The sequence below is a fragment of the Protomyctophum parallelum genome (genome assembly GCF_964188405.1).
Source record: "Protomyctophum parallelum genome assembly, chromosome: 14".
In the NCBI taxonomy this organism is placed as follows: Eukaryota; Metazoa; Chordata; class Actinopteri; order Myctophiformes; family Myctophidae; genus Protomyctophum; species Protomyctophum parallelum.
The window spans coordinates 14691768-14763856 of record NC_139709.1 but is presented as its reverse complement, the minus strand read 5'-3'; the positions used below and the strand labels follow the sequence as shown (position 1 = coordinate 14763856).

General features: G+C 46.4%; 1 protein-coding gene across 1 annotated transcript; it reads right to left on the bottom strand.

Annotated features, from left to right (window-relative positions):
• Positions 1-49080: 49080 nt before the first annotated feature.
• Positions 49081-66899, bottom strand: LOC310870061 (cAMP-dependent protein kinase catalytic subunit beta). Its single transcript, XM_083781083.1, has 11 exons — positions 66759-66899; positions 60612-60673; positions 59486-59614; positions 58975-59073; positions 58801-58883; positions 58558-58684; positions 57822-57917; positions 55503-55625; positions 54161-54325; positions 50019-51164; positions 49081-49577 (listed from the first exon to the last, which is right to left on the bottom strand). Exons 1-10 carry the CDS (start codon positions 66802-66804, stop codon positions 51039-51041), a joined length of 1056 nt encoding a protein of 351 aa, XP_083637209.1. The 5' UTR covers positions 66805-66899; the 3' UTR covers positions 49081-49577; positions 50019-51038.
• Positions 66900-72089: the final 5190 nt, after the last annotated feature.

The following is a 72089-nucleotide window of genomic DNA, read 5'->3' as shown; positions in this document are numbered from 1 at the left end:
CTCTCCGCTAAGCGGGAGAGGTGTAAAATTCACAGCAGCAGACCTTCTACTGGGGTCAATGCTGACAAAAAGTACCGTTTCCGGACCCAGAATGGACACTGGACAAAGAGGCCTCCGCGAGGCAACTATCTGGACATACCCACACGTTCGGGGAGATGTCCTCTACCACACCACACTCTCCGCTAAGCGGGAGAGGTGTAAAATTCACAGCAGCAGACCTTCTACTGGGGTCAAGGCTGACAAAAAGTACCGTTTCCGGACCCAGAATGGACACTGGACAAAAGACGGCTCCGCGAGGCAACTATCTGGACATACCCACGCATTCGGGGAGATGTCCTGTACCACACCCCACTCTCCGCTAAGCGGGAGAGGTGTAAAATTCACAGCAGCAGACCTTCTACTGTGGTCAACGCTGAAAAAAGTACCGTTTCCGGACCCAGAATGGACACTGGACAAAGAGGCCTCCGCGAGGCAACTATCTGGACATACCCACGCGTTCGGGGAGATGTCCTCTACCACACCACACTCTCCGCTAAGCGGGAGAGGTGTAAAATTCACAGCAGCAGACCTTCTACTGGGGTCAATGCTGACAAAAAGTACCGTTTCCGGACCCAGAATGGACACTGGACAAAGAGGCCTCCACGAGGCAACTATCTGGACATACCAACGTGTTCGGGGAGATGTCCTCTACCACACCCCACTCTCCGCTAAGCGAGAGAGGTGTAAAATTCACAGCAGCAGACCTTCTACTGGGGTCAACGCTCAAAAAAGTGCTGTGCCTTGGGGCATTGACATGAAATCACTTTCTCTACGCAAGCTAAGTCAGGTCAAGGAGTTACCTCTAGCTTTGGAATGGGTGTCACTTGTGTGCGTTGATTGCATCTGTCTGTGCATTTATGCATTTGTTTGTCCTGACGAAACTTGATTATTTCTCGACTGTTTATTTTCTCGTATGACACGACATAGAAACTACTTGTGACTACTGTCTTTGTGTGCTGTCGAGCGGATGTTCTTTGCATCAGCTCAAAGGTATAGCCTGCTGTGTCATTCGATTCATTTGTCCAGATATGCCATTTATGATCTTTAAGGATGTACAATGACGCATATGGTGGCCTGTCGAAAAATACACACATACTGGTCAAAGCATACTCATTTTGGTGGTACAGACAGGATAAATTGAACGTTTTTGGAATTTTTGTGCCAGCTCTTAACAGGAGAAGTAAGGTCTGTGGGCTGTTAATTACTTCATATGTTGATAAGCTCTTTTCCTGCTGACATGTTTCACATTGTTCAGATTGAGCGGGTAATATTTGTGCAATAGTGTCTAAGATGCCTTTTTGTGGCTGCACTATGAATTGTGACATGTTTTTTGTAGATGGTAAGGCCTTGTCACCACATTGAGTACAACTATACAGACTAAGACTTTTCAGGCAAAGCAGGTCATCTCCAAGGAAAGGAGACCGAAGTGTGTATTCTACAAAGCTGTTTAATATGGTGCATACTTCTGTCCTAGAACATTTCTGAGACACTAATGACACTGATGTGTTGGCTAGATTGAATTTCTCAAGTTTCTGTCTAAATGTTGAGTCCTGCGCTGCTGCTTCTTCAAGCCGTGTGTGACATTTTTTGATAGCAGATGTCTGTTGTAGAAATGTTAGAATTGGTAATGGTATAGCTTCACACATATTGTCATTTAGACTTTCATTGCATAAAACCACATCATCATCATCATCTTCTTCCAAATTGTCCTCCGTTATTGTTCTGTTAATTGCTTTCAACTGTCCAGGCACAGAATGTACAGATGTCTGTATGTTTTGCTTGAACAACTGTGTGGACACCACACATACTCAACCAAACTACTAGTTTGTGTATAAAATCTAATGGGTCATTGTGCATTCCTAAGGCCAAGTAAGATGCTATTCACTAGTTGTTGAGTGACACCACAGATTGTTTTGCAATCAAATGTGTGACCTGGATTTTGAAAAAACGCTTGAATGAGAGCTGCTAAATTCCCCGGCATAGATGACAACTGAACCACCGAAGTAGGTGTCAATGGTTTCAATTTATCTTGTACTACTTGTAGATGCAGTATACCCACGCGTTCGGGGAGATGTCCTGTACCACACCCCACTCTCCGCTAAGTGGGAGAGGTGTAAAATTCACGGCAGCAGACCTTCTACTGAGGTCAACGCTCAAAAAAGTGCTGTGCCTTGGGGCATTGACAATTATTTAATTAACGAATTAAATAACCTTATTTTATTCTGAAGGCAACCGGATGTCTTAAATTAGCTAGCTCTCAGACAGGAAGTTCTAAATTAGCTCATAAGACGGAGCCAAATATCTGTCTGAGAGTGGAGCCTGCCTGGCAAATGACATGGGGGGTCCTTTTTGTGGGCTTGGCCGAAAGTGGGCGTTACCAAAAGGTGGGCGTGGCCATGGCCGCCAGAAGTCTGTCAGATTTTGACAGCTTCAAATTAGTGTTAAACATAATATAACCCAATTGACTCCAGTCCTCTCTGTTTAATATATCTATAATGAAACTATATAAACTATGCATATACCATGAAGTGCTATGACTACTAGCTCTGGTCCATAGCTCTAATGCGTTTCATTTAGAGCTATGTTACTCTAAACTTCCCCGCTCGCATGAATGCAGACCAGCCTCTACTCTTTGGCGTAAATAAAAAGAATGTTTTTGCTACACATAAAAACAAAGGCGAGTTGTGTCATTAGAAAGCCTACTTTGGTAATTGGTTCTAGTTCTAGTGAACAGAAATAATAAATAAATAGACTTGGTAACCTAACTGTAGGGAGTGCAAACACATTAAAGAACCTGGGGGTTATCATCTATGAAAAGGCAACACAATGAGCAGAAAATAAAAATGAACCATGTAAATACAACAAATTGAGCAGAGCACTGCAGGCCGCAGGGAGTTGAACCCCATTCCGGTAAACCAGAAGTACCACAACCAGTGCCTTGGTTTTTGTTTTGTTTTACGAGGTCCATTCGTTGAAATGTAAATTTTGCATTGCAACGGTAAAGTAATTTCACAATTGACATTGTAGGCAATACTTAATAACGGTATGGCACCAGGCCAAAGCCATGGGGATAGAGTATGTTTTGCACTCTGAGTGAGTGTGTGTGTGTGTGTGTGTGTCCGTCAGTTTGTTAACAGCTAATCTCCATCACCATTAACCCGGTCGATGCCAAATTTTGCACACACACTCCCTGGATGCCAACGATGAACCTCTGTCCCAAATTTTCCAGAACGGCCTGTATAGCACCACACATTTTTGTATGCCCTCCGAGACTATGGACTATAGCCTTTCGCTTTTCCGCGATTTAACCTTTTTTCAAATCGTGAACAATGATGAAGAATCGCGCACTATAGCATGCCACTTAATGACCTTGGGGTCATCAAGGTCATTGATATTGATCAATAACCTTGAGCAGTATAAATGACCTTCAATAAGACTAGTAAATGACCTTGACCAGTATAAATGACCTTGACAAGTACAAATGACCTTGACCAGTATAAATGACCGTGACCAGTATATGACTGACCAGTATAAATTACCTTCATGAGACTAGTAAATGACCTTGACCAGTATAAATGACCTTCATAAGACTAGTAAATGATCTTCACCAGTATGAATTACCTTGACCAGTATGCGGTCCGTGACCATGGACTATAGCCTTTCGCTTTTCCTTGATTTTCACCTTTTTTTAAAATCCTCAACAATGATGAAGAATCGCACACAATAGCGCGCCGCTCAATGACCTGAGACCATGGACCAATGAACCATGTAAATATAGCACATTGAGCAGGGCACTGCAGGGAGTTGAACCCCGTTCCGGTAAACCAGAAGTCCGACACCAGTGCCTTAGTTTTTGTGTTGTTGTTCATTTACAGGTCCAGGTGTGCATACGCATGTGCGCCTGTGCGTGTGTAGGTGCATTTGTGCATGTCTGTGCACGCTTCAATGACCACTGTTGGACCCCATGGGGATCAAGGACCTCAGGGAGCCACCCATAATTCACAACGGTCACAGCGAACTCTGTTGCATCACAACTGGTGGCCAACAGTCGTAACCAACACCGCCACCGACCCACAGGAGAATACCATCGCACAGTGGTATCAGACCAACCACAATCAGCCAGCCCTCAAACCAAACCCTTCGACCTAGAAGAACTCGAAACTGCAATGGGAAAGTTGAAACCCGGAAAAGCAGCAGGGATTGATGACATACTGGCAGAAATTATACAGCACCTGGAACCTAACGCAAAGACCTGGCTCGTAGGGATGCTGAATACATGCATGGCACAGAAAACCATCCCTTCTGTCTGGAGAACGGCCAAAGTGGTTGCAATCCCTAAACCTGGCAAAGACCCATCATCCCCAAAGAGCTACCGACCCATTTCCCTCCTCTGCATCACCTACAAGAGAGGCTGCTACTCCAACGCCTCATGCCACTCATAGACACCAAGCTGACTAAAGACCAAGCTGGTTTCCGTCCCGGCCGCTCCTGTGCTGGACAGAGCTCAACCTCACCCAACACATTGAGGATGGGTTTGAGGGAAAACAAATAACTGGAGCAGCAACTGGAGGGCGAAGCAAGCACGCAGGCAGCTTGTGCCTGCCTGCGTGCCTGCCTGCCTTCCTCATGTGGAAGCTGCATAGTTGAGTTTGTGTGTGTGTTTCTTTTTCTGTCTTTCTTTCTTAGGACGAAGATCAAGGTAGACGCCGTTGGAAGGCTCAACACAAGCCGATGCCCCTAGAGATCCATCCCAAAGCTTCCCTCAAGGAGTCCAGCAAGCCAGCTAGCCAGCAAGCCCGCCCAGTCAGCCAACGCAGCCAGCCAGCTCCGCCAGTCAGCCAGTGTAGAAAGTCAGGCTGCCAAGCCAGCGCACATCAGCCCTTGCAGTCAACCATTGTAGCCATACCAGCCTTGCTCAGTCAGCTCAGCCAGGCCTCTCTCGAGGCCTGGCTCTCTGTCTGCCTGGCCTGGTCTGCCCCGCCCTGCCTTGCAGCAACAGAACCAGCCTTGCTGGCAAGCCAGCCAGCTCAGAATACGAGCTCAGCAAGCCAGCGCAGCTGGCAAGCACGCAGTTAGTCTAAACCAGTTTCAGACTGGCAGGCCAAGGCAGACAGACAGGAAGACCGAGGCGCCTAGGCAGGCAGACAGGCCAGGAAGGCAACAAAGTGCAGGCAGGGGGACTATCCGGCCTACGGCTGCGCTGCAAGGGTTGGAGCCTGGCCAGCTCCTGCTGGTCTAGACTGAGTGGCTGTGGCTGCACAGTAAGGCTGCGGTAACCTAGTCTGGGCTTGCTGCTGCACTGGCTTGCTCAGCTCGCATTCTGAGCTGGCTGGCTTTCCAGAAAGGCTGGTTCTGTTGCTGCAAGGCAGGGCAGGGCAGACCGGGCCAGGCAGACAGAGAGCCAGGCCTCAAGAGAGGCCTGGCTGAGCTTACTGAGCAAGGCTGGTATGGCTGCAATGGCTGACTGCAAGGGCTGATATGCTCTGGCTTGGCAGCCTGACTTTCTACACTGGCTGACTGGCGGAGCTGACTGGCTGCGTTGGCTGACTGGGCAGGCTTGCTGGCTAGCTGGCTTGCTGTGCTCCCTGAGGGAAGCTTTGGGATGGATCTCTAGGGGCATCGGCTAGTGTTGAGCCTTCCTATGGCGTCTACCTTGATCTCCGTCCTAAGAAAGAAAGACAGAAAAAGAAAGACACACACAAACCCAACTATGCAGCTTCCACCTGAGGAACCGAGACGCGAGAAAAGAACTGAGCGTCACTTGGGATGGTCACAAACTCTCCAACCATACCCACCCCATGTATCTTGGAGTTACACTGGACAGGACACTCTTCTTCAAAAAAAACACCTGGAGAACACAAAAGCCACGGTCAACACCCACAATAACATCCTGTGAAAACTAGTGAACTCCCAAGTGGGGCGCAGACCCACAAACAATCCGTGCAACTGCCATGGCCCTGTCTTTCTCTACAGCAGAGTATTCCTGCTCAAGCTGGAGCCGATCACGTCACACCAAATTGGTCGACACAGCCCTAAATGACACCTGTCGCATCATCACGGGATGGGTCAAGAAAACACCTGTCCCGTCCGTGCCTTTATGCGCTAGCCGGCACCTCCCCCCGCACATCAGACGACTGTGTAACGCTCAAGATGAATGGAAAACACAGGAGATAGACAGTGAAGTCTGGAATGAAATGATAGAGAACACCTCACACACACAGTTTCCTTTCGTGGCTGTTTACATTCGAGGGTCGCCGGTCCTCTCAAACGGAACAGTTTAACGTCATGCCCAGGACGAAAAGATATAGAGAACACCATAATGACAAATGACAAATAACAGCAGGAAGGCATGGGCCACAATCCACCGTCTTGGCAAAGACCACACCACCCATAATTCACAACGGTCACAGCAAATTCTGTTGCATCACAACTAGTGTAGGTATTGGATGGAGCCCGCACACCACAGGTATAAGAAAGACGTGATGCAGAGGAGGGAAATGGGTCGGTAGCTCTTCGGGGATAATGGGTCTTTGCCAGGTTTAGGGAATGCAACCACTTTGGCCTTTTTCCAGACAGAAGGGGTGGTTTTCTGTGCTGTGCATGTGTTCAGCATCCCCACAAGCCAGGGCCTTGAGTTAGGTCCCAGGTGCTGTATCATTTCTGCCAGTAGGTCATCAATCCCTGCTGCTTTTCCGGGTTTCAACTTTCCCATTGCAGTTTCAAGTTCTTCTAGGTCGAAGGGTTTGGTTTGAGTGATGGCTGATTATGGTTGGTCTGATACCACTGTGCGATGGTATTCTATGTGGGTCGGTGGCGGTGTTGGTTACAACTGTTGGCCACCAGTTGTGACCAAGACCGCCACCAACCCACAGGAGAATACCATCGCACAGTGGTATCAGACCAACCACAATCAGCCAGCCTTCAAACCAAACCCTTCGACCTAGAAGAACGTGAAACTGCAATGGGAAATTTGAAACCCGGAAAAGCAGCAGGGATTGATGACCTACTAGCAGAAATGATACAGCACCTGGGACCTAACGGAAAGACCTGGCTTGTGGGGATGCTGAACACATGCATAGCACAGAAAACCATCCCTTCTGTCTGGAAAAAGGCCAAAGTGGTTGCAATCCCTAAACCTGGCAAAGACCCATTATCCCCAAAGAGCTACCGACCCATTTCCCTCCTCTGCATCACCTACAAGCCTATCCCGTCACACCAAATTGGTCGACACAGCCCTAAATGACACCTGTGGCATCATCATAGGATGCATCAAGACAACACCTGACCCTGTCCCAACACCTGTTTACATTCGAGGGTCGCCGGTCCTCTCGAACGGAACAGTTTAACGTCATGCCCAGGACGAAAAGATATAGAGAACACCAACATGACAAATAACAGCAGGAAGGCATGGGCCACAATCCACCGTCTTGGCAAAGACCACACCACCCATAATTCACAACGGTCACAGCAAACTCTATTGCATCACAACTGGTGTAGTTATTGGATGGAGCCCGCACACCACCAAAAAAAAGAAAAACAACATACTATAGTATGCCCTCCGTGACCATGGACTTTAGCCTTTCGCTTTTCTGCAATTTAACCTTTTTTCAAATCCTCAACAATGATGAAGAATCGCGTGCCACTTAATGACCTTGACCAATATCAATGACCTTGAGCAGTATAAATTACCTTCAATAAGACTAGTAAATGACCTTGACCAGTATAAATGACCTTGACAAGTACAAATGACCTTGACCAGTATAAATGACCTTCATCAGTAGAAATGACCGTGACCAGTATATGACTGTGACCAGTATAAATTACCTTCATGAGACTAGTAATTGACCTTGACCAGTATAAATGACCTTTAGAAGACTAGTAAATGATCTTCACCAGTATAAATGACCTTTAGAAGACTAGTAAATGATCTTCACCAGTATAAATGACCTTGACCAGTATGCGGTCCGTGACCATGGACTATAGCCTTTTGCTTTTCCTTGATTTTCACCTTTAAAAAATCCTCAACAATGATGAAGAATCGCACACTATAGCGCGCCGCTCAATGACCTGAGACCATGGACCAATGAATGAAATACAACACATTGAGCAGGGCACTGCAGGGAGTTGAACCCCGTTCCGGTAAACCAGAAGTCCGACACCAGTGCCTTAGTTTTTGTGTTGTTGTTCATTTAAAGGTCCAGGTGTGCATACGCATGTGCCCCTGTGTGTGTAGGTGCATGTGTGCATGTGTGTGCACACTTCAATGACCACTGTTGGACCCAATGGCGATCAAGGACCTCAGGGAGCCACCCATAATTCACAACGGTCACAGCGAACTCTGTTGCATCACAACTGGTGGCCAACAGTCGTAACCAACACCGCCACGACCCACAGGAGAATACCATCGCACAGTGGTATCAGACCAACCACAATCAGCCAGCCCTCAAACCAAACCCTTCGACCTAGAAGAACTCAAAACTGCAATGGGAAAGTTGAAACCCGGAAAAGCAGCAGGGATTGATGACATACTGGCAGAAATTATACAGCACCTGGAACCTAACGCAAAGACCTGGCTCGTGGGGATGCTGAACACATGCATGGCACAGAAAACCATCCCTTCTGTCTGGAGAAAAGCCAAAGTGGTTGCAATCCCCAAACCTGGCAAAGACCCATCATCCTCAAAGAGCTACCGACCCATTTCCCTCCTCTGCATCACCTACAAGAGAGGCTGCTACTCCAACGCCTCATACCACTCATAGACACCAAGCTGACTAAAGACCAAGCTGGTTTCCGTCCCGTCCTGTGCTGGACAGAGCTCAACCTCACCCAACACATTGAGGATGGGTTTGAGGGAAAACAAATAACTGGAGCAGCAACTGGAGGGCGAAGCAAGCACGCAGGCAGCTTGTGCCTGCCTGCGTGCCTGCCTGCCTTCCTCATGTGGAAGCTGCAAAGTTGAGTTTGTGTGTGTGTTTCTTTTTCTGTCTTTCTTTCTTAGGACGAAGATCAAGGTAGACGCCGTTGGAAGGCTCAACACAAGCCGATGCCCCTAGAGATCCATCCCAAAGCTTCCCTCAGGGAGTCCAGCAAGCCAGCTAGCCAGCAAGCCCGCCCAGTCAGCCAACGCAGTCAGCCAGCTCCGCCAGTCAGCCAGTGTAGAAAGTCAGGCTGCCAAGCCAGCGCACATCAGCCCTTGCAGTCAACCATTGTAGCCATACCAGCCCTGCTCAGTCAGCTCAGCCAGGCCTCTCTCGAGGCCTGGCTCTCTGTCTGCCTGGCCCGGTCTGCCCCGCCCTGCCTTGCAGCAACAGAACCAGCCTTGCTGGCAAGCCAGCCAGCTCAGAATACGAGCTCAGCAAGCCAGCGCAGCTGGCAAGCACGCAGTTAGTCTAAACCAGTTTCAGACTGGCAGGCCAAGGCAGACAGACAGGAAGACCGAGGCGCCTAGGCAGGCAGACAGGCCAGGAAGGCAACAAAGTGCAGGCAGGGGGACTGTCCGGCCTAAGGCTGCGCTGCAAGGGTTGGAGCCTGGCCAGCTCCTGCTGGTCTAGACTGAGTGGCTGTGGCTGCACAGTAAGGCTGCGGTAACCTAGTCTGGGCTTGCTGCTGCACTGGCTTGCTCAGCTCGCATTCTGAGCTGGCTGGCTGGCTTTCCAGAAAGGCTGGTTCTGTTGCTGCAAGGCAGGGCAGGGCAGACCGGGCCAGGCAGACAGAGAGCCAGGCCTCAAGAGAGGCCTGGCTGAGCTGACTGAGCAAGGCTGGTATGGCTGCAATGGCTGACTGCAAGGGCTGATATGCTCTGGCTTGGCAGCCTGACTTTCTACACTGGCTGACTGGCGGAGCTGACTGGCTGCGTTGGCTGACTGGGCAGGCTTGCTGGCTAGCTGGCTTGCTGTGCTCCCTGAGGGAAGCTTTGGGATGGATCTCTAGGGGCATCGGCTAGTGTTGAGCCTTCCTATGGCGTCTACCTTGATCTCCGTCCTAAGAAAGAAAGACAGAAAAAGAAAGACACACAAACCCAACTATGCAGCTTCCACCTGAGGAACCGAGACGCGAGAAAAGAACTGAGCGTCACTTGGGATGGTCACAAACTCTCCAACCATAACCACCCCATGTATCTTGGAGTTACACTGGACAGGACACTCTTCTTCAAAAAAACACCTGGAGAACACAAAAGCCACGGTCAACACCCACAATAACATCCTGTGAAAACTAGTGAACTCCCAAGTGGGGCGCAGACCCACAAACAATCCGTGCAACTGCCATGGCCCTGTCTTTCTCTACAGCAGAGTATGCCTGCTCAAGCTGGAGCCGATCACGTCACACCAAATTGGTCGACACAGCCCTAAATGACACCTGTCGCATCATCACGGGATGGGTCAAGACAACACCTGTCCCGTCCGTGCCTTTATGCGCTAGCCGGCACCTCCCCCCGCACATCAGACGACTGTGTAACGCTCAAGATGAATGGAAAACACAGGAGATAGACAGTGAAGTCTGGAATGAAATGATAGAGAACACCTCACACACACAGTTTCCTTTCGTGGCCGTTTACATTCGAGGGTCGCCGGTCCTCTCGAACGGAACAGTTTAACGTCATGCCCAGGACGAAAAGATATAGAGAACACCATAATGACAAATAACAGCAGGAAGGCATGGGCCACAATCCACCGTCTTGGCAAAGACCACACCACCCATAATTCACAACGGTCACAGCAAACTCTGTTGCATCACAACTGGTGTAGGTATTGGATGGAGCCCACACACCACAGGTATAAGAAAGACGTGATGCAGAGGAGGGAAATGGGTCGGTAGCTCTTCGGGGATAATGGGTCTTTGCCAGGTTTAGGGATTGCAACTACTCCAGCCTTTTTCCAAACAGAAGGGATGGTTTTCTGTGCTATGCATGTGTTCAGCATCCCCACAAGCCAGGTCCTTGCGATAGGTCCCAGGTGCTGTATCATTTCTGCCAGTAGGTCATCAATCCCTGCTGCTTTTCCGGGTTTCAACTTTCCCATTGCAGTTTCAAGTTCTTCTAGGTCGAAGGGTTTGGTTTGAGTGATGGCTGATTATGGTTGGTCTGATACCACTGTGCGATGGTATTCTATGTGGGTCGGTGGCGGTGTTGGTTACAACTGTTGGCCACCAGTTGTGACCAAGACCGCCACCAACCCACAGGAGAATACCATCGCACAGTGGTATCAGACCAACCACAATCAGCCAGCCTTCAAACCAAACCCTTCGACCTAGAAGAACGTGAAACTGCAATGGGAAAGTTGAAACCCGGAAAAGCAGCAGGGATTGATGACCTACTAGCAGAAATGATACAGCACCTGGGACCTAACGGAAAGACCTGGCTTGTGGGGATGCTGAACACATGCATAGCACAGAAAACCATCCCTTCTGTCTGGAAAAAGGCCAAAGTGGTTGCAATCCCTAAACCTGGCAAAGACCCATTATCCCCAAAGAGCTACCGACCCATTTCCCTCCTCTGCATCACCTACAAGCCTATCCCGTCACACCAAATTGGTCGACACAGCCCTAAATGACACCTGTGGCATCATCATAGGATGCATCAAGACAACACCTGACCCTGTCCCAACACCTGTTTACATTTGAGGGTCGCCGGTCCTCTCGAACGGAACAGTTTAACGTCATGCCCAGGACGAAAAGATATAGAGAACACCAACATGACAAATAACAGCAGGAAGGCATGGGCCACAATCCACCGTCTTGGCAAAGACCACACCACCCATAATTCACAACGGTCACAGCAAACTCTATTGCATCACAACTGGTGTAGTTATTGGATGGAGCCCGCACACCACCAAAAAAAAGAAAAACAACATACTATAGTATGCCCTCCGTGACCATGGACTTTAGCCTTTCGCTTTTCTGCAATTTAACCTTTTTTCAAATCCTCAACAATGATGAAGAATCGCGCACTATAGCGTGCCACTTAATGACCTTGACCAATATCAATGACCTTGAGCAGTATAAATTACCTTCAATAAGACTAGTAAATGACCTTGACCAGTATAAATGACCTTGACAAGTACAAATGACCTTGACCAGTATAAATGACCTTCACCAGTAGAAATGACCGTGACCAGTATATGACTGTGACCAGTATAAATTACCTTCATGAGACTAGTAATTGACCTTGACCAGTATAAATGACCTTTAGAAGACTAGTAAATGATCTTCACCAGTATAAATGACCTTTAGAAGACTAGTAAATGATCTTCACCAGTATAAATGACCTTGACCAGTATGCGGTCCGTGACCATGGACTATAGCCTTTTGCTTTTCCTTGATTTTCACCTTTAAAAAATCCTCAACAATGATGAAGAATCGCACACTATAGCGCGCCGCTCAATGACCTGAGACCATGGACCAATGAATGAAATACAACACATTGAGCAGGGCACTGCAGGGAGTTGAACCCCGTTCCGGTAAACCAGAAGTCCGACACCAGTGCCTTAGTTTTTGTGTTGTTGTTCATTTAAAGGTCCAGGTGTGCATACGCATGTGCCCCTGTGTGTGTAGGTGCATGTGTGCATGTGTGTGCACGCTTCAATGACCACTGTTGGACCCAATGGCGATCAAGGACCTCAGGGAGCCACCCATAATTCACAACGGTCACAGCGAACTCTGTTGCATCACAACTGGTGGCCAACAGTCGTAACCAACACGGCCACGACCCACAGGAGAATACCATCGCACAGTGGTATCAGACCAACCACAATCAGCCAGCCCTCAAACCAAACCCTTCGACCTAGAAGAACTCAAAACTGCAATGGGAAAGTTGAAACCCGGAAAAGCAGCAGGGATTGATGACATACTGGCAGAAATTATACAGCACCTGGAACCTAACGCAAAGACCTGGCTCGTGGGGATGCTGAACACATGCATGGTACAGAAAACCATCCCTTCTGTCTGGAGAAAAGCCAAAGTGGTTGCAATCCCCAAACCTGGCAAAGACCCATCATCCTCAAAGAGCTACCGACCCATTTCCCTCCTCTGCATCACCTACAAGAGAGGCTGCTACTCCAACGCCTCATACCACTCATAGACACCAAGCTGACTAAAGACCAAGCTGGTTTCCGTCCCGTCCTGTGCTGGACAGAGCTCAACCTCCCCCAACACATTGAGGATGGGTTTGAGGGAAAACAAATAACTGGAGCAGCAACTGGAGGGCGAAGCAAGCACGCAGGCAGCTTGTGCCTGCCTGCGTGCCTGCCTGCCTTCCTCATGTGGAAGCTGCAAAGTTGAGTTTGTGTGTGTGTTTCTTTTTCTGTCTTTCTTTCTTAGGACGAAGATCAAGGTAGACGCCGTTGGAAGGCTCAACACAAGCCGATGCCCCTAGAGATCCATCCCAAAGCTTCCCTCAGGGAGTCCAGCAAGCCAGCTAGCCAGCAAGCCCGCCCAGTCAGCCAACGCAGTCAGCCAGCTCCGCCAGTCAGCCAGTGTAGAAAGTCAGGCTGCCAAGCCAGCGCACATCAGCCCTTGCAGTCAACCATTGTAGCCATACCAGCCTTGCTCAGTCAGCTCAGCCAGTCCTCTCTCGAGGCCTGGCTCTCTGTCTGCCTGGCCCGGTCTGCCCCGCCCTGCCTTGCAGCAACAGAACCAGCCTTGCTGGCAAGCCAGCCAGCTCAGAATACGAGCTCAGCAAGCCAGCGCAGCTGGCAAGCACGCAGTTAGTCTAAACCAGTTTCAGACTGGCAGGCCAAGGCAGACAGACAGGAAGACCGAGGCGCCTAGGCAGGCAGACAGGCCAGGAAGGCAACAAAGTGCAGGCAGGGGGACTGTCCGGCCTAAGGCTGCGCTGCAAGGGTTGGAGCCTGGCCAGCTCCTGCTGGTCTAGACTGAGTGGCTGTGGCTGCACAGTAAGGCTGCGGTAACCTAGTCTGGGCTTGCTGCTGCACTGGCTTGCTCAGCTCGCATTCTGAGCTGGCTGGCTTTCCAGAAAGGCTGGTTCTGTTGCTGCAAGGCAGGGCAGGGCAGACCGGGCCAGGCAGACAGAGAGCCAGGCCTCAAGAGAGGCCTGGCTGAGCTGACTGAGCAAGGCTGGTATGGCTGCAATGGCTGACTGCAAGGGCTGATATGCTCTGGCTTGGCAGCCTGACTTTCTACACTGGCTGACTGGCGGAGCTGACTGGCTGCGTTGGCTGACTGGGCAGGCTTGCTGGCTAGCTGGCTTGCTGTGCTCCCTGAGGGAAGCTTTGGGATGGATCTCTAGGGGCATCGGCTAGTGTTGAGCCTTCCTATGGCGTCTACCTTGATCTCCGTCCTAAGAAAGAAAGACAGAAAAAGAAAGACACACAAACCCAACTATGCAGCTTCCACCTGAGGAACCGAGACGCGAGAAAAGAACTGAGCGTCACTTGGGATGGTCACAAACTCTCCAACCATAACCACCCCATGTATCTTGGAGTTACACTGGACAGGACACTCTTCTTCAAAAAAACACCTGGAGAACACAAAAGCCACGGTCAACACCCACAATAACATCCTGTGAAAACTAGTGAACTCCCAAGTGGGGCGCAGACCCACAAACAATCCGTGCAACTGCCATGGCCCTGTCTTTCTCTACAGCAGAGTATGCCTGCTCAAGCTGGAGCCGATCACGTCACACCAAATTGGTCGACACAGCCCTAAATGACACCTGTCGCATCATCACGGGATGGGTCAAGACAACACCTGTCCCGTCCGTGCCTTTATGCGCTAGCCGGCACCTCCCCCCGCACATCAGACGACTGTGTAACGCTCAAGATGAATGGAAAACACAGGAGATAGACAGTGAAGTCTGGAATGAAATGATAGAGAACACCTCACACACACAGTTTCCTTTCGTGGCCGTTTACATTCGAGGGTCGCCGGTCCTCTCGAACGGAACAGTTTAACGTCATGCCCAGGACGAAAAGATATAGAGAACACCATAATGACAAATAACAGCAGGAAGGCATGGGCCACAATCCACCGTCTTGGCAAAGACCACACCACCCATAATTCACAACGGTCACAGCAAACTCTGTTGCATCACAACTGGTGTAGGTATTGGATGGAGCCCGCACACCACAGGTATAAGAAAGACGTGATGCAGAGGAGGGAAATGGGTCGGTAGCTCTTCGGGGATAATGGGTCTTTGCCAGGTTTAGGGATTGCAACTACTCCAGCCTTTTTCCAAACAGAAGGGATGGTTTTCTGTGCTATGCATGTGTTCAGCATCCCCACAAGCCAGGTCCTTGCGATAGGTCCCAGGTGCTGTATCATTTCTGCCAGTAGGTCATCAATCCCTGCTGCTTTTCCGGGTTTCAACTTTCCCATTGCAGTTTCAAGTTCTTCTAGGTCGAAGGGTTTGGTTTGAGTGATGGCTGATTATGGTTGGTCTGATACCACTGTGCGATGGTATTCTATGTGGGTCGGTGGCGGTGTTGGTTACAACTGTTGGCCACCAGTTGTGACCAAGACCGCCACCAACCCACAGGAGAATACCATCGCACAGTGGTATCAGACCAACCACAATCAGCCAGCCTTCAAACCAAACCCTTCGACCTAGAAGAACGTGAAACTGCAATGGGAAAGTTGAAACCCGGAAAAGCAGCAGGGATTGATGACCTACTAGCAGAAATGATACAGCACCTGGGACCTAACGGAAAGACCTGGCTTGTGGGGATGCTGAACACATGCATAGCACAGAAAACCATCCCTTCTGTCTGGAAAAAGGCCAAAGTGGTTGCAATCCCTAAACCTGGCAAAGACCCATTATCCCCAAAGAGCTACCGACCCATTTCCCTCCTCTGCATCACCTACAAGCCTATCCCGTCACACCAAATTGGTCGACACAGCCCTAAATGACACCTGTGGCATCATCATAGGATGCATCAAGACAACACCTGACCCTGTCCCAACACCTGTTTACATTCGAGGGTCGCCGGTCCTCTCGAACGGAACAGTTTAACGTCATGCCCAGGACGAAAAGATATAGAGAACACCAACATGACAAATAACAGCAGGAAGGCATGGGCCACAATCCACCGTCTTGGCAAAGACCACACCACCCATAATTCACAACGGTCACAGCAAACTCTATTGCATCACAACTGGTGTAGTTATTGGATGGAGCCCGCACACCACCAAAAAAAAGAAAAACAACATACTATAGTATGCCCTCCGTGACCATTGACTTTAGCCTTTCGCTTTTCTGCAATTTAACCTTTTTTCAAATCCTCAACAATGATGAAGAATCGCGCACTATAGCGTGCCACTTAATGACCTTGACCAATATCAATGACCTTGAGCAGTATAAATTACCTTCAATAAGACTAGTAAATGACCTTGACCAGTATAAATGACCTTGACAAGTACAAATGACCTTGACCAGTATAAATGACCTTCACCAGTAGAAATGACCGTGACCAGTATATGACTGTGACCAGTATAAATTACCTTCATGAGACTAGTAATTGACCTTGACCAGTATAAATGACCTTTAGAAGACTAGTAAATGATCTTCACCAGTATAAATGACCTTTAGAAGACTAGTAAATGATCTTCACCAGTATAAATGACCTTGACCAGTATGCGGTCCGTGACCATGGACTATAGCCTTTTGCTTTTCCTTGATTTTCACCTTTAAAAAATCCTCAACAATGATGAAGAATCGCACACTATAGCGCGCCGCTCAATGACCTGAGACCATGGACCAATGAATGAAATACAACAATTGAGCAGGGCACTGCAGGGAGTTGAACCCCGTTCCGGTAAACCAGAAGTCCGACACCAGTGCCTTAGTTTTTGTGTTGTTGTTCATTTAAAGGTCCAGGTGTGCATACGCATGTGCCCCTGTGTGTGTAGGTGCATGTGTGCATGTGTGTGCACGCTTCAATGACCACTGTTGGACCCAATGGCGATCAAGGACCTCAGGGAGCCACCCATAATTCACAACGGTCACAGCGAACTCTGTTGCATCACAACTGGTGGCCAACAGTCGTAACCAACACCGCCACGACCCACAGGAGAATACCATCGCACAGTGGTATCAGACCAACCACAATCAGCCAGCCCTCAAACCAAACCCTTCGACCTAGAAGAACTCAAAACTGCAATGGGAAAGTTGAAACCCGGAAAAGCAGCAGGGATTGATGACATACTGGCAGAAATTATACAGCACCTGGAACCTAACGCAAAGACCTGGCTCGTGGGGATGCTGAACACATGCATGGCACAGAAAACCATCCCTTCTGTCTGGAGAAAAGCCAAAGTGGTTGCAATCCCCAAACCTGGCAAAGACCCATCATCCTCAAAGAGCTACCGACCCATTTCCCTCCTCTGCATCACCTACAAGAGAGGCTGCTACTCCAACGCCTCATACCACTCATAGACACCAAGCTGACTAAAGACCAAGCTGGTTTCCGTCCCGTCCTGTGCTGGACAGAGCTCAACCTCCCCCAACACATTGAGGATGGGTTTGAGGGAAAACAAATAACTGGAGCAGCAACTGGAGGGCGAAGCAAGCACGCAGGCAGCTTGTGCCTGCCTGCGTGCCTGCCTGCCTTCCTCATGTGGAAGCTGCAAAGTTGAGTTTGTGTGTGTGTTTCTTTTTCTGTCTTTCTTTCTTAGGACGAAGATCAAGGTAGACGCCGTTGGAAGGCTCAACACAAGCCGATGCCCCTAGAGATCCATCCCAAAGCTTCCCTCAGGGAGTCCAGCAAGCCAGCTAGCCAGCAAGCCCGCCCAGTCAGCCAACGCAGTCAGCCAGCTCCGCCAGTCAGCCAGTGTAGAAAGTCAGGCTGCCAAGCCAGCGCACATCAGCCCTTGCAGTCAACCATTGTAGCCATACCAGCCTTGCTCAGTCAGCTCAGCCAGGCCTCTCTCGAGGCCTGGCTCTCTGTCTGCCTGGCCCGGTCTGCCCCGCCCTGCCTTGCAGCAACAGAACCAGCCTTGCTGGCAAGCCAGCCAGCTCAGAATACGAGCTCAGCAAGCCAGCGCAGCTGGCAAGCACGCAGTTAGTCTAAACCAGTTTCAGACTGGCAGGCCAAGGCAGACAGACAGGAAGACCGAGGCGCCTAGGCAGGCAGACAGGCCAGGAAGGCAACAAAGTGCAGGCAGGGGGACTGTCCGGCCTAAGGCTGCGCTGCAAGGGTTGGAGCCTGGCCAGCTCCTGCTGGTCTAGACTGAGTGGCTGTGGCTGCACAGTAAGGCTGCGGTAACCTAGTCTGGGCTTGCTGCTGCACTGGCTTGCTCAGCTCGCATTCTGAGCTGGCTGGCTTTCCAGAAAGGCTGGTTCTGTTGCTGCAAGGCAGGGCAGGGCAGACCGGGCCAGGCAGACAGAGAGCCAGGCCTCAAGAGAGGCCTGGCTGAGCTGACTGAGCAAGGCTGGTATGGCTGCAATGGCTGACTGCAAGGGCTGATATGCTCTGGCTTGGCAGCCTGACTTTCTACACTGGCTGACTGGCGGAGCTGACTGGCTGCGTTGGCTGACTGGGCAGGCTTGCTGGCTAGCTGGCTTGCTGTGCTCCCTGAGGGAAGCTTTGGGATGGATCTCTAGGGGCATCGGCTAGTGTTGAGCCTTCCTATGGCGTCTACCTTGATCTCCGTCCTAAGAAAGAAAGACAGAAAAAGAAAGACACACAAACCCAACTATGCAGCTTCCACCTGAGGAACCGAGACGCGAGAAAAGAACTGAGCGTCACTTGGGATGGTCACAAACTCTCCAACCATAACCACCCCATGTATCTTGGAGTTACACTGGACAGGACACTCTTCTTCAAAAAAACACCTGGAGAACACAAAAGCCACGGTCAACACCCACAATAACATCCTGTGAAAACTAGTGAACTCCCAAGTGGGGCGCAGACCCACAAACAATCCGTGCAACTGCCATGACCCTGTCTTTCTCTACAGCAGAGTATGCCTGCTCAAGCTGGAGCCGATCACGTCACACCAAATTGGTCGACACAGCCCTAAATGACACCTGTCGCATCATCACGGGATGGGTCAAGACAACACCTGTCCCGTCCGTGCCTTTATGCGCTAGCCGGCACCTCCCCCCGCACATCAGACGACTGTGTAACGCTCAAGATGAATGGAAAACACAGGAGATAGACAGTGAAGTCTGGAATGAAATGATAGAGAACACCTCACACACACAGTTTCCTTTCGTGGCCGTTTACATTCGAGGGTCGCCGGTCCTCTCGAACGGAACAGTTTAACGTCATGCCCAGGACGAAAAGATATAGAGAACACCATAATGACAAATAACAGCAGGAAGGCATGGGCCACAATCCACCGTCTTGGCAAAGACCACACCACCCATAATTCACAACGGTCACAGCAAACTCTGTTGCATCACAACTGGTGTAGGTATTGGATGGAGCCCGCACACCACAGGTATAAGAAAGACGTGATGCAGAGGAGGGAAATGGGTCGGTAGCTCTTCGGGGATAATGGGTCTTTGCCAGGTTTAGGGATTGCAACTACTCCAGCCTTTTTCCAAACAGAAGGGATGGTTTTCTGTGCTATGCATGTGTTCAGCATCCCCACAAGCCAGGTCCTTGCGATAGGTCCCAGGTGCTGTATCATTTCTGCCAGTAGGTCATCAATCCCTGCTGCTTTTCCGGGTTTCAACTTTCCCATTGCAGTTTCAAGTTCTTCTAGGTCGAAGGGTTTGGTTTGAGTGATGGCTGATTATGGTTGGTCTGATACCACTGTGCGATGGTATTCTATGTGGGTCGGTGGCGGTGTTGGTTACAACTGTTGGCCACCAGTTGTGACCAAGACCGCCACCAACCCACAGGAGAATACCATCGCACAGTGGTATCAGACCAACCACAATCAGCCAGCCTTCAAACCAAACCCTTCGACCTAGAAGAACGTGAAACTGCAATGGGAAAGTTGAAACCCGGAAAAGCAGCAGGGATTGATGACCTACTAGCAGAAATGATACAGCACCTGGGACCTAACGGAAAGACCTGGCTTGTGGGGATGCTGAACACATGCATAGCACAGAAAACCATCCCTTCTGTCTGGAAAAAGGCCAAAGTGTTTGCAATCCCTAAACCTGGCAAAGACCCATTATCCCCAAAGAGCTACCGACCCATTTCCCTCCTCTGCATCACCTACAAGCCTATCCCGTCACACCAAATTGGTCGACACAGCCCTAAATGACACCTGTGGCATCATCATAGGATGCATCAAGACAACACCTGACCCTGTCCCAACACCTGTTTACATTCGAGGGTCGCCGGTCCTCGAACGGAACAGTTTAACGTCATGCCCAGGACGAAAAGATATAGAGAACACCAACATGACAAATAACAGCAGGAAGGCATGGGCAACAATCCACCGTCTTGGCAAAGACCACACCACCCATAATTCACAACGGTCACAGCAAACTCTATTGCATCACAACTGGTGTAGTTATTGGATGGAGCCCGCACACCACAAAAAAAAAGAAAAACAACATACTATAGTATGCCCTCCGTGACCATGGACTTTAGCCTTTCGCTTTTCTGCAATTTAACCTTTTTTCAAATCCTCAACAATGATGAAGAATCGCGCACTATAGCGTGCCACTTAATGACCTTGACCAATATCAATGACCTTGAGCAGTATAAATTACCTTCAATAAGACTAGTAAATGACCTTGACCAGTATAAATGACCTTGACAAGTACAAATGACCTTGACCAGTATAAATGACCTTCACCAGTAGAAATGACCGTGACCAGTATATGACTGACCAGTATAAATTACCTTCATGAGACTAGTAATTGACCTTGACCAGTATAAATGACCTTTAGAAGACTAGTAAATGATCTTCACCAGTATAAATGACCTTTAGAAGACTAGTAAATGATCTTCACCAGTATAAATGACCTTGACCAGTATGCGGTCCGTGACCATGGACTATAGCCTTTTGCTTTTCCTTGATTTTCACCTTTAAAAAATCCTCAACAATGATGAAGAATCGCACACTATAGCGCGCCGCTCAATGACCTGAGACCATGGACCAATGAATGAAATACAACACATTGAGCAGGGCACTGCAGGGAGTTGAACCCCGTTCCGGTAAACCAGAAGTCCGACACCAGTGCCTTAGTTTTTGTGTTGTTGTTCATTTAAAGGTCCAGGTGTGCATACGCATGTGCCCCTGTGTGTGTAGGTGCATGTGTGCATGTGTGTGCACGCTTCAATGACCACTGTTGGACCCAATGGCGATCAAGGACCTCAGGGAGCCACCCATAATTCACAACGGTCACAGCGAACTCTGTTGCATCACAACTGGTGGCCAACAGTCGTAACCAACACCGCCACGACCCACAGGAGAATACCATCGCACAGTGGTATCAGACCAACCACAATCAGCCAGCCCTCAAACCAAACCCTTCGACCTAGAAGAACTCAAAACTGCAATGGGAAAGTTGAAACCCGGAAAAGCAGCAGGGATTGATGACATACTGGCAGAAATTATACAGCACCTGGAACCTAACGCAAAGACCTGGCTCGTGGGGATGCTGAACACATGCATGGCACAGAAAACCATCCCTTCTGTCTGGAGAAAAGCCAAAGTGGTTGCAATCCCCAAACCTGGCAAAGACCCATCATCCTCAAAGAGCTACCGACCCATTTCCCTCCTCTGCATCACCTACAAGAGAGGCTGCTACTCCAACGCCTCATACCACTCATAGACACCAAGCTGACTAAAGACCAAGCTGGTTTCCGTCCCGTCCTGTGCTGGACAGAGCTCAACCTCACCCAACACATTGAGGATGGGTTTGAGGGAAAACAAATAACTGGAGCAGCAACTGGAGGGCGAAGCAAGCACGCAGGCAGCTTGTGCCTGCCTGCGTGCCTGCCTGCCTTCCTCATGTGGAAGCTGCATAGTTGAGTTTGTGTGTGTGTTTCTTTTTCTGTCTTTCTTTCTTAGGACGAAGATCAAGGTAGACACCGTTGGAAGGCTCAACACAAGCCGATGCCCCTAGAGATCCATCCCAAAGCTTCCCTCAGGGAGTCCAGCAAGCCAGCTAGCCAGCAAGCCCGCCCAGTCAGCCAACGCAGCCAGCCAGCTCCGCCAGTCAGCCAGTGTAGAAAGTCAGGCTGCCAAGCCAGCGCACATCAGCCCTTGCAGTCAACCATTGTAGCCATACCAGCCTTGCTCAGTCAGCTCAGCCAGGCCTCTCTCGAGGCCTGGCTCTCTGTCTGCCTGGCCCGGTCTGCCCCGCCCTGCCTTGCAGCAACAGAACCAGCCTTGCTGGCAAGCCAGCCAGCTCAGAATACGAGCTCAGCAAGCCAGCGCAGCTGGCAAGCACGCAGTTAGTCTAAACCAGTTTCAGACTGGCAGGCCAAGGCAGACAGACAGGAAGACCGAGGCGCCTAGGCAGGCAGACAGGCCAGGAAGGCAACAAAGTGCAGGCAGGGGGACTGTCCGGCCTAAGGCTGCGCTGCAAGGGTTGGAGCCTGGCCAGCTCCTGCTGGTCTAGACTGAGTGGCTGTGGCTGCACAGTAAGGCTGCGGTAACCTAGTCTGGGCTTGCTGCTGCACTGGCTTGCTCAGCTCGCATTCTGAGCTGGCTGGCTTTCCAGAAAGGCTGGTTCTGTTGCTGCAAGGCAGGGCAGGGCAGACCGGGCCAGGCAGACAGAGAGCCAGGCCTCAAGAGAGGCCTGGCTGAGCTGACTGAGCAAGGCTGGTATGGCTGCAATGGCTGACTGCAAGGGCTGATATGCTCTGGCTTGGCAGCCTGACTTTCTACACTGGCTGACTGGCGGAGCTGACTGGCTGCGTTGGCTGACTGGGCAGGCTTGCTGGCTAGCTGGCTTGCTGTGCTCCCTGAGGGAAGCTTTGGGATGGATCTCTAGGGGCATCGGCTAGTGTTGAGCCTTCCTATGGCGTCTACCTTGATCTCCGTCCTAAGAAAGAAAGACAGAAAAAGAAAGACACACAAACCCAACTATGCAGCTTCCACCTGAGGAACCGAGACGCGAGAAAAGAACTGAGCGTCACTTGGGATGGTCACAAACTCTCCAACCATAACCACCCCATGTATCTTGGAGTTACACTGGACAGGACACTCTTCTTCAAAAAAACACCTGGAGAACACAAAAGCCACGGTCAACACCCACAATAACATCCTGTGAAAACTAGTGAACTCCCAAGTGGGGCGCAGACCCACAAACAATCCGTGCAACTGCCATGGCCCTGTCTTTCTCTACAGCAGAGTATGCCTGCTCAAGCTGGAGCCGATCACGTCACACCAAATTGGTCGACACAGCCCTAAATGACACCTGTCGCATCATCACGGGATGGGTCAAGACAACACCTGTCCCGTCCGTGCCTTTATGCGCTAGCCGGCACCTCCCCCCGCACATCAGACGACTGTGTAACGCTCAAGATGAATGGAAAACACAGGAGATAGACAGTGAAGTCTGGAATGAAATGATAGAGAACACCTCACACACACAGTTTCCTTTCGTGGCCGTTTACATTCGAGGGTCGCCGGTCCTCTCGAACGGAACAGTTTAACGTCATGCCCAGGACGAAAAGATATAGAGAACACCATAATGACAAATAACAGCAGGAAGGCATGGGCCACAATCCACCGTCTTGGCAAAGACCACACCACCCATAATTCACAACGGTCACAGCAAACTCTGTTGCATCACAACTGGTGTAGGTATTGGATGGAGCCCGCACACCACAGGTATAAGAAAGACGTGATGCAGAGGAGGGAAATGGGTCGGTAGCTCTTCGGGGATAATGGGTCTTTGCCAGGTTTAGGGATTGCAACTACTCCAGCCTTTTTCCAAACAGAAGGGATGGTTTTCTGTGCTATGCATGTGTTCAGCATCCCCACAAGCCAGGTCCTTGCGATAGGTCCCAGGTGCTGTATCATTTCTGCCAGTAGGTCATCAATCCCTGCTGCTTTTCCGGGTTTCAACTTTCCCATTGCAGTTTCAAGTTCTTCTAGGTCGAAGGGTTTGGTTTGAGTGATGGCTGATTATGGTTGGTCTGATACCACTGTGCGATGGTATTCTATGTGGGTCGGTGGCGGTGTTGGTTACAACTGTTGGCCACCAGTTGTGACCAAGACCGCCACCAACCCACAGGAGAATACCATCGCACAGTGGTATCAGACCAACCACAATCAGCCAGCCTTCAAACCAAACCCTTCGACCTAGAAGAACGTGAAACTGCAATGGGAAAGTTGAAACCCGGAAAAGCAGCAGGGATTGATGACCTACTAGCAGAAATGATACAGCACCTGGGACCTAACGGAAAGACCTGGCTTGTGGGGATGCTGAACACATGCATAGCACAGAAAACCATCCCTTCTGTCTGGAAAAAGGCCAAAGTGGTTGCAATCCCTAAACCTGGCAAAGACCCATTATCCCCAAAGAGCTACCGACCCATTTCCCTCCTCTGCATCACCTACAAGCCTATCCCGTCACACCAAATTGGTCGACACAGCCCTAAATGACACCTGTGGCATCATCATAGGATGCATCAAGACAACACCTGACCCTGTCCCAACACCTGTTTACATTCGAGGGTCGCCGGTCCTCTCGAACGGAACAGTTTAACGTCATGCCCAGGACGAAAAGATATAGAGAACACCAACATGACAAATAACAGCAGGAAGGCATGGGCCACAATCCACCGTCTTGGCAAAGACCACACCACCCATAATTCACAACGGTCACAGCAAACTCTATTGCATCACAACTGGTGTAGTTATTGGATGGAGCCCGCACACCACCAAAAAAAAGAAAAACAACATACTATAGTATGCCCTCCGTGACCATTGACTTTAGCCTTTCGCTTTTCTGCAATTTAACCTTTTTTCAAATCCTCAACAATGATGAAGAATCGCGCACTATAGCGTGCCACTTAATGACCTTGACCAATATCAATGACCTTGAGCAGTATAAATTACCTTCAATAAGACTAGTAAATGACCTTGACCAGTATAAATGACCTTGACAAGTACAAATGACCTTGACCAGTATAAATGACCTTCACCAGTAGAAATGACCGTGACCAGTATATGACTGTGACCAGTATAAATTACCTTCATGAGACTAGTAATTGACCTTGACCAGTATAAATGACCTTTAGAAGAGTAGTAAATGATCTTCACCAGTATAAATGACCTTTAGAAGACTAGTAAATGATCTTCACCAGTATAAATGACCTTGACCAGTATGCGGTCCGTGACCATGGACTATAGCCTTTTGCTTTTCCTTGATTTTCACCTTTAAAAAATCCTCAACAATGATGAAGAATCGCACACTATAGCGCGCCGCTCAATGACCTGAGACCATGGACCAATGAATGAAATACAACAATTGAGCAGGGCACTGCAGGGAGTTGAACCCCGTTCCGGTAAACCAGAAGTCCGACACCAGTGCCTTAGTTTTTGTGTTGTTGTTCATTTAAAGGTCCAGGTGTGCATACGCATGTGCCCCTGTGTGTGTAGGTGCATGTGTGCATGTGTGTGCACGCTTCAATGACCACTGTTGGACCCAATGGCGATCAAGGACCTCAGGGAGCCACCCATAATTCACAACGGTCACAGCGAACTCTGTTGCATCACAACTGGTGGCCAACAGTCGTAACCAACACCGCCACGACCCACAGGAGAATACCATCGCACAGTGGTATCAGACCAACCACAATCAGCCAGCCCTCAAACCAAACCCTTCGACCTAGAAGAACTCAAAACTGCAATGGGAAAGTTGAAACCCGGAAAAGCAGCAGGGATTGATGACATACTGGCAGAAATTATACAGCACCTGGAACCTAACGCAAAGACCTGGCTCGTGGGGATGCTGAACACATGCATGGCACAGAAAACCATCCCTTCTGTCTGGAGAAAAGCCAAAGTGGTTGCAATCCCCAAACCTGGCAAAGACCCATCATCCTCAAAGAGCTACCGACCCATTTCCCTCCTCTGCATCACCTACAAGAGAGGCTGCTACTCCAACGCCTCATACCACTCATAGACACCAAGCTGACTAAAGACCAAGCTGGTTTCCGTCCCGTCCTGTGCTGGACAGAGCTCAACCTCCCCCAACACATTGAGGATGGGTTTGAGGGAAAACAAATAACTGGAGCAGCAACTGGAGGGCGAAGCAAGCACGCAGGCAGCTTGTGCCTGCCTGCGTGCCTGCCTGCCTTCCTCATGTGGAAGCTGCAAAGTTGAGTTTGTGTGTGTGTTTCTTTTTCTGTCTTTCTTTCTTAGGACGAAGATCAAGGTAGACGCCGTTGGAAGGCTCAACACAAGCCGATGCCCCTAGAGATCCATCCCAAAGCTTCCCTCAGGGAGTCCAGCAAGCCAGCTAGCCAGCAAGCCCGCCCAGTCAGCCAACGCAGTCAGCCAGCTCCGCCAGTCAGCCAGTGTAGAAAGTCAGGCTGCCAAGCCAGCGCACATCAGCCCTTGCAGTCAACCATTGTAGCCATACCAGCCTTGCTCAGTCAGCTCAGCCAGGCCTCTCTCGAGGCCTGGCTCTCTGTCTGCCTGGCCCGGTCTGCCCCGCCCTGCCTTGCAGCAACAGAACCAGCCTTGCTGGCAAGCCAGCCAGCTCAGAATACGAGCTCAGCAAGCCAGCGCAGCTGGCAAGCACGCAGTTAGTCTAAACCAGTTTCAGACTGGCAGGCCAAGGCAGACAGACAGGAAGACCGAGGCGCCTAGGCAGGCAGACAGGCCAGGAAGGCAACAAAGTGCAGGCAGGGGGACTGTCCGGCCTAAGGCTGCGCTGCAAGGGTTGGAGCCTGGCCAGCTCCTGCTGGTCTAGACTGAGTGGCTGTGGCTGCACAGTAAGGCTGCGGTAACCTAGTCTGGGCTTGCTGCTGCACTGGCTTGCTCAGCTCGCATTCTGAGCTGGCTGGCTTTCCAGAAAGGCTGGTTCTGTTGCTGCAAGGCAGGGCAGGGCAGACCGGGCCAGGCAGACAGAGAGCCAGGCCTCAAGAGAGGCCTGGCTGAGCTGACTGAGCAAGGCTGGTATGGCTGCAATGGCTGACTGCAAGGGCTGATATGCTCTGGCTTGGCAGCCTGACTTTCTACACTGGCTGACTGGCGGAGCTGACTGGCTGCGTTGGCTGACTGGGCAGGCTTGCTGGCTAGCTGGCTTGCTGTGCTCCCTGAGGGAAGCTTTGGGATGGATCTCTAGGGGCATCGGCTAGTGTTGAGCCTTCCTATGGCGTCTACCTTGATCTCCGTCCTAAGAAAGAAAGACAGAAAAAGAAAGACACACAAACCCAACTATGCAGCTTCCACCTGAGGAACCGAGACGCGAGAAAAGAACTGAGCGTCACTTGGGATGGTCACAAACTCTCCAACCATAACCACCCCATGTATCTTGGAGTTACACTGGACAGGACACTCTTCTTCAAAAAAACACCTGGAGAACACAAAAGCCACGGTCAACACCCACAATAACATCCTGTGAAAACTAGTGAACTCCCAAGTGGGGCGCAGACCCACAAACAATCCGTGCAACTGCCATGACCCTGTCTTTCTCTACAGCAGAGTATGCCTGCTCAAGCTGGAGCCGATCACGTCACACCAAATTGGTCGACACAGCCCTAAATGACACCTGTCGCATCATCACGGGATGGGTCAAGACAACACCTGTCCCGTCCGTGCCTTTATGCGCTAGCCGGCACCTCCCCCCGCACATCAGACGACTGTGTAACGCTCAAGATGAATGGAAAACACAGGAGATAGACAGTGAAGTCTGGAATGAAATGATAGAGAACACCTCACACACACAGTTTCCTTTCGTGGCCGTTTACATTCGAGGGTCGCCGGTCCTCTCGAACGGAACAGTTTAACGTCATGCCCAGGACGAAAAGATATAGAGAACACCATAATGACAAATAACAGCAGGAAGGCATGGGCCACAATCCACCGTCTTGGCAAAGACCACACCACCCATAATTCACAACGGTCACAGCAAACTCTGTTGCATCACAACTGGTGTAGGTATTGGATGGAGCCCGCACACCACAGGTATAAGAAAGACGTGATGCAGAGGAGGGAAATGGGTCGGTAGCTCTTCGGGGATAATGGGTCTTTGCCAGGTTTAGGGATTGCAACTACTCCAGCCTTTTTCCAAACAGAAGGGATGGTTTTCTGTGCTATGCATGTGTTCAGCATCCCCACAAGCCAGGTCCTTGCGATAGGTCCCAGGTGCTGTATCATTTCTGCCAGTAGGTCATCAATCCCTGCTGCTTTTCCGGGTTTCAACTTTCCCATTGCAGTTTCAAGTTCTTCTAGGTCGAAGGGTTTGGTTTGAGTGATGGCTGATTATGGTTGGTCTGATACCACTGTGCGATGGTATTCTATGTGGGTCGGTGGCGGTGTTGGTTACAACTGTTGGCCACCAGTTGTGACCAAGACCGCCACCAACCCACAGGAGAATACCATCGCACAGTGGTATCAGACCAACCACAATCAGCCAGCCTTCAAACCAAACCCTTCGACCTAGAAGAACGTGAAACTGCAATGGGAAAGTTGAAACCCGGAAAAGCAGCAGGGATTGATGACCTACTAGCAGAAATGATACAGCACCTGGGACCTAACGGAAAGACCTGGCTTGTGGGGATGCTGAACACATGCATAGCACAGAAAACCATCCCTTCTGTCTGGAAAAAGGCCAAAGTGTTTGCAATCCCTAAACCTGGCAAAGACCCATTATCCCCAAAGAGCTACCGACCCATTTCCCTCCTCTGCATCACCTACAAGCCTATCCCGTCACACCAAATTGGTCGACACAGCCCTAAATGACACCTGTGGCATCATCATAGGATGCATCAAGACAACACCTGACCCTGTCCCAACACCTGTTTACATTCGAGGGTCGCCGGTCCTCTCGAACGGAACAGTTTAACGTCATGCCCAGGACGAAAAGATATAGAGAACACCAACATGACAAATAACAGCAGGAAGGCATGGGCAACAATCCACCGTCTTGGCAAAGACCACACCACCCATAATTCACAACGGTCACAGCAAACTCTATTGCATCACAACTGGTGTAGTTATTGGATGGAGCCCGCACACCACAAAAAAAAAGAAAAACAACATACTATAGTATGCCCTCCGTGACCATGGACTTTAGCCTTTCGCTTTTCTGCAATTTAACCTTTTTTCAAATCCTCAACAATGATGAAGAATCGCGCACTATAGCGTGCCACTTAATGACCTTGACCAATATCAATGACCTTGAGCAGTATAAATTACCTTCAATAAGACTAGTAAATGACCTTGACCAGTATAAATGACCTTCACCAGTAGAAATGACCGTGACCAGTATATGACTGACCAGTATAAATTACCTTCATGAGACTAGTAATTGACCTTGACCAGTATAAATGACCTTTAGAAGACTAGTAAATGATCTTCACCAGTATAAATGACCTTTAGAAGACTAGTAAATGATCTTCACCAGTATAAATGACCTTGACCAGTATGCGGTCCGTGACCATGGACTATAGCCTTTTGCTTTTCCTTGATTTTCACCTTTAAAAAATCCTCAACAATGATGAAGAATCGCACACTATAGCGCGCCGCTCAATGACCTGAGACCATGGACCAATGAATGAAATACAACACATTGAGCAGGGCACTGCAGGGAGTTGAACCCCGTTCCGGTAAACCAGAAGTCCGACACCAGTGCCTTAGTTTTTGTGTTGTTGTTCATTTAAAGGTCCAGGTGTGCATACGCATGTGCCCCTGTGTGTGTAGGTGCATGTGTGCATGTGTGTGCACGCTTCAATGACCACTGTTGGACCCAATGGCGATCAAGGACCTCAGGGAGCCACCCATAATTCACAACGGTCACAGCGAACTCTGTTGCATCACAACTGGTGGCCAACAGTCGTAACCAACACCGCCACGACCCACAGGAGAATACCATCGCACAGTGGTATCAGACCAACCACAATCAGCCAGCCCTCAAACCAAACCCTTCGACCTAGAAGAACTCAAAACTGCAATGGGAAAGTTGAAACCCGGAAAAGCAGCAGGGATTGATGACATACTGGCAGAAATTATACAGCACCTGGAACCTAACGCAAAGACCTGGCTCGTGGGGATGCTGAACACATGCATGGCACAGAAAACCATCCCTTCTGTCTGGAGAAAAGCCAAAGTGGTTGCAATCCCCAAACCTGGCAAAGACCCATCATCCTCAAAGAGCTACCGACCCATTTCCCTCCTCTGCATCACCTACAAGAGAGGCTGCTACTCCAACGCCTCATACCACTCATAGACACCAAGCTGACTAAAGACCAAGCTGGTTTCCGTCCCGTCCTGTGCTGGACAGAGCTCAACCTCACCCAACACATTGAGGATGGGTTTGAGGGAAAACAAATAACTGGAGCAGCAACTGGAGGGCGAAGCAAGCACGCAGGCAGCTTGTGCCTGCCTGCGTGCCTGCCTGCCTTCCTCATGTGGAAGCTGCATAGTTGAGTTTGTGTGTGTGTTTCTTTTTCTGTCTTTCTTTCTTAGGACGAAGATCAAGGTAGACACCGTTGGAAGGCTCAACACAAGCCGATGCCCCTAGAGATCCATCCCAAAGCTTCCCTCAGGGAGTCCAGCAAGCCAGCTAGCCAGCAAGCCCGCCCAGTCAGCCAACGCAGCCAGCCAGCTCCGCCAGTCAGCCAGTGTAGAAAGTCAGGCTGCCAAGCCAGCGCACATCAGCCCTTGCAGTCAACCATTGTAGCCATACCAGCCTTGCTCAGTCAGCTCAGCCAGGCCTCTCTCGAGGCCTGGCTCTCTGTCTGCCTGGCCCGGTCTGCCCCGCCCTGCCTTGCAGCAACAGAACCAGCCTTGCTGGCAAGCCAGCCAGCTCAGAATACGAGCTCAGCAAGCCAGCGCAGCTGGCAAGCACGCAGTTAGTCTAAACCAGTTTCAGACTGGCAGGCCAAGGCAGACAGACAGGAAGACCGAGGCGCCTAGGCAGGCAGACAGGCCAGGAAGGCAACAAAGTGCAGGCAGGGGGACTGTCCGGCCTAAGGCTGCGCTGCAAGGGTTGGAGCCTGGCCAGCTCCTGCTGGTCTAGACTGAGTGGCTGTGGCTGCACAGTAAGGCTGCGGTAACCTAGTCTGGGCTTGCTGCTGCACTGGCTTGCTCAGCTCGCATTCTGAGCTGGCTGGCTTTCCAGAAAGGCTGGTTCTGTTGCTGCAAGGCAGGGCAGGGCAGACCGGGCCAGGCAGACAGAGAGCCAGGCCTCAAGAGAGGCCTGGCTGAGCTGACTGAGCAAGGCTGGTATGGCTGCAATGGCTGACTGCAAGGGCTGATATGCTCTGGCTTGGCAGCCTGACTTTCTACACTGGCTGACTGGCGGAGCTGACTGGCTGCGTTGGCTGACTGGGCAGGCTTGCTGGCTAGCTGGCTTGCTGTGCTCCCTGAGGGAAGCTTTGGGATGGATCTCTAGGGGCATCGGCTAGTGTTGAGCCTTCCTATGGCGTCTACCTTGATCTCCGTCCTAAGAAAGAAAGACAGAAAAAGAAAGACACACAAACCCAACTATGCAGCTTCCACCTGAGGAACCGAGACGCGAGAAAAGAACTGAGCGTCACTTGGGATGGTCACAAACTCTCCAACCATAACCACCCCATGTATCTTGGAGTTACACTGGACAGGACACTCTTCTTCAAAAAAACACCTGGAGAACACAAAAGCCACGGTCAACACCCACAATAACATCCTGTGAAAACTAGTGAACTCCCAAGTGGGGCGCAGACCCACAAACAATCCGTGCAACTGCCATGGCCCTGTCTTTCTCTACAGCAGAGTATGCCTGCTCAAGCTGGAGCCGATCACGTCACACCAAATTGGTCGACACAGCCCTAAATGACACCTGTCGCATCATCACGGGATGGGTCAAGACAACACCTGTCCCGTCCGTGCCTTTATGCGCTAGCCGGCACCTCCCCCCGCACATCAGACGACTGTGTAACGCTCAAGATGAATGGAAAACACAGGAGATAGACAGTGAAGTCTGGAATGAAATGATAGAGAACACCTCACACACACAGTTTCCTTTCGTGGCCGTTTACATTCGAGGGTCGCCGGTCCTCTCGAACGGAACAGTTTAACGTCATGCCCAGGACGAAAAGATATAGAGAACACCATAATGACAAATAACAGCAGGAAGGCATGGGCCACAATCCACCGTCTTGGCAAAGACCACACCACCCATAATTCACAACGGTCACAGCAAACTCTGTTGCATCACAACTGGTGTAGGTATTGGATTGAGCCCGCACACCACAGGTATAAGAAAGACGTGATGCAGAGGAGGGAAATGGGTCGGTAGCTCTTCGGGGATAATGGGTCTTTGCCAGGTTTAGGGATTGCAACTACTCCAGCCTTTTTCCAAACAGAAGGGATGGTTTTCTGTGCTATGCATGTGTTCAGCATCCCCACAAGCCAGGTCCTTGCGATAGGTCCCAGGTGCTGTATCATTTCTGCCAGTATGCCATCAATCCCTGCTGCTTTTCCGGGTTTCAACTTTCCCATTGCAGTTTCACGTTCTTCTAAGTCGAAGGGTTTGGTTTGAGGGCTGGCTGATTGTGGTTGGTCTGATACCACTGTGCGATGGTATTCTATGTGGGTCGGTGGCGGTGTTGGTTACAACTGTTGGCCACCAGTTGTGACCAAGACCGCCACCGACCCACAGGAGAATACCATCGCACAGTGGTATCAGACCAACCACAATCAGCCAGCCCTCAAACCAAACCCTTCGACCTAGAAGAACTTGAAACTGCAATGGGAAAGTTGAAACCCGGAAAAGCAGCAGGGATTGATGACCTACTGGCAGAAATGTTACAGCACCTGGGACCCAACGCAAAGACCTGGCTTGTGGGGATGCTGAACACATGCATAGCACAGAAAACCATCCCTTCTGTCTGGGAAAAGGCCAACGTGGTTGCAATCCCTAAACCTGGCAAAGACCCATTATCCACAAAGAGCTACCGACCCATTTCCCTCTGCATCCCCTACAAGGCTATATGAGAAGCTGCTACTCCAACGCCTTGTTGCCACTCATAGATACCAAGCTGACTAAAGACCAAGCTGGTTTCCGTCCCAGCCGCTCCTGTGCTGGACAGAGCTCAACCTCACCCAACACATTGAGGATGGGTTTGAGGGGAAACAAATAACTGGAGCAGCATTCAGAGATCTCTCTGCTGCCTACGACACTGTCCAACACCGCACAATGGTCAGGAAAAGCCTCCTCAACAACAGGCGCTTCTATGTCCAGTTAAATGACCAGAGGAGTAAATGGAAAGCCCAAAAGAACGGCCTCCAACAAGGTAGCGTGCTCGCCCCCCTCCTTTTCAATATCTACACAAACGACCAGCCACTACCCAATGCCTAATGCCTAATGCCAGCGTTTCATCTACGCCGACAAACTCTGCATTACGACCCAACAAGCAGACTTCCAGAAGATTGAGTCTGTCCTTGAAAGTGCCCTCCAAGAAATGTCAAGCTACTACAATACAACCACCTGAAACCCAACCTATAGAGAACACCTCACACACACATAATTTCCTTTCGTGGCCGTTTACATTCGAGGGTCGCTGGTCCTCTCGAACGGAACAGTTTAACGTCATGCCCAGGACGAAAAGATATAGAGAACACCAACATGTCAAATAACAGCAGGAAGGCATGGGCCACAATCCACCGTCTTGGCAAAAACCACACCACCCATAATTCACAACGGTCACAGCAAACTCTGTTGCATCACAACTGGTGTAGGTATTGGATGGAGCCCGCACACCACAGGTATAAGAAAGACGTTCTTTGTTGAAATACTGACAGCGTTTCGATCCATTTGATCTTCATCAGGTCATGTGTACACAAAACATACACTTTTATACTAAGGGAGTGCCCCCATTAAACAATCAAAATACCACATTTTGGTGCCCCTCCCATCACTGCAGGTGTGACACGTCAACCCTGAGTGAGTAGGTGGGGACCCAGACATATTGATGTAAATATAGTCTGTTCAGAAATTGTAGTGCCTCTCATAGAGCTTGTAGGTGATGCAGAGGAGGGAAATGGGTCGGTAGCTCTTCGGGGATAATGGGTCTTTGCCAGGTTTAGGGATTGCAACTACTCCAGCCTTTTTCCAAACAGAAGGGATGGTTTTCTGTGCTATGCATGTGTTCAGCATCCCCACAAGCCAGGTCCTTGCGATAGGTCCCAGGTGCTGTATCATTTCTGCCAGTATGCCATCAATCCCTGCTGCTTTTCGGGGTTTCAACTTTCCCATTGCAGTTTCACGTTCTTCTAAGTCGAAGGGTTTGGTTTGAGGGCTGGCTGATTGTGGTTGGTCTGATACCACTGTGCGATGGTATTCTATGTGGGTCGGTGGCGGTGTTGGTTACAACTGTTGGCCACCAGTTGTGACCAAGACCGCCACCGACCCACAGGAGAATACCATCGCACAGTGGTATCAGACCAACCACAATCAGCCAGCCCTCAAACCAAACCCTTCGACCTAGAAGAACTTGAAACTGCAATGGGAAAGTTGAAACCCGGAAAAGCAGCAGGGATTGATGACCTACTGGCAGAAATGTTACAGCACCTGGGACCCAACGCAAAGACCTGGCTTGTGGGGATGCTGAACACATGCATAGCACAGAAAACCATCCCTTCTGTCTGGGAAAAGGCCAAAGTGGTTGCAATCCCTAAACCTGGCAAAGACCCATTATCCACAAAGAGCTACCGACCCATTTCCCTCTGCATCCCCTACAAGGCTATATGAGAAGCTGCTACTCCAACGCCTTGTTGCCACTCATAGATACCAAGCTGACTAAAGACCAAGCTGGTTTCCGTCCCAGCCGCTCCTGTGCTGGACAGAGCTCAACCTCACCCAACACATTGAGGATGGGTTTGAGGGGAAACAAATAACTGGAGCAGCATTCAGAGATCTCTCTGCTGCCTACGACACTGTCCAACACCGCACAATGGTCAGGAAAAGCCTCCTCAACAACAGGCGCTTCTATGTCCAGTTAAATGACCAGAGGAGTAAATGGAAAGCCCAAAAGAACGGCCTCCAACAAGGTAGCGTGCTCGCCCCCCTCCTTTTCAATATCTACACAAACGACCAGCCACTACCCAATGCCTAATGCCAGCGTTTCATCTACGCCGACAAACTCTGCATTACGACCCAACAAGCAGACTTCCAGAAGATTGAGTCTGTCCTTGAAAGTGCCCTCCAAGAAATGTCAAGCTACTACAATACAACCACCTGAAACCCAACCTATAGAGAACACCTCACACACACATAATTTCCTTTCGTGGCCGTTTACATTCGAGGGTCGCTGGTCCTCTCGAACGGAACAGTTTAACGTCATGCCCAGGACGAAAAGATATAGAGAACACCAACATGTCAAATAACAGCAGGAAGGCATGGGCCACAATCCACCGTCTTGGCAAAAACCACACCACCCATAATTCACAACGGTCACAGCAAACTCTGTTGCATCACAACTGGTGTAGGTATTGGATGGAGCCCGCACACCACAGGTATAAGAAAGACGTTCTTTGTTGAAATACTGACAGCGTTTCGATCCATTTGATCTTCATCAGGTCATGTGTACACAAAACATACACTTTTATACTAAGGGAGTGCCCCCATTAAACAATCAAAATACCACATTTTGGTGCCCCTCCCATCACTGCAGGTGTGACACGTCAACCCTGAGTGAGTAGGTGGGGACCCAGACATATTGATGTAAATATAGTCTGTTCAGAAATTGTAATGCCTCTCATAGAGCTTGTAGGTGATGCAGAGGAGGGAAATGGGTCGGTAGCTCTTCGGGGATAATGGGTCTTTGCCAGGTTTAGGGATTGCAACTACTCCAGCCTTTTTCCAAACAGAAGGGATGGTTTTCTGTGCTATGCATGTGTTCAGCATCCCCACAAGCCAGGTCCTTGCGATAGGTCCCAGGTGCTGTATCATTTCTGCCAGTATGCCATCAATCCCTGCTGCTTTTCCGGGTTTCAACTTTCCCATTGCAGTTTCACGTTCTTCTAAGTCGAAGGGTTTGGTTTGAGGGCTGGCTGATTGTGGTTGGTCTGATACCACTGTGCGATGGTATTCTATGTGGGTCGGTGGCGGTGTTGGTTACAACTGTTGGCCACCAGTTGTGACCAAGACCGCCACCGACCCACAGGAGAATACCATCGCACAGTGGTATCAGACCAACCACAATCAGCCAGCCCTCAAACCAAACCCTTCGACCTAGAAGAACTTGAAACTGCAATGGGAAAGTTGAAACCCGGAAAAGCAGCAGGGATTGATGACCTACTGGCAGAAATGTTACAGCACCTGGGACCCAACGCAAAGACCTGGCTTGTGGGGATGCTGAACACATGCATAGCACAGAAAACCATCCCTTCTGTCTGGGAAAAGGCCAACGTGGTTGCAATCCCTAAACCTGGCAAAGACCCATTATCCACAAAGAGCTACCGACCCATTTCCCTCTGCATCCCCTACAAGGCTATATGAGAAGCTGCTACTCCAACGCCTTGTTGCCACTCATAGATACCAAGCTGACTAAAGACCAAGCTGGTTTCCGTCCCAGCCGCTCCTGTGCTGGACAGAGCTCAACCTCACCCAACACATTGAGGATGGGTTTGAGGGGAAACAAATAACTGGAGCAGCATTCAGAGATCTCTCTGCTGCCTACGACACTGTCCAACACCGCACAATGGTCAGGAAAAGCCTCCTCAACAACAGGCGCTTCTATGTCCAGTTAAATGACCAGAGGAGTAAATGGAAAGCCCAAAAGAACGGCCTCCAACAAGGTAGCGTGCTCGCCCCCCTCCTTTTCAATATCTACACAAACGACCAGCCACTACCCAATGCCTAATGCCTAATGCCAGCGTTTCATCTACGCCGACAAACTCTGCATTACGACCCAACAAGCAGACTTCCAGAAGATTGAGTCTGTCCTTGAAAGTGCCCTCCAAGAAATGTCAAGCTACTACAATACAACCACCTGAAACCCAACCTATAGAGAACACCTCACACACACATAATTTCCTTTCGTGGCCGTTTACATTCGAGGGTCGCTGGTCCTCTCGAACGGAACAGTTTAACGTCATGCCCAGGACGAAAAGATATAGAGAACACCAACATGTCAAATAACAGCAGGAAGGCATGGGCCACAATCCACCGTCTTGGCAAAAACCACACCACCCATAATTCACAACGGTCACAGCAAACTCTGTTGCATCACAACTGGTGTAGGTATTGGATGGAGCCCGCACACCACAGGTATAAGAAAGACGTTCTTTGTTGAAATACTGACAGCGTTTCGATCCATTTGATCTTCATCAGGTCATGTGTACACAAAACATACACTTTTATACTAAGGGAGTGCCCCCATTAAACAATCAAAATACCACATTTTGGTGCCCCTCCCATCACTGCAGGTGTGACACGTCAACCCTGAGTGAGTAGGTGGGGACCCAGACATATTGATGTAAATATAGTCTGTTCAGAAATTGTAGTGCCTCTCATAGAGCTTGTAGGTGATGCAGAGGAGGGAAATGGGTCGGTAGCTCTTCGGGGATAATGGGTCTTTGCCAGGTTTAGGGATTGCAACTACTCCAGCCTTTTTCCAAACAGAAGGGATGGTTTTCTGTGCTATGCATGTGTTCAGCATCCCCACAAGCCAGGTCCTTGCGATAGGTCCCAGGTGCTGTATCATTTCTGCCAGTATGCCATCAATCCCTGCTGCTTTTCGGGGTTTCAACTTTCCCATTGCAGTTTCACGTTCTTCTAAGTCGAAGGGTTTGGTTTGAGGGCTGGCTGATTGTGGTTGGTCTGATACCACTGTGCGATGGTATTCTATGTGGGTCGGTGGCGGTGTTGGTTACAACTGTTGGCCACCAGTTGTGACCAAGACCGCCACCGACCCACAGGAGAATACCATCGCACAGTGGTATCAGACCAACCACAATCAGCCAGCCCTCAAACCAAACCCTTCGACCTAGAAGAACTTGAAACTGCAATGGGAAAGTTGAAACCCGGAAAAGCAGCAGGGATTGATGACCTACTGGCAGAAATGTTACAGCACCTGGGACCCAACGCAAAGACCTGGCTTGTGGGGATGCTGAACACATGCATAGCACAGAAAACCATCCCTTCTGTCTGGGAAAAGGCCAAAGTGGTTGCAATCCCTAAACCTGGCAAAGACCCATTATCCACAAAGAGCTACCGACCCATTTCCCTCTGCATCCCCTACAAGGCTATATGAGAAGCTGCTACTCCAACGCCTTGTTGCCACTCATAGATACCAAGCTGACTAAAGACCAAGCTGGTTTCCGTCCCAGCCGCTCCTGTGCTGGACAGAGCTCAACCTCACCCAACACATTGAGGATGGGTTTGAGGGGAAACAAATAACTGGAGCAGCATTCAGAGATCTCTCTGCTGCCTACGACACTGTCCAACACCGCACAATGGTCAGGAAAAGCCTCCTCAACAACAGGCGCTTCTATGTCCAGTTAAATGACCAGAGGAGTAAATGGAAAGCCCAAAAGAACGGCCTCCAACAAGGTAGCGTGCTCGCCCCCCTCCTTTTCAATATCTACACAAACGACCAGCCACTACCCAATGCCTAATGCCAGCGTTTCATCTACGCCGACAAACTCTGCATTACGACCCAACAAGCAGACTTCCAGAAGATTGAGTCTGTCCTTGAAAGTGCCCTCCAAGAAATGTCAAGCTACTACAATACAACCACCTGAAACCCAACCTATAGAGAACACCTCACACACACATAATTTCCTTTCGTGGCCGTTTACATTCGAGGGTCGCTGGTCCTCTCGAACGGAACAGTTTAACGTCATGCCCAGGACGAAAAGATATAGAGAACACCAACATGTCAAATAACAGCAGGAAGGCATGGGCCACAATCCACCGTCTTGGCAAAAACCACACCACCCATAATTCACAACGGTCACAGCAAACTCTGTTGCATCACAACTGGTGTAGGTATTGGATGGAGCCCGCACACCACAGGTATAAGAAAGACGTTCTTTGTTGAAATACTGACAGCGTTTCGATCCATTTGATCTTCATCAGGTCATGTGTACACAAAACATACACTTTTATACTAAGGGAGTGCCCCCATTAAACAATCAAAATACCACATTTTGGTGCCCCTCCCATCACTGCAGGTGTGACACGTCAACCCTGAGTGAGTAGGTGGGGACCCAGACATATTGATGTAAATATAGTCTGTTCAGAAATTGTAGTGCCTCTCATAGAGCTTGTAGGTGATGCAGAGGAGGGAAATGGGTCGGTAGCTCTTCGGGGATAATGGGTCTTTGCCAGGTTTAGGGATTGCAACTACTCCAGCCTTTTTCCAAACAGAAGGGATGGTTTTCTGTGCTATGCATGTGTTCAGCATCCCCACAAGCCAGGTCCTTGCGATAGGTCCCAGGTGCTGTATCATTTCTGCCAGTATGCCATCAATCCCTGCTGCTTTTCGGGGTTTCAACTTTCCCATTGCAGTTTCACGTTCTTCTAAGTCGAAGGGTTTGGTTTGAGGGCTGGCTGATTGTGGTTGGTCTGATACCACTGTGCGATGGTATTCTATGTGGGTCGGTGGCGGTGTTGGTTACAACTGTTGGCCACCAGTTGTGACCAAGACCGCCACCGACCCACAGGAGAATACCATCGCACAGTGGTATCAGACCAACCACAATCAGCCAGCCCTCAAACCAAACCCTTCGACCTAGAAGAACTTGAAACTGCAATGGGAAAGTTGAAACCCGGAAAAGCAGCAGGGATTGATGACCTACTGGCAGAAATGTTACAGCACCTGGGACCCAACGCAAAGACCTGGCTTGTGGGGATGCTGAACACATGCATAGCACAGAAAACCATCCCTTCTGTCTGGGAAAAGGCCAAAGTGGTTGCAATCCCTAAACCTGGCAAAGACCCATTATCCACAAAGAGCTACCGACCCATTTCCCTCTGCATCCCCTACAAGGCTATATGAGAAGCTGCTACTCCAACGCCTTGTTGCCACTCATAGATACCAAGCTGACTAAAGACCAAGCTGGTTTCCGTCCCAGCCGCTCCTGTGCTGGACAGAGCTCAACCTCACCCAACACATTGAGGATGGGTTTGAGGGGAAACAAATAACTGGAGCAGCATTCAGAGATCTCTCTGCTGCCTACGACACTGTCCAACACCGCACAATGGTCAGGAAAAGCCTCCTCAACAACAGGCGCTTCTATGTCCAGTTAAATGACCAGAGGAGTAAATGGAAAGCCCAAAAGAACGGCCTCCAACAAGGTAGCGTGCTCGCCCCCCTCCTTTTCAATATCTACACAAACGACCAGCCACTACCCAATGCCTAATGCCAGCGTTTCATCTACACCGACAAACTCTGCATTACGACCCAACAAGCAGACTTCCAGAAGATTGAGTCTGTCCTTGAAAGTGCCCTCCAAGAAATGTCAAGCTACTACAATACAACCACCTGAAACCCAACCTATAGAGAACACCTCACACACACATAATTTCCTTTCGTGGCCGTTTACATTCGAGGGTCGCTGGTCCTCTCGAACGGAACAGTTTAACGTCATGCCCAGGACGAAAAGATATAGAGAACACCAACATGTCAAATAACAGCAGGAAGGCATGGGCCACAATCCACCGTCTTGGCAAAAACCCCACCACCCATAATTCACAACGGTCACAGCAAACTCTGTTGCATCACAACTGGTGTAGGTATTGGATGGAGCCCGCACACCATAGGTATAAGAAAGACGTTCTTTGTTGAAATACTGACAGCGTTTCGATCCATTTGATCTTCATCAGGTCATGTGTACACAAAACATACACTTTTATACTAAGGGAGTGCCCCCATTAAACAATCAAAATACCACATTTTGGTGCCCCTCCCATCACTGCAGGTGTGACACGTCAACCCTGAGTGAGTAGGTGGGGACCCAGACATATTGATGTAAATATAGTCTGTTCAGAAATTGTAGTGCCTCTCATAGAGCTTGTAGGTGATGCAGAGGAGGGAAATGGGTCGGTAGCTCTTCGGGGATAATGGGTCTTTGCCAGGTTTAGGGATTGCAACTACTCCAGCCTTTTTCCAAACAGAAGGGATGGTTTTCTGTGCTATGCATGTGTTCAGCATCCCCACAAGCCAGGTCCTTGCGATAGGTCCCAGGTGCTGTATCATTTCTGCCAGTATGCCATCAATCCCTGCTGCTTTTCCGGGTTTCAACTTTCCCATTGCAGTTTCACGTTCTTCTAAGTCGAAGGGTTTGGTTTGAGGGCTGGCTGATTGTGGTTGGTCTGATACCACTGTGCGATGGTATTCTATGTGGGTCGGTGGCGGTGTTGGTTACAACTGTTGGCCACCAGTTGTGACCAAGACCGCCACCGACCCACAGGAGAATACCATCGCACAGTGGTATCAGACCAACCACAATCAGCCAGCCCTCAAACCAAACCCTTCGACCTAGAAGAACTTGAAACTGCAATGGGAAAGTTGAAACCCGGAAAAGCAGCAGGGATTGATGACCTACTGGCAGAAATGTTACAGCACCTGGGACCCAACGCAAAGACCTGGCTTGTGGGGATGCTGAACACATGCATAGCACAGAAAACCATCCCTTCTGTCTGGGAAAAGGCCAAAGTGGTTGCAATCCCTAAACCTGGCAAAGACCCATTATCCACAAAGAGCTACCGACCCATTTCCCTCTGCATCCCCTACAAGGCTATATGAGAAGCTGCTACTCCAACGCCTTGTTGCCACTCATAGATACCAAGCTGACTAAAGACCAAGCTGGTTTCCGTCCCAGCCGCTCCTGTGCTGGACAGAGCTCAACCTCACCCAACACATTGAGGATGGGTTTGAGGGGAAACAAATAACTGGAGCAGCATTCAGAGATCTCTCTGCTGCCTACGACACTGTCCAACACCGCACAATGGTCAGGAAAAGCCTCCTCAACAACAGGCGCTTCTATGTCCAGTTAAATGACCAGAGGAGTAAATGGAAAGCCCAAAAGAACGGCCTCCAACAAGGTAGCGTGCTCGCCCCCCTCCTTTTCAATATCTACACAAACGACCAGCCACTACCCAATGCCTAATGCCAGCGTTTCATCTACACCGACAAACTCTGCATTACGACCCAACAAGCAGACTTCCAGAAGATTGAGTCTGTCCTTGAAAGTGCCCTCCAAGAAATGTCAAGCTACTACAATACAACCACCTGAAACCCAACCTATAGAGAACACCTCACACACACATAATTTCCTTTCGTGGCCGTTTACATTCGAGGGTCGCTGGTCCTCTCGAACGGAACAGTTTAACGTCATGCCCAGGACGAAAAGATATAGAGAACACCAACATGTCAAATAACAGCAGGAAGGCATGGGCCACAATCCACCGTCTTGGCAAAAACCCCACCACCCATAATTCACAACGGTCACAGCAAACTCTGTTGCATCACAACTGGTGTAGGTATTGGATGGAGCCCGCACACCATAGGTATAAGAAAGACGTTCTTTGTTGAAATACTGACAGCGTTTCGATCCATTTGATCTTCATCAGGTCATGTGTACACAAAACATACACTTTTATACTAAGGGAGTGCCCCCATTAAACAATCAAAATACCACATTTTGGTGCCCCTCCCATCACTGCAGGTGTGACACGTCAACCCTGAGTGAGTAGGTGGGGACCCAGACATATTGATGTAAATATAGTCTGTTCAGAAATTGTAGTGCCTCTCATAGAGCTTGTAGGTGATGCAGAGGAGGGAAATGGGTCGGTAGCTCTTCGGGGATAATGGGTCTTTGCCAGGTTTAGGGATTGCAACTACTCCAGCCTTTTTCCAAACAGAAGGGATGGTTTTCTGTGCTATGCATGTGTTCAGCATCCCCACAAGCCAGGTCCTTGCGATAGGTCCCAGGTGCTGTATCATTTCTGCCAGTATGCCATCAATCCCTGCTGCTTTTCCGGGTTTCAACTTTCCCATTGCAGTTTCACGTTCTTCTAAGTCGAAGGGTTTGGTTTGAGGGCTGGCTGATTGTGGTTGGTCTGATACCACTGTGCGATGGTATTCTATGTGGGTCGGTGGCGGTGTTGGTTACAACTGTTGGCCACCAGTTGTGACCAAGACCGCCACCGACCCACAGGAGAATACCATCGCACAGTGGTATCAGACCAACCACAATCAGCCAGCCCTCAAACCAAACCCTTCGACCTAGAAGAACTTGAAACTGCAATGGGAAAGTTGAAACCCGGAAAAGCAGCAGGGATTGATGACCTACTGGCAGAAATGTTACAGCACCTGGGACCCAACGCAAAGACCTGGCTTGTGGGGATGCTGAACACATGCATAGCACAGAAAACCATCCCTTCTGTCTGGGAAAAGGCCAACGTTGTTGCAATCCCTAAACCTGGCATAGACCCATTATCCACAAAGAGCTACCGACCCATTTCCCTCTGCATCACCTACAAGGCTATATGAGAAGCTGCTACTCCAACGCCTTGTTGCCACTCATAGATACCAAGCTGACTAAAGACCAAGCTGGTTTCCGTCCCAGCCGCTCCTGTGCTGGACAGAGCTCAACCTCACCCAACACATTGAGGATGGGTTTGAGGGGAAACAAATAACTGGAGCAGCATTCAGAGATCTCTCTGCTGCCTACGACACTGTCCAACACCGCACAATGGTCAGGAAAAGCCTCCTCAACAACAGGCGCTTCTATGTTCAGTTAAATGACCAGAGGAGTAAATGGAAAGCCGAAAAGAACGGCCTCCCACAAGGTAGCGCGCTCGCCCCCCTCCTTTTCAATATCTAAACAAACGACCAGCCACTTGAAACCCAACCCATCAAAAACCCAACTATGCAGCTTCCACCTGAGGAACCGAGACGCAAAAAAATAACTGAGCATCACAAACTCTCAAACCATACCCACCCCATGTAACTTGGAGTTACACTGGACAGTTTAACGTCATGCCCAGGACGAAAAGTTATAGAGAACACCAACATGACAAACCCTACACTTAAACCCTCTATATTTAATAAAAAACAATTCTGGACAGGAATCCTGTATTGCAGGGGTGCCCAAAAGGTACATCGTGATCTACCAGTAATCACAAAGGCTGTGCAGGTAGACCATATGGCATGCCCCTGTATATAATCTATCACTTGAATTAAGGTGACTTGACACCAGCTCAAATGTTGCACACAAACATCAGTAGCAAAAGTACAAAGTTATTGTGACAGTAATAATTGCTATAGTGTGTGTTCAGTAACAGGAATATTCCTGTCTCTCCAGCTCTTTAATAAATAGAAAAGGGTTTAATCAGGAGTTGTAGTAGCCACAGGATAATCAAAGCGGTGGATATTGCTCTTGTCTTCATGTCTTTATGTATGTAAATTGTCTTGTTGTTTGTGTTATGTCAAATGCGTGTATACGTGTTCTGCATATACTTGGCTGCTGTGTTGCAAGATAATGGGAGTTACTGATACTATGGGACTGAATGGGAGTGAAAGGGAGGTACTGTTACTATGGGACTGATACTATGGGAGTGCATGGGAGTGGATGGGAGTGAATGGGAGGTATTGTTACTATGGGACTGATACTATGGGAGTGAATGGGACTGAATGGGATGTACTGTTACTATGTGACTGAATGGGAGTGAATAAAAGTGAATGGGAGTGAATGGGACTGAGTGGGAGTGAATGGGAGGTACTGTGACTATGGGACTGTGTTTAACAAAAAGCTGGAGAGACCGGGAGACCTCTGTTACTGAACAAACACTATAGCAATGATTACTGTCACAATATAGAGCTATTTAACACTGTTACTGAACACACACTATAGCAATGATTACTGTCACAATATCTATTTAACACTGTTACTGAACACACACTATAGCAATGATTTCTGTCACACTATAGAGCTATTTAACACTGTTACTGAACACACACTCTATAGCAATGATTACTGTCACAATACAGAGCAATTTAATTTAGGTAACCAAATTGACCCTAGCCTCGATACCCAGGCTTTCATTTCGTCTGCGCGAAAGATGAAAGCCTGGAAAAAGCCGTGGGCTGAACCAGTCTAAAAGTGGGAGTCAACCCTTCCGCGTAGGCGTCGCTCTAAATGATGTGACGTAGCGCTGCACTAGGGGGGAGAGGAGGGGCCGGGGGTGACGGACAGATCGATGAGATCCAATCAGGGTGCGCGCTTTTCTGAGACGCGACCCTCCCATCTAGGCCAGAAATGTCTCTGCTTAGGTCAGGCTAAATTGACCCCAATAGTAGATCTTTACACTCTCAATAGTTCAATTGTTGTTAAGCATCTGCTTAATTTCCAAAAAACTACACAATTAGAGAATGTAGAAGATTGCTACTTTTGATCCTTTAATTATATAATGCTGATTGTAGCATAGTGGTTAGTGACTGAGCTTTGTTAACATGAGTGCCCGGGATCGTTTCCCACCAATTTCAAAGAATGTTTGTTGCTTCGCGCCAATTTTCACAGAATGTGTGTCCTTTACCTACCAAACAATACTCTTCTCACCTCTAGTCGATTATTTATTCAGCGTTTGAACCACGGACCAACATTTGACGCCATCTAGTCTCTCAGACCCATTTGAGCCACTGACCACCATTGTGAGAGTCTATTAATGTGAAATGGTGGTCCGTGGCTCAAACATGTTATCACTTTTTAAGTTACTTGTTGTGTTTAGAATCTGTGACCAGTGCCAGCAGAATATGCCTCAACTCGATTTTTACAGATTACAGTAAATTATTAAAGTACAGAATGTAAGCTTTCATATGATGTATCATTCAATGAAATTGGACAATAATTGAAGGAGATATGACCATCTAAAACTTGTTGAAACAGAAACCCCAAAGCAGAGAATAAGCCATGCAAAGAATCCTGAAATTTTAGCACCACTTGAATGGGTGTGACAATAGATACTTGTCCACAACCCTAATTTCTTGCATAATCACTCCCCCACCCACTAACCACTCCCCCACTAGGTTAAAGTAAAAGTAAGTTAAAGTAAAGAAATATAGGACTGAAGTTGTTTAGTGTATATTTTGTAATAATACAATCTAAAAAGTAACTAGTAGGCTAACAGAGTTTTCAATGGATATAGGCTATGTAGTTTTAGACCAATGCTTTAACATGTGTGCAATGAAACAAAGGGCAGAAGAATGAGATCTAACACCTTAGGTGCCCCAATAAACCCTTTTGAAAGTACAACAATTCAATTTAACTTATACACTACCTGGTTGTAAATAGCTGCAGTACAGAATTTTATGCAGGTCTACTTTAAGCAATCAAAGTCAGACAATTGACCCAGTATTTAGCTATTAAAAAAAAACAGATACAGCAAACAGCAAGTCATAATGATCATTAGTCAATTGATACCGTTTCGTAGAGACGGCCTACACGACGCGTGATCTTGGCGCTGGGTGCGCGAGGGAAAAAATAAAGCGATTTCCCGACATTTCCTTTTCAATTGATACCGTTTCATAGAGACGGCCTACACAAACGTTCTATATACCAAATGAAAGCCTGCATTTCATAGTTTACATAGTATATAACCTTTTTTTAAATGAGCAAGAAATGAGCGACACAGACGGCTAGCTAACTAGGCTAGCTAGCTTCTAGCCTGTTGTTTGTTGGTGAAAGACTCCAAGTTGGGAAGTGTATTTCAGCGAGTAGCTATACGTGGTTTTGTTTATTTACTCCAAGCTGGGAAGTGTATTTCAGCGAGTAGCAGCGAGGGTTATACTTTACAGAAAATAAACAAAACCACGTATAGCTACTCGCTGAAATACACTTCCCAGCTTGGAGTCTTTCACCAACAAACAACAGGCTAGAAGCTAGCTAGCCTAGTTAGCTAGCCGTGTGTTAAAGAGCAAAGAGCCAAGATCATACGTCTTATACGTTCTTTTAACCATAACTCGCTCATTTCTAATGTGAGTCTATAAATGTAACATGGTGGTCCGTGGCTCAAATACTTAATGAATAATGGACCTCGACTAGATGGAAAAACAATTGTGTTTGTTTTGGTAAGAAGGAAAAACACTCGGTCATCGACGGGCCCGTTGTTTATAAACCTTCAACAGTAACCATTGGCTACTGAAACACTGTTTTACGGTTTCGTACAAACATCATATATAAACATCATAACAAGTAACTTCAAGTGATAGACGTTTGAACACAAAAACAACAACAGCGTTAAGTATTAAATAACATTTAATCACTTACTTGCTCCGAAGACGGACCCGGAAGATGGTGACGTGGCACTTCCAAACAAACACTGACCAAGCCGACCTCCACGCGTCTCTTCCGTATTTGAGGACGGCGGCACTTCCTTCCGGTGTGAGGCCACGCCCGCGAGATTTAACAGTGAATTTATTGTAGTCATATTGTAGTCATTCTACGTTACATCCGGGTCCCTTGGTCCCACCCGCTTCTCATAAAAATGTAAATGCAAAATAGCTACATATGAACGCGTGAATCTTTTACAATAACGTTATTTGTCAGAAAGGAAGCCATTGGGGGTTAAAATGGGTCTTAATGCTTCCAACTCATATAACTGTCAGTCTGTCACCAACAACACTTTTAATGATATTACATGAAGCAGACAGCCCTGTGATGAAACCTTTAGCATTACACTGTGGTTAATACGTTTTTATTCACAATGGAATGTTATTGTACTCTTAATATATCATGGTGTAGCACAGCACAGTAGATTCATATTTCAATCGATCTGGGATGTTAAAATTGTGCAAAACTCTGTTAAATGAATGGCCTCTTCTGCTACATTAAAAATTACTAAACATTAAACGTTACTTATACCTGTTATTGAGACTCCTATAGAGCATGTTGACATGGATAGCTTGGTTAGTAGTATCTCTGTTAGTTAATGCAGTTTGATTGATTAAATTAATAGCCTATTTTATTAGACAAAAATGTAGAACAGTAGTGTCATAGAGTGGAAAATGCCATTTGGTTTAATGTCACAGAATGCAGTGCCACGTAGAGCAGCATGATAAATGGTTAACTTTATAGTGTGTTCAAAAATGGCAGATCTGCAAGTTCAGTGTATTGAATGAGATGTGCTGTGAGTTTGCATATCTGCTATTGTCCAGCATAGGACCGTTGCACAGTGAAGTATAAACAAGGCTTTAGGATTTATAAGTCGTTTTTAGAATATAATAGAATATTCACTCCAGTGAATAGCATTTATCCATTTAGATAACTTTTTTATGTTATTTAATTACTTATTTTTACACAGAAACATAATGTGTGTCTTTACAATAACTGTAATGTAATAATAATACTAATAATGTAATGTAATAATTATTAATTAAATAACATTATTTTATTCTGAAGGCAACCGGATGTCTTAAATTAGCTAGCTCTCAGACAGGAAGTTCTAAATTAGCTCAAAAGACGGAGCCAAAGACGGAGCCTTCCACCTATGCTTTCCACCCATGTTTCCGTCTACCCACTGAGTCAAGGGAGGGGGAAATTGATCTGGGTGGCCATCTAGTGGTGACCAAAGTCAAGGTCATTGTCCAAATGATAAAGTAGTACTAGCAGCTCAATACAATGACAATCAGGGGTAGAGTGAAGTTTTGACCATATATTTTAAATATTGTTCAACATTAAATACCTAGTAGCGGCAGTAGCCTATAGTTTAACTTTTTATAACCAGACTCTGCCAGATGGGGGAAGTTTTTCCACCATGCATTCAATACATTATTGCACAAACTGATTTGAGCATGTCTGTAGAGTACTAGTAAACAGTTGAAAGTAGGCTAATTCCTAATCTGGTTTAACTTCATGGCATGCCCGCCCAGTCAAGGCAGTGAAAAATAGAGCTTTCAGTCTACCCAAAGTACCCATGTGCCCCAATTAATTCCGCCTGAAGGAAAATGACAACTTTGACAGTTTAAAAATAAAATTTATTAGCATCTCTAATGTGTATAAATAAAAACACATATGAAACAATGCATATATGTATAATGTAATGAGCTGGACAATGACTGGGTTACATGATGTGATACAAACGAGCAGTCTTGGTTTTAGCCAGTGTATTGTGAAGAAAAATATGTACCTTGAAATCAAGCTGTTAAAATCTGCATACCCATCAGTTGCAAGTTGCAACTCTACATTCTTTCATAAGGATGAAACATGGTAGTTCAAATAGTTTAGGAATGCCAATAGGGATTTTTTTGATTTTTTTTTTTTGTCATCCTGTTTCAGGAGATTTAAAAACACCTTTTGCATATTATAAAGTTTGTACTTCTTTAAGGTTTCACAAACAATGTTGTGGCACAAGCCACAACACTATACACATTTAACTGATCATTTTTACATTACACTCTAGAAAAATTCTTAGCGATTTTAAATTCGAGTTATACAGTTGCACAAGGTATTGAACACCTAAAATAGCTGATCTACAAGCTCACGTCACACTGAGACCCCTTTTCCACCGGTTGGTTCCCAGTGGGAACCGGTTCAGTTCTTTTTGGTTTTTAGTCCATGAGCCAGAGCTCCAAAATTGGTGGGCAAACTATACCCTATATTAAATTGTTTATAGGATCAATACAAGTAAATTAATACATGATAACCCTTCCACAGTAGTAGCTTTTTCATGTTTTTGATTATTTTGCATATTTTCCTACATAATGCTGCATTTGCATATTTAAAAATGTAAAATTTGTAATACAATAAATCATTGTCTTCGTGTAAGTACTCAATTGGGAGAGTTTAATGGTGATAACAATCTAATATAGGTATGGTTTTGCCCACTCAATTCATAATTCACGTTTCAATTTTGGAGCTCTGGCTCATGGACTAAAAACCAAAAAGAACTGAACCGGTTCCCACTGGGAACCAACCGGTGGAAAAGGGGCCTGAGACACGCCAGTACTGAGTTTATAGATCTGCTCGCGCAACCAAGTATAAATCAGGCTTTACTCTTTCCCATATTCTGGAGGTGATTGCTCCACCAACTTTATCATCAAGGGCCTTTATATATCCAGGGATTACAGCTCTGGGGATATGAATATAGACAGCAAATAATGGTGAGATATTAAATGACAAATTTACATGTAACTAAAGAGATCCAAACAGATAAAAACTAGATTTTGCATTTTACCATCAGAAAGGTTTTCCATTTTCTGAAATGACTTGCAGTGACTGGGTCAGAATACCAAGAAGAGTGTGAATTGATGCTTTGTTGGGTTTGAGGACTTGCCTCTCTAAGGCAAAAGCAAAGAAGAGAAAAAAGGACCGCTTGTCTTCCGTCGCCCAATGCTTTCTATTTGGTCATGCTTTGAACACTCACCGTGTTCAAATGTCTTACAAAGTAACAGCTATACACATATGACAAATACTACTTCCGAAAGCTGACCAAACTTTGCGAGATCCAGAGATAAGAGTAAGGTTTTCTCCCATCTTGGATTTGTAACAGACCATAAATATACATTGTTGACAACTAGAGGCATTACCCTATAACCCACACAATTGCGTGTCATACTGCCATAGACAAATTAGTTACGTGTGGATTAATATTGGCCATTGTCTCAACGTCTTTCCTCATGAAAATATATCACATTGTAAAAGGGAGTACAACATCCAAGACTAGAACTGCTTCAAAGTAAAAAATAAAAAAGTGGGGAAAAAAGGAAAAAGAAAAGAAAAAGTGGATAAAAAAAAACAACCAAAAGAAAACAAAGTAACGTGTCTGCTTTAATATGTAGGTGAGTGAGGGGTGTTAGACACCCATGGATCATGGCGACCTCATTCAGCCTTGTGGAATGAAGGAACTACATGGTAGATTAGAACAATGATGGTCTCTGCTCCACCCCAAGTCTTTAGAAGAGTGCAAAGATCCCCTTATTTCGTGTGTTTTAGCCCTGATACATCCACATTCTCATGTCCTAAAACTCTGCAAACTCCTTTGCACATTTTTCCGTTACGGAAACACGGATCTCCTCCTCTTCGTAGTCATCAAAGTTGCTGGTGTCCCCTTGACCTCTGCACTTTGGTATGAACGGTGCTTCGACCTGCAAAAAAAACAAACAACAAAAAAAAAGACAAGAAAAATAAGACGCTGAATAGGAATTGGGAACGTACGTTGCCAGTACACCTTCCCCAAGATCAATCACTGTCATTACAGTGAAAAGTCTTGGGGCCCTATTCTTGCAAGTGCCTTACCCCGTTATCCCTAAACTTCTTTGCCTTTTATATTTACTATTCTGAAAAGCCTTTTGAAATTCAGTCAGGACAACTTATGAATGGATGAAATATATATTTATTGAATATAAAATGAGCAATATATATTTATTATGGTTTGGTGATTAATTGGATCTGCTTTTTAGGTACTCTGATCAAGCGCATCAGTCCCGACCATAGGGACTCTGAATCCCCCGGTACCTAAACGGCAGATCCAAAACGACGTTTGGAGGATGGTAAATGGTAAAATGGTGCATTTATATAGTGCCTTTATCCAAGGCGCTTTACATAGATTGTGCATTACATTCACCCATTCACACACACATTCATACGCCGATTGCGGCGGAAGCCATGCAAGGTACCAACCAGCACATCGGGAGCAATTTGGGGTTCAGTGTCTTGCCCAAGGACACTTCGACATGTAGACAGGAGGAGCTGGGGTTCGAACTGCCGACCCATGGATCATTGGACGACCTGCTCTTGAGCCACAGTCGCCCCAAGTGGTGAGCAGCAAAAGTTGAAGCAGACAGCAGCGCAGCAGTATCAGCATGCAGCAGCAAGCAAGCAAGCAGTGCAAATCTCCCCTTTAAATAGCCGGTATGAAGATGGAATGAGTGTGTGTGAGTGGATGAAGGGAATCCTGTGAATGAGAACGTGATTCTGAGGCGGCCCAATGAACGACCAGGCAGCAACTACACTGAGATTCCTGACAGAACTTGCTATGCGCATGTCTGCGACAGGCGCAACGCTCATTTATTAGCCGATCTACACGTTGTGAGCTTGTAGATTGGCTATTTGAACTATTAAAAAAAAATAAAAAAAAAAATAAGTTATTTATTTTTATAAAATAATTTAAAAAAAGGCAAAGAAGTTTGGGGACTTTGGGCATGGGGATGTGAATGCGAATGCCAGAGTTATACTTATTTGCACACACTGACAACAGCCAATCTACAAGGTCACAACCGTAGATGATAAATAAAATATCCATTTTCAGTGATCGATACCACAATTAAATCGTGCTCATCACGGTGAGTGTGCGCTAGAGGCTGCTGGGTGATTTCCAGGTCAGAAAGAAAAAACAGGTCTAACTGGTCAGCTGTGCATGCATGACTGACTGTACAGTACACTGTACAGTATCGTCACACACACACAAAGCAAGCATCAGGCAAGCATCAGCCATTACCATGGCTCCCACATTTCAACTGCCCCTCAGATAACAATCCAACAACACACCCAGAGGACCTGTTTTCACAATATGTTGTTAAAGCATACGCCATGGCCCGTTTCACAAGAAATAAAAGAGTGAAACTAAAAATAGAAGGTGGTGATACAGAATTTCCAGTTTCAAATCAAATGCAAAGGGATTCACAATGTGAGAAATGTGAACATTCAATAAACGTTTACAAGACTTAATGGCTCTGTTCTTCTAACAGCAAAGAAAAAGTTAAAGTAAGTGAAATTTTTTGGGCAAATACGAAAATGTATGTTAAAAAGTAAAAAACAAGAATGACACGAGTATCATTAACCGTCAGGTGAAACAAGCGCTGTCTCCGTTGTGCATCTGTCTGTCCATCCCCTCCTTTTTTTTTTTTACGTGTATGTTTCTCTGTCACAACCTCCCGGCCGCTGTTTTCGTTCGTTTCCGACGTTCTTCTGTTGGTTCAATCACTGTGTTTCGTTATGGCTTTTCCTGTAGCTAAAGTTAGCTCAGAACATTAGCTGTTGTCACTTGCTTGGCGCTGCAGCGTTGCAGTGTGTTTCATGGCTTAGGAAGCAGCGAGCCAAGCAGTGTTGTTTTCGGCGACGAAAACCAAGACGAAAAATGTTCGTCGAATACCTTTTTTCACTGACGAAAACCACATGGAAACTAAATGAAAAACTAAGCTATGATGACTAAAACTATGACTGAATATGTTGACAATTTCGTCAACAGATAAAAACTAGAGTAAAATGTTAGGAAGGGACTAGTGGACAAGAGATCCAGTATAAGTAAAAGACAAGTCATTTTACACTTGGTTGCATGCTGAAAATAGCAGATCTACAAGCTCGTGACACGTTGTGAGCTTGTAGATCTGCTATTTTCAGCAAGTGTAAAATCATCCATTATGAAATTTGCTGCCAAAAACAACACAGGAGCCAAGCATGACTACAGTAGGTCGCTACTAGAAGGCGAAGCGCTAGTGGTTCAGATGATCAGCCTCCCATTGGCTTAGGTGGCGTTTCAGAGTATGGGGTCAGACTCCCATTGGCTTAGGGGCAGCCAATCATGACTAGGTCGCTACTAGAAGCAGTAGTGGTTCAGAGTCAGACTCCCATTGGGCTTAGGCGGCGTTTCAGAGTATGGGGTCCGACACCTCACCATGTTACAAATCCTTATTATATAGTGCCTACTTGTTACTACCTACGCATAAGGAACTGTGTCAGGTTTTACCGACACCAGGTTTTACCGAATTGAATTGTCCGATTATTTTCCACAAACCGCCTAGAATTGCCGGTAGAAGCTTTGGGGAATTCCACAAATGCTGAATCCCGTTTTCCTATAAGGAAAGCAAACATCAAACAGAATGATGATAACAGCAAATACTATGGGGAAGATTTTTTCTATATATTCATTAATATTTCGGTCAACCAAATATTTAACTCTTTTTCAACTGAGATAGTGAGTTAATCTAGTGGTCACACATTTGACGATAGACAGAATGTACAATCATTACCATGGCTCCCACATTTCGAGCGGGCCCCAATAACTTTAGTTTCATAGTGCTTAGACTGTCTGTGAAGTGACTGCAAAAATTATGTTGGTGTACATATTGGTGTATCGTCTTGCCTTCCTCTCGTAGATGGCGATCCAGTCCGTTGTGGCGAACCACTTGTGGCCCTTGATGTCGTTGACGCCATTCTTCAGGTTCCCGTAGCGTTTCGTCAGGTCCACCTGCAGCAGGTTTCTCAGCAGGTCTTTCAAGTCCGAGCTGAAGTGCGAGGGGAATCGTACCTGGCAACGGGCCAACGGATTATTGAAAATGTGTAATTAAATGCCATTTCTGTCACCAGGGAACATTTTGTACACTACATTCATAAAAAATGTGAAGTCTGCACACTGTAACTTTGTCATTCTGATTGAGACTATCTGGTGTCTATTAAGTAGGTGAAATCATATTACTAAACCCATGCGGTAATACAGAATGTGGCCTCGCTCTGCGCCCTTTCGTATTATGGAAGCCGTGTTGAACGCACACACATATGGCATACCACGTTCCTGAATATTTTAGCATTGGGGGAGTGTCCATATGTTAATTGTATTCGCTTTGCGCATTCTGCCATTAAGCCCCTTGACGTAAAAACACTCAGGCACTGACAGCGGCTTGTAAGTGCCTTGTAAATATTTGTAGTTGTGGTTGCTTTTCTTGTTTCTAAAGTGCTTATTTGTGCTTTTCTCCTAATGTTGTTTAAACCAGTGATCCTCACACAGCGACATTCCCATGTCAAGGACCCCCAGAAGAATGCATTTGCCCAAGGACGGCTAATCCAAATATAGACAGATGTGTTTTTAAATGTTTCAATAAAATGTTTCAAAAATATTCCACAATTGTCACTTTTTTTCCAAGATTCCTTTTGAAAATAGCAATAACAATGTGCAAGACAATATTTAAAAAGAAGGAAGAACTTTATATTTGTGGACACACTGGACAAATAAAAATATGTTGGAAATGTTAATGTGGTGTCATTCAAATTAATCTTGATATGGCAGACTCACTATCTAGAAAATAAAAACAAAAGGGAAGACACATAGCAACCACGCCAAGGGGTCTAATGAAGTACTGTCACCAGTCGTAGACGCATGAAAAACTGGAGAGAAAAAAACACGACGGCACATCATTAATCTATAATGAAAGCCTTGACTGGAAGCTTTGCGACTTCTATATTTACCGTTTGGTCCTGCACCAGTAGATGTGCCAGTTCTCTCTCTCTCTCTCTCTCTCTCTCTCTCTCTCTCTCTCTAACATTTTGTACATTCCCATATCGGACAGGTACAGGTTAAATTACAATGACAATTACATTTAAAACATTTTTTTGGTAAAGAACGTTTTGAAAAAACCTCTCTCCAATCAGATGATAGCGTGGCAATCATTTAAAAAATATGATTTATCAATTTATATAGTATAGCTCACCTTTCCAGACACAATCTTCTCGTAGATCTGAATGGGTTGATCTGCAAAGAATGGAGGGTAGCCAGCTGCCATCTCATAAATAAGGACTCCCAGAGCCCACCAGTCCACAGCTTTATTATAGCCCTACAATAAAATGAATGACATAATTCAATCAGCATGACAATACAAAGCACTGCAAATTAAATATCTAATCAAAATATTACACCTGAAGGCTGCACCCTATACTGTACGTACATACAGTTATTTTGACAACCCGTATGGATTGCTTGTTTGTAGCAATACGCTAGCAATGGGAGCTCCCCATTCAAACTGACAGACGACGATGGAGCTAAATGTTCTCCGTTTCCGACTCCATGTTTGTGGGAGATACCCAGACGTTTCCGAGCTCTGGTAATATTACAGATCCACGCTCCAGTTAGAAGCTGCATAAATGCTACCCCCACCCCCACCCCCCCCCCCCCCCCCAGGTTAGAAATGATATAACCCTATCAGAGCATATTGGTTATTGAGTTACACAATTAACTTGGGAACGTAACTTCACTCACTCACTACTACTCTCTTTCACATGACTGACAACCACAGACGGCAGTTTTTCATCAAAATATATGCCCTGCCTGCAGCCGCTGCGCTGCTTGGACTTTGTGCTGTACACAACATGACAGCCATGTAAACTAACACACAATGCCATTTAACTAAACAACATGACAGCCATGTAAACTAACACACAATGCCATTTAACTGAACAACATGACAGCCATGTAAACTAACACACAATGCCATTTAACTGAACAACATGACAGCCATGTAAACTAACACACAATGCCATTTAACTGAACAACATGACAGCCATGTAAACTAACACACAATGCCATTTAACTAAACATGACAGCCATGTAAACTAACACACAATGTCATTTAACTGAACAACATGACAGCCATGTAAACTAACACACAATGTCATTTAACTAAACAACATGACAGCCATGTAAACTAACACACAATGTCATTTAACTAAACAACATGACAGCCATGTAAACTAACACACAATGTCATTTAACTAAACAACATGACAGCCATGTAAACTAACACACAATGCCATTTAACTGAACAACATGACAGCCATGTAAACTAACACACAATGTCATTTAACTGAACAACATGACAGCCATGTAAACTAACACACAATGCCATTTAACTGAACAACATGACCTCGTATTAATCTGATCTCAGGTCAGAATGGGTTAACTAAACAACATGCTTTCAATAACGTTTTTGAAGCGAGAAATAGACGATGCTCTACGCGAAAAGTTATTCCATTTGAGCAACACTCACTTCCTTGTTTCCGAGGCGACTAGTTGCCTCTGCGGGCAGTGCGGGGCCAACTTGGAATACTTTCATTAGCGTAAGCAAGTAAACACTTTGTTTTGTTGTCACTTTTGGGTCAATTTATGAATTTGTGTATTAAGTAGCCTTGTAATAAGCAGGATAATGTATGGCTGCGTGGTCATTGTTGATATATAAATCACCCTGTCTGTGATAAGTCTATCAACAATGACCACACAGCCATACAATTTCAATTCAATTCAATTCAAAGGGCTTTATTGGCATGAGAAAACATACGTTTACATTGCCATACATTATCCCTTATATAAACCTTTCATATCCAGGAAGTCACATTATAGACACCATTACTTACTATCCCTCCAACAAACTTCCCATTGCAGTCAGAACTGCAGCATCACTCCCAATCTTCCGCCGTAGTCTGAAAACCCACCTTTTCAGACTCCATCATGGCCCATAGCACTTACCCTACGCCCTTTGTTATGTAGACAGCACTATAATTGCATTGTATGTAGTCATAGTACATATAGCATAGTAGTATACATGTATAGTTTCATTATATAGATATTCCACTGTTACGTTCTTAGCTTACGCATGTTTCATGATAAATGCTTTTATGTGATGTATTCCCATGCTTTTTTGTTCTTGATTAATGTAAATCGCTCTGGATTAAGAGAGTCTGCTAAATGCCTAAATTGTAATCCAAAAGCATTAAGAATAGAATAAAGCCATGGGATTATGTTACAAATGACAAAAATGGGTAAGTGACAGACTACATTTAAAGGTAATCTGATCTACCCTGAATATAGGTTATATATATATATATATATATATATATATATATATATATATATATATATATATAAACTAAAGTAATAAAATAACTGAATTTGCACTTGCAAGCGTAAATTTAATTTCACATGATCTGTCTGATCAACATCATTTGACTACAATTAAGAGGGTAGACGTCGTACATACTTTGCTGAGAATGATTTCCGGAGCCAGGTACTCTGGTGTTCCACACAGTGTCCAGGTCCTGCCTTTTACCCTCTTGGCAAATCCAAAGTCTGTCACCTATAGGGCCCAAGGAGCAAACATACAGCAGTAAAACAATGTGTTCTTTGGCCCAGGCGGCTGGCGTAGCAGCCGCCTGGGCACCTTGGCTGGTAATCCAGTCTGGCAGTGTGCCGCGGGTTCTACTCCCGATCCCGACGGCCTTTACTGCATGTAAAAAAAAAAGGCGAAAGCCACAATTTTTTTTAAATAATAATAATGAATGTGTTCTTTCTTTCTTTTTTTTTTTAATTATATTTTTTATCCCACGATTTTGTAATACATTCTTTCACCCAGTGTCAATTATCTAATGTAATCCTGGGCGCTACACTTCCTCTGCCAACCTGGGGGGGCAGCGGACAGTCCTCATGCTTCCTTCCGTGCATGAGGAGTCCAAGCTGCTTCTTTTCACCTGACAGGGGAGAGTTTCCCTGGTTGGACGTAGCGCATGGAAGGAACACGTTATTCCAACCAGTTCCTTTCCCCTCTATCGGGCGCCCCGGTTGGCCAGGGGGAGGTCGTTTAGAGACCAGGATTACTGCATGTTTTTGTGAGGGTACCTACCCTAGGGGACACGGGGAGAACATGCAAACTCTTACTCCACACAGAAAGGCCCTTTCGCCAACCCCGCCTCGTGTTCTTTCACTAATTCATAGCACACCTGAATGTAGCCATAGTCGTCGATGAGGAGGTTTTCTGGCTTCAGATCTCTGTAGATTAGGTCTAGCGAATGGAGGTACTCAAAAGTCAGCACTATCTGGGCAGCATAAAAACGTGCGTGTGGTTCACTGGAGAGGAGAAATATCTGAAAGTCATCTTAAACAACCAACCACTGAGGACAGGTTTCTAATGTAAATGCAAGGTGAATAAACGTTTCGGAGAAAGATGCAGAGATTGAACCAACCTGAACCTTCCGATTCTTCTTAAATGTGAGAACATCTCTCCTCCTGGAATATACTCCATTATCATGTACAAATTGGAATTGTCCTATAAAAACCAACAACAAAACAGGAAACCAAAACTTAGCTGAGAACTAACGGATGTTTTCTATAGCAAGGTGCAATGATGGTTCTCCTACCTTGAACGAATACTCAAGTTTGACGAGAAAGGGGAAGCTCACTGCCTGCAATATTCTTTTCTCGTTCAGCGTGTGTTCTATTTGTTTGAGTTTCACCACCTGAAACAGACAGGGTTAATCAGCTAATTGCATTCTTGAGAAAAATGTCAGTCATACTGGCAAACAGCACAGGTCTTTTTGGATCGACCGTTTTGCACCCCATGTTTGTAATTGTATAGTCCAAATGTACAGACACTTGAGGAAGGCCGACTAGGCCGAAACGCGTACGTTGTCTGCTCGTCTGAGGTAAATCAAATTATGTGAAAAGGACATATATTGAGTGCTGGCCTTTTTTTCGTTCTATTATGCATCATCGAGCCTTGCACAAGGATGTTTTCTCTAACCTGGAGTGTTGCGGGTTGTCTGCCTCGGCAGACAACTCTTCTCTTCAAATGTACAGACACTAATTCACTTTCTCACACACACACACACACACACACACACACACACACACACACACACACACACATACCTTTTGTTTGTCCAGTATTTTCATTGCAAAGTACTGCTCTGAGGCTTTGTGTTTCACCAGCATGACTCTTCCAAAGGAGCCAGTGCCCAGTGTCTTTAATCTGTCAAAGTCATCTAGGCACGTTGCGCTCTGTGGAAAGTCGAGGCAGTTGAGAACAAGAACAAATTTGAGCGTTTCATTGAATTCCTGCGCGAGCATACAGCAGTGCTCTTTGAACAGGAACAATTAAATACAAGAGGCTCAGAAACCAAACGTAATGATCCAGGACCGCGTAGCCGTAATAGTGACCGGCACATAGACAGGCCGGGCAGCGGTGCACGCGAGAAACGCGCGTCCACAAAGGCTACGTCTAGTGGCGAGCTATACTGTTGAAGGCAAGAGGGCTTTCGCTAAGAAGCACAAAGCATGCATGCAATGCTTAGGCCAGCATGACGGGCAATGCAGGGTGCGCAATAACAATTTCTTATGCAGAAATATTGAGTGCAAAAGCGAGCGTGCTTTCACAGGATATGAGGCAGGATGCGCGCGGGATTCTAGTTCATTCTGAAGCAATGAAATGAACAGGAGACATGGCGTTTGCGTAAGTCTTTATAATGTGTTAATAAGTACAGTTAAATGCTCTAAATACAGTCATAATGATACGCTTGTGCAGTCGCTGGATCTGTGAATTAATAGTATGTGTTGTGTTTCTTTTGTGTTTAAGTTTATTACCTAATGCCGCGATCTCTGAATGTCTTGTGCTATAATGATTAAGGGCAATCAGTTGTGGAAGCTATTGAACTATATCTAAACACGGGCCAGACAAGGCAAAAAAGGCCTGTGTTTGTACGTGTATCAGTGTGTTATGAGATAATAATAGTAATAAAATGGCAGAGAATAAGTGATTGTTTGCGAGCCTTATTGCAACTTGGAGGAAGTGTGTGTTTGAGTAATATAACCTTACCTGCCATAACTGACTGTTACACTCCTTTACGGAGGGTTGAATCAATAGTTAAGCAAAGTTATGAAACAGCAAAGTTTAATAATTATATCCGTACAGTTAAGTTGGCTTACTTCAAGACCACAACATGCACCAAAACATGAACTTCTAAATGGGGTGCATACACACGTCCTCTGTCACACTCACCTGTTGTGGACATTCCCATTTCCGTAGGAAGTCTTCTTTGGCTTTGGCTAGAAACTCTTTCACTGAAGGAGGACAGAAAGAGTGAGAAAGTTAGCATACAGATACTGGCTTAGTGGCATGCAAGGCTAACTTAAACTAAGAAAGTTAGCATACAGATACTGGCTTAGTGGCATGCAAGGCTAACTTAAACTTGGTTGAAAGTTAGCATACAGATACTGGCTTAGTGGCATGCCAACTTAAACTTGGTTGTACAAAACATGTCGCAAAAATAACTGATCTTCAACTGAAAATGTTTTCACTTGGAACTCCGTTATTTTTTGGCAAGCGACACGATTGTACCTAGATTGTAAAAGAAAAAGTCAACAAGGGTTTTGGATGAAGAAGACTAATATGGGAATATATACTGTACTAGTATCTAAATATATATAGGAATACTAGAAAGTGAGTTTGAGGGATTTGACAAGTGAGTTTGACTGGATGTTAAAATATTACATATCGTTTCTAATGCTTAAACACAACACAAAATAACTCAAAAACACAACAAACAAGACTGAAGCAGACTAGTAAGAAATGATGCAAAGAGACCGCATATTTTCCTTTTTTTCCTTCTAAAAAAGGGGGGGGGGGATTGCACAGGAGATGTCTCTCCAAGTTCTTATGCATCCATTTCTGTACTATAATAGCATTTTAGGGAAGGCTAGGATGGAACTTAAGAGTAGAACAAAATGATGACAAACCAACATTACATGGAAAACACGGCAGACAGCAGAGGTCCAGAATGACAGAATGTGGACAACAAAAACATGGGTGCATGATTAGCAAAGCACACAAAACACAGCAAGCAGCTTATCTAACAAGTTATCACAATGAGAACACTTTGGTTCTGTCATTTTGGTTTTGTCATTTTGCTTGGATAGATAAGCATACCAAAAGACTCTATAGTTCACCACGGATTTGCAGGAACATTCACCCACATGGATGGGATGGAAAAAACGGAGAGAGACAGAGACAGATTTGATGTACTCAACTCAACAAGTGTATCAGATCAATTCAACAGGCATGAAGCACAGAATATGTAGTGAAGAAAGCGCACTCGAAATAAAAGTAGTGTTGACGTACTGAGAGTGAGAGTGAGTGATGAGAGTATAGGCCTGTCATAATTATTACATCATTTCCTAATCCTCTGTCATTAGAATCATCTCCATTCATCTGTATAAAAACAGTGTTTTCCACCGGTTGAGGTTTGACTTGAGGGTTAGTCATGCGAATGTTCCTAGGCACTGAGAAGCATGATTGGCTGTGATTGTGGATGACAAGGTCAAGGCTTGTTTTGACTATACAGTACGTTTTACCATCCATGCCCGTCATTGTCAGTACTGTATTTGTATTGTATGTATATTAGAAATATGCTTTGTATGTACCGTAATTTCCGGACTATAAGCCGCACCTGAATATAAGCCGCACCAGCCAAATTTAGGGAAAATCACGTATACAAGCCGCACCGGACTATAAGCCGCACCGGACTATAAGCCGCAGCTACGTTAGCTCAGAGCCTGAGATGGTTCTGCGTTAGCTGTAAAAATCCATAGATTAGCCGCACCGTTGTAGCCACAGGGCCGCAGGGTTCAAATCATGGGTAAAAAGCCGCGGCTTATAGTCCGGAAATTACGGTATGTTAAATCTACCTTGTGTAATTGTATACACTGACAGTATGTGGACTATGTTCCGATTCCAATGTTAAATAGCTCTTCTTCAAAGGGGCAATAGTGCCATAAAATGAACTGAGACAATTACATTGTTATGGGACCACTTCAACAACTTTTCAACCCATCTTCATACAATTGGTCCTCACTAATAATCATGATAAAACAACAAAACTAAAAATCTCCTCAATCAAAACTAATAGAAACTGAAGGCTTTCTATTCCTGAAAAGTTGCAATGCGAAAATGGAAGCCATCATTCTCACGATGATACAAAAACCTAAATGTATATATTTGACAGCTATGTTTGTCCCTGGCTGGGTCTGTCTGAGCACGAAATAGCATTGGGTTGGTTTTCACAACCAACCAAGGTGTCACTGTTGCGCGCGCACACACACACACACACACACACACACACACACACACACACACACACACACAATTATGATGATTTGTTACAGTACAGGGACCACCACACGGACCACTCACTTCGTGTGATTTTTCTTATCTCGTTTAAAGAAAAATCTGCCTAACGATGATGTCACTGGTGGACGGGTTTCTGAACTGCCCACAGCACTCAGACAGAGTAAAAATAAATTGTGGTAGTTTATCATGAACATTAGCGAGGACCAATTATATGAAGATGGGCTGAAATGTGGTGACGTGGTACTTTAAGGCCTGTACGCACTACACGATTTTAGTCTGATTTGTCACCCCCGACAAAATTCCTGTTTTCATCTTGTAGTGTGACTCTTTGCAGTGATAAGACTAGCCGTGTCCCCACAAAGTAGCCTAATAGTATAGGCGAGGCGAGCATGCGTGCAACATAGAAACAGCTGCCCGGGCGCTGCGGACTTCCGATTGCACTAGATTTCCGAGAACGTGTCCCCTGGCGGATGTCAGGAGAATGTGAAAAACGTGTTGTGTGACCAGTCTCAAGAGAAAGAAACGGCAAGGATTTATTCCATTTTAATCGGATAGTCTGACATGGTACGTCATGAACGATCGTGCAGTGCGTATACAGGCTGTTAATCACAAGTATTTGTATGGTATTAGTCATCAACTAAACCTTCGTGATTGTGACAGCCCTAATGTGAGTGTAGTATCAGCGAAAAGATTAACAGAACAGATATGCCAAAATGCCATGGCTAGAAAAATGTGACACAAATTCAGTTGATTGAGGAGATACTGAGGACTCAGGGGTGAAAAAAAACAAAACACTGTAGCGTCTCGTGGTTATGCATTATTGGGATATTCAGTCTTAAAACTATGCTTTGGTGGCTCTTCTTGTAAGAATGCTGAACACATTTGCAATGTCCCATGGCTCAGTTTCTTTGATGGGGACCTACCGACATGCATGTCATGGCCCTCTTTGTTAACCATACAAATCGTAGTTTCATGTGTGGGGTGGGTTCACTGTTCAGTCATGAAACCCACCATGGATCAAAAATATTTTGTGATGAGGTACTTCTCAAATAGTAGATACCGTGCTTTCTTCTGGCACCATGTTCACTGAGAAATGCCCAGGGAAGCTTGCGAGCATGATGTTGCAAATTCGCAATGTAAATTAATGTTATCAGCTAGCCAGAATCTGTTTCAGCCCCTACTTCTCCTATTTGAATCACATCATCTGACAAGTTGTGTCCACAGAGAGACTTGGCAAAGTACTGAAAGTGCTACAATAGAGTGTCTTCTCTTCAGGTCAATATTTAGCCATGATGAAACACTGACAGACTCACAAGATGAAAACAATACCATGCAGGCATGAATGTAGCCTGTCACAGATGCTAAGAACTTCTAGTATGGTTTCCCACACCACTGTTCCTGAAAGGACAAATGTTAATATAATGCCAGTATATTAAATGGCATTAGTACATTAAACTGACTTGAAAATCTAAATAAATGGACCACGTGACTTTGCTCCTCTGAAATTACATTGTGATCAAGGCAGGAGAATGATTTCACATCCACTAACTAAAGCGGTCATTTGAAACTAATTTTCAACAGTCACTTTCATAGTTTATTTTTTCTTCAATTTTCTCCCAATTGCTTGTCATAGAACAGAAAAAGAAAGTGTTGTCCAAGTGTGGACCTTGGCAAACACAAACAACATTTTGAGAGCCAGCAAACAACCATTGTCTTTCTTGTTGACAAAACAGTGTGCTAGTATCAAGGGACATTGGAGGAGAGGAGGCTTGGGTTGCTTTGCTGATAGCAGACACAGGTATCAGCAACCAGGTCGTCTTGTGGGAGCTGCTCCAGACAAAATCTCCTGCTCAGGGCATAGTGTCAGCTTAAATGGTTTTAACACAGTCAGAAGTATGATAGCCATTGCTGATCTGATCTTCCCAGCCTCCCCTCCCGGAGCGTCTCTGGCTGGGCAATGTGCTGCAGTGTGTCTGGTCTCCCTCTCAATAACTCAATAAATCTTAAGAGGGACATATTCACAGCATCATAAAATGACAACTGCTTTAAACAACGTGGGCGCACTGACACGCTAGCCACAGACAGTTGGTCTGCTTTATTAAGAGCATGTGCCAGGAAATGTTCCACCGCAAAACAGAAAATACGACCATCTAAATTGATTGGAATTCTTCATTTATTTTGTACATATACGGCGATCAGTTCAGTAAATTCAGCAAGGCCACTTTTGTTTAGCCGTCATCTAGGTACATTTCTGATTTATTACGTTGGTTGTTCACTATCAGCCAAAGTGTCAAAGTGTCCCATTGCAGATTGACTCTGGCCTAGGGCTAGTTACGTCAATCCTTTCAAAGCTTGTAATGCCCCTTATCCTCTGACGAAGGTCCTGACGACAAGCTCCTCCAGTCAGTGACACACACAATGTGCAAGTGTGTGCCTTTATGGGTCTCTTCACACAGCGAGATTAAGTATAAAGTAGTATGTGGCAGCTACTGGAAGAGAATAATCTTTAATGTCATTACATGTACGACAAAATTAAAAGTGCCAACCGATCAGTGCATCAAATCCCTAAAATACAATATATAAATAGGCTAGAAATCTATAAATAAGCTAAAAGTAAATACTACTACTACTACTGAAAAGATGCTGTTGGTGTATATAATATGGTGATAATATTCTTTTTTTGCACTTTATTTTAAATATATTTTTGTATTATTTCTTATGAAGGCAGGAAGCCGAAAAAAATAATTATACAGCTCAGCTGTACACATGCTGTAACACAATAAAGCACAACCTTGAACCTGCGCGCGCGCGTGGATGTGTGTGTGAGCGCGCGGCCGTGGCGTGCGCGAGCTTGTAGTATAGGGCCTGGTTTTATGAATGGAAAAAGGGCATTTGTCATTTCTTCACCATATTTGGGCACTATGCTGCACAGAGAGGGAAAGCTTTGTTTATCTATTCGAGAATGACATGCTGGTGATGTCTGGAGCAGAACCAGTTTCATACCATATTATATATATTATACAGTATATATATATTTATATAACAGTATATACAGTTGTTTGTAACATACCCACCACATGATTTAATGTTTGAACTGGGACAGCACAGCACAGATAGTGCTCTAATAAATGCTCAGCCACCAAATGACAGCGGATTTACGTCTCTCGCCCACATTAACCTAGCGATGTTTAGCCTAGTTTCTTCTTTCCACAGTAGGTTATTACAGGAATGAACCACACGCCTCGGCTTGTGTGGGTGTGTGTACAGGCCAGGGAACGGCTATCATCTGGAGGCAACGGAAGGGACTGACAGGGCCTGATGTGGGCTAATCCTCCCCCCCTCCACCATAGCTAACGCTAGCATGCTAACTGGTCAACAAAACTTGATGCCATTTGCAATTCAATCGTTATACAACAGCCCATGCAGATCAGTGTTTATTAGTCAGCATCTGCTTGTCCCGTTACAACTTCTTTTAGCGGTCAATGCTCCCCCAAGTGTGGCGATGCACACTTCTTTACAATGTTTCCTTATGTGACAGCATTCTGCGACCGTTATCTTTAGATCTATAATAGTGCATTTAACGTTATAACCTTTAGGCCTTTGTGTGTTTTCAGCTGTTGTATTTGCAACACTGTTATTTCATTGATTACGTCGCTTAAAGAAGCCCGAAAGCACTTAAAAACACCCAGACGGGCAATGTTTACAAAACTTGTGCAGTGTGTGTGTGTCCGCTGCCTTTCAAATCGTTAGTTCGTCGCTCGACAAAATGACCGGCTGGGGGGGGTGGAAGTGTGTAAATGCACTTTTCGTCCCATTTTGTCGAGCGACGAAGTAGGCTATTCATAAATAAAATTAGGCTATGATCAGGGGGCTGCCACTATAGTGGGGACGAACGGGGCTTTGCCTTTGCCAGCCCAGTAGCAAGTATAGCTATAGAGCTACACAAGCGCTTTTATTTGTGTAAAAAAAGGGCCAATTCTATTGAATACAAGGCAGCATATTAACATCCCAACAACTCACCGCTCTCTATCTCGTTGCCTTTCTTGGCGGTGGCAGCGTTTCCCATGGTATGAAGACACGGCTATAAAGGCTGATGCGAGAGATGGCGGTATAGCTACAAACTACTAGCTGATATTGGACGTTCCCAAGCTTTCTTTTCCTTTTCTTCCAATCCCCCCCCCACCCCCACCCCCACCCCTCTTCGTTGATCTTCTGGCTGGAAATCGGCCAAATGAAAAGGCGGGTCCAAATGTGAAAGATGGATTTAAATCCCTTCCACAGCCGCCCCCTCTCTCGTACACAATGATCTCCCCGGTCGCTTCTCTATCCTAGTATAGTGGTACTAACTCTACACAGTCTCCACTAATTCCTATCTCTCTCCACTAATTCCTATCTCTCTGGTTGGCATGCAGCTCAGCAGGCTAGCGGTGACTTGTGTGCACGCATCCGTGGCTGCTGTGTTATGTATATTGTGGACTGACTCTTCTACGCGACTGCAGTATACACTGGGTCGAATGGACCCTATACAGCCTGCCCTGTAAAGTATTTGGATTGGCCCTACAGTGTCTGGATTGTCCTTAACTATTTGGATTGGATTGGCCCTATACTAGTATTATTTGGATTGGCCCTGTTGTATTTATTTGGATTGGCCCCTGCAGCCTGTCTGTCTATCTGTCTATCTGCCTTCCTTCAACACAAACTTCAGCAGCTTCCTGGTTCTTGTGCATCATGGTGGTTAGATCATTGAACACACTGTCTGACATGAGCTTTCCACACCCTCCTCTACATACCTAAAGCTTAAAATAGTTGTTGGTGGTTTTGGTATTTTGTACAGGAGAGGGTAGGGTATGGGTAGCTTGCCACCATCGGTAGTCGGTACCCAGGTATTTTCGTTTGCATTCGGCTCAAAAAGAAAGGGTTGGGTAACAGTAATAGCCGTAGCATACAAAACAAAATATAGACCTATCAGTAGATGATTATTATTATTATTATGGTTTATGAACTGTCAAATTCATATGGTTGGAATGGGAAGGCGGCCTATGATTTGGGAAGGCAACATACTAGACCTGTTACACGAGCAGCAATGTGTTCAATTAATTTATTAACTATTAATGATGATGATGATCCCACATTGGACCACCATGTGTGACCCATTTCAACTTGGAAGACCCTCGTCACTCTACCCTCGTTTATTCTGACCACCAGAGACTCCACCGTAGTCCTGTGACCTGGACTAATCACTGCACAGCAGCAAGGCCATCGGTGGACGTTAGCAGGATCTTGGCTTCACTAACACCAAGGAGGTTGAGAGGTTGAGGACAATGCGGACGACATCAGCCTGCTCTCCGACGACAATGTGGAACAAGCACAGGAACTCCTGAACAGAGTGTGCCGCAAGGTTTGGAGTGTACCAAGGTTGGCCTTGGGCTAAATGGCAAGAAAACGGAGGTTATCACCAAAAATCTCACCGGAACATCTGTGCTGAAGGAACAACAACACTGTGCTGAAGGAAGTCAAGGACTCATGGGTCAACTCAACCGAGCAAGACCTGAAGGTGAGGAAGGCACTTGCATGGAGGGCCCTGAAAGGCATGACCGGTGTATGGAACTCTCCAACCTATACCGTCAAATCAAACTCGTGTTCTTCTTACGCAACTGTGGAGTCTGTACTTCTAGACGACAGTGAATGCTGGACCCTGAAGCCAACCTCCAGAAGTCTCTTGACGGGTGCTATACAACAGAGTGTTGCGTGCAGTACTTAACATCAGCAAGAGTGTTACCAACAAGATTCTGAATGACGGAATACCCATGGGGTGAGCCAGAAAACAGCAGCCATGCGGTAGAATGAGACTACAGCAGGACACTGCCAAAGACATCAAGAACTGCCAGCCAGCAAACTGGTGCTGTGGGAACCATCGACCACGAGGGCCGTCCCACACCCACTAACCAGTGGTGGAAAGTAATTGAATACATTTACTTAAGTACTGTACTTAAGTACAATTTTGAGGAATTTGTACTTTACTTGAGTATTTCCAATTTCCAATACTTCACTTCTACTTCACTACATTTTGGATAAAAATATTGTACTTTTACTCCACTACATTGTATTTGAAAACTTTAGTTACTAGTTACTTTGGAGATTGTAATTTTGATTAGAAAACATCCATTAACCACTCCAGCCCTACATACATTTTGGCCATTTGAAAATATCTACAAGCTTGTAGTTCTGCCATTTTCACAAGATTTTGTACACATTTTGAACTTGTGAAATGGGACATTCTGCAAAATGAGTAATTTTACTTTTAGTACTTTAAGTACATTTTTATGCCAATACTTTTGGACTTTTACTTGAGTACATTTTGAATACAGGACTTTTACTCGTAACGGAGTACATCTACATTGCCGTATTTATACTTTTACTTAAGTAAAAAAACATTTGAGTACATTTTCCACCACTGCCACTAACATACATGGATGTACTCAAGAACGACGCAGGACTCAGGGAGCGCAAAGCACCAACGAGCTGGCCAGATGTATGGAGAACCGGGATGACTGGAGGCGACGATGGAGGGCTCGTCTGAGGACGACCATAGAGAGAGAGAGAGACCGATCGTCTCTCCTCGCTACGCCTATGATGACCACTCATCGATTCTAGATGGCCTAGAAGCCACGGAAAAATCTGATCTTCAAGCCCACCAAGTGTGGCCATTAACTTTGATTAAGAAATACTGACTTCAACATTCCATGATGAATGAATGCATGATATATAATCATGAATTCATCATTAAGCGTTAGTTACGTCTGAATTTACTGACTATTGTGAAGTGTAAGCCAATTTTCTTTGAGGGGGCCGGCCCCTCCTATGTCCAGCTTAAGGGTTTGTGTAAACACAAACATTGAATGCCATTTATGGACAGCTTTGAATGGACAGCTTTGAGTGTTTGTGTTTAAACACAAACATTGAAGACGAAGGTGAGGACGCAAATTGTGATTGGCCGGAATGAGATGATGTATGATGATGATAAGAGCGCCCCTCACTTCACACGGGTGTGATTTTTGATTTGATTGATTGATTGATTGATTGATTGATTGAATACTTTATTAGTTTGCAAACATACAGTGTTACGATTATACAATGATGCTATAGGATCACACAAAAATAGGTGTAGGGGCGAATTGCAGCCATCTGTAGGTGCTCTTTGAGAGCGATTTTAAAGGAGTCTAGGGATTCACATTTCTTAATGGCTGTTGGTAAGACGTTCCACATTTTAGTGGCATAGGAGCGAAATTAATCTGAACCCTTGTTTGAACCGAATCTGCGTTGCACGTGGTTTCTTTAACCCCTCTCGTGTTGTGATTGTGGACTTGGAAAGAATTTTGACAGGTACACATAGTGGTGCAGGGGTTGACACTGTTGACACTGACCGGGTGAATAAAATGGTCGTGAATAAAATGGTCGGGCAGGGGAAGTTTGCTACCCGGCAGCCCAACCGGGCAGGTGCACATTTTGGGGGGATGCAACCGTCTTTAGTTCGCTTTCGAGGACTAGGTCCTCAGTATGACTCTTCATGCAAGACTAGGTCTTCTAAATTTCATGATCTTTCGCTAGTCAGGTTTCACCAGACAAAAAACACTAATATATTATACAAGTTAAAAAATATATTTTGGGGGGGCAAGTGGCCATGACCTGAGGGCAAGTTGCCTCTGAGATCTTATAGCGTCAAACCCTGTGGTGTAGCGAATCTTGTAGACCAAGCCCATTGCAAGTTGCTGTAGCCTACTCTGTCGTCAACCCTAAGCCATTCCAGCCTATCAAAATGGGCAGGGGTGAGGTGGGTTCTGGGAGTAAGGCCAAGTAGTAGCCTGACCACTTTGTTTTGGGGGCCTTTGAGGTGCTGTCGTACCATCAAGGTACATCATGCATTGCATAGTCGAAGAAACCTTGTATGAGGGCTCCTGTTAAGGGCTCCTGTCAAGGTGTTTTTGTTGACCAGTGAGGAGATCCTGTATAGGAATCTTGTTCTTTGGTTGACCTTTTTTATTATATTTGTGTCCATTTTATCACAGGACAGATTTAAGTGTGATAATATTCTCACCCACTGTAAATGATAAGCCATCTGCCTTGCAAAGAGAATGGATTCAGTTTTACTCAGGTGTAATGATAGTTTGTCTAGCGAAGCCATGTGCAGATTCTACATAGTTCAGAGCTGAGGGCCTTTTCAACCTGCAGTTTGTTTCTGTCTGAGACCAGCAGTCCTGCGAACAGGAACAAGTTGCAGTCACAAGCTGAAGTCATGTCGTTTACATAATATTAAGAATAGTAAAGGCCCTAGTATGCTTCCCTGTGGAATGCCACAGCTCACAGGGGGGACCCCACCCCTTTATCTCCCCTCCAGGTAGGATTGCATCCAGCTCACTGGTGTGCTATTAAAACCAAGGACCCAAGGGTGTGGGAAGTTGGTCGGCTCAGCAGATCTCAGAAAAATATCCATAGAACCGAAAAGTATGAGTATGATGATGTCATCAATATGACCAGTGATAGACTGCCCTAGACATAGGCTATTTGGGCATGCCTGACACAGAACTCCATAAGGGACGTGGACAGATACAGAAATCTCCATGTACCCCGCCAGCCTGCCTATATGGAGGTTTCGGTATCATAAAAGAGACAATGGGACAATAGGTTCAAGGTTGGATGGTGTTTGTTATTTTTGAGGGCCCTTCCACTTTTGGTGTGTGCACAAACTTTGTCCTATACAAATATTAAATTCATGATGATAAGAGAGCCCCTCACTTCACATGGGTGAGATTTTCTATACATAGCTACAAGACAGATGAGATGGTAGCAGGATTATAGGCAGTATTAACTTCTTGTAGGCCTACATAAAGCTTCCTAAACGGTGTAACAATAATCATTGTGATGTATCACTGCATTCACACTAGGGGGCAGCAATGCGCTATGTAGGAGTGCATGTATGTGGCGAAAACTTTGAATAGACCTGACTTCTCTGAGCAGCCCAGAACCTTCCAAAATATGAAACTCTTCAGAACCCGTCACGTCCTGTGATTGTTTTTTGTTTACATTTCCGTGATAATCCATTCCATTGAATATCGGTTGATAAGATTATCCTGGTAAGTTGCTTTCCTTTATATTGCGTTGTTACACAAATGCGAGTCCACATGCACATGCCATGCCACATGGTCACTGCTGAAAATTCCAATGGAATTATCAATTATGGCAATTACAAGTGTTATCTGTCCAGACAAATAGTGCAAATATTGTCTCTAACAAGTAACAGTAGGGTTATAAACAAATAAAACAAAATGTCATAGCCTAATTGTTCAGTGAAGA

Excerpts from the sequence above, each read along its gene's own strand:
- LOC310870061 (XM_083781083.1), bottom strand. The coding sequence starts at position 66,804 with ATGGGAAACGCTGCCACCGCCAAGAAAGGCAACGAGATAGAGAGCG. Across the intron at positions 58,884-58,974 it reads AACTTGAGTATTCGTTCAAG|GACAATTCCAATTTGTACAT; the intron begins GTAGGAGAACCA and ends TGGTTTTTATAG. Across the intron at positions 55,626-57,821 it reads CGGAAATCATTCTCAGCAAA|GGCTATAATAAAGCTGTGGA; the intron begins GTATGTACGACG and ends ATTTTATTGTAG.